At 44.8% G+C, this 72,089-nt stretch overlaps 1 protein-coding gene across 3 annotated transcripts; it reads left to right on the top strand.

Moving 5' to 3' along the window:
* Positions 1 to 35,677: 35,677 nt before the first annotated feature.
* tbx18 (T-box transcription factor 18) lies at positions 35,678 to 66,241 on the top strand. Of its 3 annotated transcripts, none has more exons than XM_072499830.1 (10): positions 35,678 to 35,709; positions 37,811 to 37,949; positions 42,638 to 42,859; positions 43,267 to 43,441; positions 44,062 to 44,163; positions 45,164 to 45,335; positions 47,740 to 47,907; positions 48,330 to 48,394; positions 59,940 to 60,034; positions 62,028 to 66,241. In XM_072499830.1, exons 3-10 carry the CDS (start codon positions 42,649 to 42,651, stop codon positions 62,741 to 62,743), a joined length of 1,704 nt encoding a protein of 567 aa, XP_072355931.1. In that variant the 5' UTR covers positions 35,678 to 35,709; positions 37,811 to 37,949; positions 42,638 to 42,648; the 3' UTR covers positions 62,744 to 66,241. The 3 variants fall into 3 exon arrangements, with proteins under 3 accessions (XP_072355931.1, XP_072355930.1, XP_072355932.1); XM_072499829.1 differs by lacking the exon at positions 35,678 to 35,709 and adding an exon at positions 36,196 to 36,364; XM_072499831.1 differs by lacking the exons at positions 35,678 to 35,709; positions 37,811 to 37,949 and adding an exon at positions 42,110 to 42,298.
* Positions 66,242 to 72,089: the final 5,848 nt, after the last annotated feature.

Below are 72,089 nucleotides of genomic sequence, written 5' to 3'. Positions count from 1 at the left end.
ACGGCCTCCACCATGGCGGAGGAGGAAGAGACTCTCCCCACTGCGCATGCGCGGGAAACTGTCTGCGGCCGCTGACGCTCCCGCGCATGTGCCGCATTTCCGAGCCAGCTGGCGGGGCAACAAACGCCATTTCCGCCAGCTGGCGGGGAAACAAACGCCATTTCCGCCAGCTGGCGGGGCGGAAATCCCTCCGGCGCCGGCCTTGCCCCTCAATGTTGGGGCTCGACCCCCAAAGATGCGGAGCATTCCGCACCTTTGGGCCGGCGCGATGCCCGTCTGAATGGCGCCGTTTTTGGCGCCAGTCGGCGGACATCGCGCCGTTGGGGGAGAATTTCGCCCACTGTTCTGAAGAATTCAAGGATGAGTAAACTAAACACAGTGTTTTGAGTTAGACAGACAATTGCAGTAAAGTGGGGCAACAGCCTTCAAAGATAAATGGGTTAGTGTGAAATTCCGGACTGTTTTCACTGTTAAAAGTGGAGTGAAAGCTTTGTTTAAAAGTGTCATTTGGGGGGCAGCATGGTGGCGCAGTGGTTAGCGCTGCTGCCTGATGACGCCAAGGTCCCAGGTTCGATCCCGGCCCTGGGCCACTGTCCATATGGAGTTTACACATTCTCCCCGTGTTTGTGCAGGATAGGTGGATTGGCCACGCTAAATTTCCCCTTAATTGGAAAAAATGAATTGGGTACTCTAAATTTATTTTTTAAAAGTGTCATTTGGAAAACCTGGTCTGGTTTTCAGACTGCAGACCATTAAGGGAAAGCATATTGAATTTAAAAGTGTGTTCTTGGGAGTGGAGCTTGGAAACTCTCATGGGGATTCTGAGCAAAATCCACAGACACCAACTTGGGTTAAGAGCGGAGCACTTGTATTTGACTACAGTCATCTTGTGTGCTTGAAAGGAACTTTTTGTGACAATGAAAATATTGTAGTTTCAGGTGTACTTTGTAATCCATGTTAATGTTTACATCTGTGTGTATTTGTTTCGCTCATGGGGGAGTAAAGGAGTATTGTACAAAAATCCAACTTTTCATGTTTAATAAATGTTTTTTTTTCTTGTTGTGAAAACAAATTGTTGGTCCTGTGAAGCTGTTCCTCCATGTTTTATTAAAGAAAAGTTTGATCTTTTGAGCCAGGGTTCCATTCTGTGGTCGCCCCGTCCAGCTAGAATATCAACTGGGATTGTAGCAATGACTGCAACGTACCATCTATACTCACAGACAAGCTAAAGACTGATTCATTTTTTAAAAAGTTTTAGTGGACTTTTAACTTCTCATCTGATCAGTATATGATTATTTGTGTCGCACTCTTAGTTATTTTCTGTTTTTAGTAGCTAATAAAATGATTCTTTCTTTGACTCAAGAGAGTCATGTTAAAATGTGTTCCTTTTAAAGAGTAAATACATGTGGACTGGAAAAAGGCATCCACAGGGGAAGGAATTCTTTTTAAATTAACCCTGTTGCATCCAACTAATGGGAGAGGGGTTGAATAAAGGGAGACAGCTAATTCCTCCTCACCTGGGACTATAACAAAATTGTGGTCTCATTTATGTAACAAATTAGGCAAGCTCACCCGGAGACCAGTTGTAACACCACCTCGAAAGGCAAAGGTAGCAGACACATGGGAAAACCATCACCTGGAAGTTCCCATCCAAGCCACTCACCATCCTGATTTGAAAATATATTGCCGTTCCTTCACTGTCGCTGAGTCAAAGTCCTGGAACCTAACAGCACTTTGGGTGTACCTACACCAAATGGACTGTAGCAGTTCAAGAAGGCAGCTCACCACCATTTTCTCAAGGGTAATTAAGGATGGGCTGGCCTAGCCAATGACGCCCATGATCAAATGTTTAAAAATATTTCCTTCCTTATAGGACATCAGTGACAGCAAAATGGGTTATTCAGACACCCCTTGGTCACCAAAATGGAACGATCTTTTTACCCCAGATTTAATTATTCAATCACGATTCCCAAGCTATTACGATAGGATTCAAACTCACCTCCTCAGACCATTTCAATTGGATTACTCGTCCAGTAATGTAATCACTATGCTATCATATCCCCTCTAGAGTACCTTTGTGTTTTAATCACTCCCCACCCTGACTGGAACAAAAACAGAAAATACTAGACAATCCCAGCAGACCTGACAGCATCTGTTGAGAGTGAAGGGAGCTAACGTTTCGAGTCTGGGTGATTCTTTGCCAAAGCTGACTGGAATGTGCATTTCACTTTCTCTGAAAACTTACTAATGATATATGGCCATTTTAATGAAATACTGAAGGTCGCCACTGTCCATGGCAAACCCTTACATTAGTCAATGTCGAGAAGGAGAGAAGAAAGTACAGAAATTAGTTAAAAAGCCAATCTTGTGGAAACAACATGTAAAAGCTATCCCTTAAGTAGGCTTCTTTGTGCAGTTTTGAATTGCAGTTTAGTCAGACATTGTGAAATGAATAAGCAAAAACTGAACTGGAAAAGGGAATATTTCCAAACAATGTGTTTTCAATCTATGCATTTATATGTGTATATTTATATATGTGCATCACAATGAAAGTCAACCACAAACAAGAATAATAAGGTGGATCCTTTGTTTAAGGCTACGTTGACCTTTTGGACTTATACCAATTCCAACGTTTTACTGGCTTTCTGTAAAGACAGAATTCAAGATGCTTGCTGGAGCTGTACTCTTAATCAGCTTTTGTGTTAAGAAAACAATAAAGCCCAACAGAAAATTTTACTGGATAACTGTGATTTTGTGTAAAGTATAACCAAATGGTCTAATTGTATTTTATGAGCTGTTTTGTTTCTTTATTTCCTTGGTTTGGTGTTCAGCTCAAGAAGGGTGTTAAACTGGAATGCTGGAGCTGGGAATTATACTGAGTAACAAAAATTCAGGGATAAATAATTGACATGGTATTCCCAACCACTTCAACTTTATTTTGGAACAGAATTTTCCATTAAACACGGGGATATTGACTTAACTTTTTCTATTTGTACAACACTGAAAATCTTACCCAATTGTCTAAAAGAAAATGACTTGTATATATTTTTAATTTACTATAAACAGCAATTACTTGCAAAAGGAACCCGTAACGAGATCCTTTTAAATGCCCTGTAAACTGAAAACTGGCGCAAATAGTTAAATAGGTCAAAGTGTTCTGGTTCGAGCCACTACATAGCTCAATGTTATTTGTGAAAAAAGAGTAAATGCTGAAATTCACACCATCTGAAAGAGGAAGGTAGGTTAGCGTTTGGTGAATGCCCTTTCATTGGAACTGGCGTGGCCAAGATGCCCTCCTTTAGAGGACTGATCAAAGCATAGAAGAGTGAAGCGAGCAATTACATTTGTGTTCTGCAGTGTATGTTGAAGTGTCTTTTCCCTGGATTGTTTTATGTGTCTTTTGTTTTAGTTAATTAAAATGGATGAGACTGTTGTCAATTGTCAGAGCAATTTTATTATCTTAAATGGAATTTAGATAGTTGCTTGAAGAAGAGCATTATTAAAGGGTCTGGGGAGTGAGTTGAATGAAGAGACTTAATGGATCATACTGAGAAAAATCATCCATGCCGACCTGGTAAGCCAAATACACTGTAGTGTTTTATGAATCTTTCAAGGAGCCAGCACGGGGACAGTGGTGAAATTGTGTCCAATGCTGCACAGAGATCAGAGTGAGGGATAATGCACCATGGTCACAATCACAGAGAATTTATTGGTGACTTTGGTTAGGGTCATTTCAATGCGAACATAAAAGGGACAAAAAGGGACTTGCAGCAAAGATGGCCGTATGTTTGGGAAGTGACTCCGCGATCATGCCGTTTGGAGAACAAAGGTAGTTTGCAGTGTTATTATGCAACTGCCTGCCCACAATTCTTATGAAATCAGTTCCTGCTGAGAGAGTAGTCATGGAAATGTCCCATCGGATTTAGGTATCCTCAGTAACTTCCAAGAAGACTTCACTAAGTCAAAGTAACCTGAACCGGGTTCAACGCTTTTGGCTGAATTGGAATATGAAACTGGCATTCTCACATCACCTTAAGATGGTGTTAATCACTATGAAATACTGTACTGTACTCCTGTGCTCCAGCAATTACTTGGCTGAAATTAACTATCAAATGCTTTTATGACATTCACTCTTTAAATTAGGGCTGCCAAACCTTCAAGATCGTTTTGGATCTCTAGCGTTTAAAGATTAATTGTCTGGATATTGCTGCGAGCAACCCGAGGGGACAACTTGGGCATTTTTTTAAAAATTGCATTTTCTTTTTCATTTTCTTTCAAATTATTATGGGGAACTGATAGGATGGATAGAGAGAAACTATTGCCACTGGTTGCATTGGGAGTCTAAGACTGGCGGAAATGGCCATAAAATTAGAGTCAGGACTTTATGGAATGAGGTTAGAGTGTTCGAAATTTGGAACTCTCTTCCACAAACAGCAATTGACTCTGGACCAATTGTTAATTTTAAATCTGAGATTGTTAGATTTTTGTTAACCAAAGGTAAGGGCGGTGGGGAGGCGGTACATGGAGTTAAATTACAGATCAACCGTGATCTTCGTGATTGGCAGAATGGACTCAAGGGTAAATAGTCTAGTCCTGTTCCAATGTTCCTACTTTTGATTGTTATCTTTGGAAATTATGGAAGTAGTTGAAGAAGAGGAGCAAGGTTGCTTGGTCAGGCAAGGTGGCGCCAAGGGGGTGAATTCTCTGCCGCCCCAGCCGCATGTTTCTTGGTGGCATGCCGTCATTGTCATGGGAGTCTCCGTTCCCACTGCAGCCAATAGGATTTCCCATTGTAACCACTCCATGCCGCCGGGAAATCTGTGGCCAGCAGTACGCTGTTAGTGGAACAGAAAATCCCACCTGCAAGAGTTGGCAAACATTATTATCCATTAAAATTAAATGGGTTAACATCTGTATGAAAGAAATAAATAGAGGAACATCATGCAAAACTTGTTAAACATGCATTTGCTATTATCACCAACACTTATAGATACTGTGTGATAGAGGGAAGTGCAATACTGTAGAGAATCTCTGTTGCCCTAGGGTGATATTCAAGAGCTGATAAAAATTCCCTCTTCCCCATAACTCTTCCAAATTGAATAAGCATTCTAGAAATGTTTCCCCCTCCCTGACAGTTCAAATTAATAACATGAAGCTAATATGTCTGCTTTCTATGGTCATTGCTTTATATTACATCACAATGCAATCTTAGTGATATTATTTCACCTCAATTCTAACTCGAATATATACTATATTATTCAGTTCTGTTTTTGTGAGTCAGAAGGTCATTTGTTTCCTCGGATGTATTACAGTATCATGTAGTTATACATTTGAATCAGTAACTTTCTATCAGTTCTTGCATTCCTCTGCCTTTGTCACAGTTAAACTATTTAAAAAGCTGCACAAGTTCAAAGAATAAGGTTGTAACAATCCACATTGAGGAGCTGAAATCATTTACTCCCAGTCTACACCTTCAGGTTTCTCCTTCAGGTGCAAAACATTGGATTAAAATGCATTTTCTACCATTTAGATTTTTAAAAAAAGATACATTGCCTGTGTGTCTGAAAATCTAGTAACAACTTGAGGGCAGTCGCTGGAGAAGTGAAAATGCAAAACACACAGATCTAGATTGCGAGGAAGGGGATCAACATTAAGGCCCTGATTGTGTTTGGATTGGATTGATAGACACTCGTAAAAACATTGAGGAAATTTAGGCATGTTGCACTTGTGTATGTAAATCACTTGCATCCAAAATGTTGCAATCTTTTGGGCTGCATGCATGCTTTGCGCCCGTCTTATATGCATTTCTGAGAACAATTGCATAGGAAATCCCAGATCTCTTCTTTTTTCAAAGTGTGTAGGTTTTCAGATAATAGAAACAATACAAGCTGCATGATATGATATACTACAGATGACAGGGTTACATTTGCGCTGTAAACAAATAAACAAACTGGTCTCGCTGTAAGAATAATGCATCCAGAAAAATTTAATTAACCGGAAAGGACACAGACAGTCTATGTTTTTGCATTTTTAATTTCGATTGACTTAACAGAAATATTTACAGTGTTCATTTTAGTTGAATTCGATGTACAAACAAACTCTCTGCAACAAGCTAAATTATCCAATATGAAACTGGGCAGGAACAGCTGCCCCCAAGTTTCGTATTTTTCTCTCCGTACGCACACTTTATCATTCTGTCAGTCTCTCGGTGAGCAATTTTGAAACCTAATTTGCAGCATGAGAAAGCCATTAGATTGCTGATTTTACACCAACGCCAATGTTGTACATTGGTGTCAATGGAGAGTAAAATTAGACTGGGTTTAAGGCCAACGTTGCCCCAATCCTGTCAACAATCCCATCCCAACAGGTGGGGTGGGTTAAAATTGCCACCACTGTGCGTGCTGTGAAATTAGCATTCCACCTAATCCAGTGGGTTTCCCGTCTGGCAGGTTGGATTAAAGTTATCTCTGTCTTGTAAGCATTTTGAAAATCAAAGAATGGGCAAAGGTAATTTGGCTTTTTAAGCCGATCTTTGTCCCAGGACATGTACCACCTGTTCCGTCATAGATTCTATGCAATTAGTTTCCCCGTTCCTGTTGCAAAGATAAATTTTTCAGAACATATGCGTTGTGCAACATAAATACATCCTGTGTAAATTGCAATTGCAGCCCAGTGATCCATTAAATGTGGTATTGTTCAATTATTTAGGGATACATTTAAACATATTTTTCACTCCTGGCATGTGCAAAAATCAAGACTGAAACATTTGCACATCTTCAGCCAGATGTCTGAGTGGATGATCCACTGTGGCCTCTTCCTGAGGTCCCAAGCATTACCGTTGCCAATCTTCAGCCATATCAATTCACTCCAGTGGTATCAAGACTGAAGCCACTGGATACTGCAAAGTCTATGGGCCCTGGCAACATTCCAGCATAAGTACTGAGGACTTGTGCTCCAGAACGTGATATTATTCCTTCTACTCCTTTCATGCAGTGCAGATAACAGGCTGGCATCTACCTAGTAATGTGGAAAATTGCCCAGGTATGTCCTGTCCACAAAAAGCAGGACAGAACCAGTGTATTAGTGCCGCCAATCTACTCTCAATCATCAGCATAGCGATGGAAGGTATGCACAGTGCTTTCAAGCACAATGTGCTCAGCAATAACCTGCTCACTCAGGAGGGTCACTCAGCTCCTGACCTCATTACAGCCTTGGCCCAAACATGAACGTAAGAGCTGAACTCAAGAGGTGAGATGAGAGTGACTGTGACATCAAGGCAGTATTTCACCGAGTGTGGCATCAAGGAGCCCTAGCAAAACTGAAGTCAATGTGAATCAGGCAGAAAACTCTCCCCATATCTGGCACAAAGGAAGATGATTGTTGGAGATCAATCATCTCAGTCGCAGAACATCGCTCCAGGAGTCCCTCAGGGTAGCATCAAGTACCAACCACCTTCAACTGTTTCATTACTAATAAGGTGAGAAATGGGAATATTTATGGATGATTGCACAATGTTCAGCACTATTCATGATCCTCAGATACTGAACCAGTCCATATCCATACGCAGTAAGACATGAACAATATTCAGGCTTGGATTGATAAGTGGCAAGTAACGTTCATGCCACACAACGGAAAGGGAATGATCATCTCTGACAAGAGATCATTCAACCATCTCTCCTCAACATTCAATGGCATAATGGCAGCACGGTGGCGCCATGGGGTAGCCCGGCTGCCTCGCGGTGCCGAGGTCCCAGGTTCGATCCCGGCTCTGGGTCACTGTTCGTGTGGAGTTTGCACATTCTCTCCATGACTGCGTGGATTGCGCCCCCACAACCCAAAAATGTGCAGGCTAGGTGGATTGGCCATGCTAAATTGCCCCTTAATTGGAAAAAATGAATTGGGTACGACAAATTTTAAAAATAAATAGTCAATGGCATTATTATCACTGAATCCCCTTAGGGCAGCATGGTAGAATAGTGGTTAGCACAGTTGCTCCAGGGTGCCAGGTTCTATTCCAGATTGGGTCACTGTTTGTGCGGCGTCTGCACGTTCTCCCCGTGTGTGCGTGGGTTTCCTCTGGGTGCTCCAGTTTCCACAGTCCAAAGATGTGCGGTGGATTGACCATGATAAATTGCCCTGAATGTCCAAAAAGGTTAGGTGGGGTTATTGGGTTACGGGGATGTGGATGCGTGGGCTTAAGTGGGTGGTCTTTCCAAGGGCTTGTGCAGGCTCGATAGGCCAGGTGGCCTCCTTTTGCACTGTAAATTATATGATATATGATACTACCAACAGACAGGGAGGAGGACTTGTGGCACAATGGTAATGTCCCCACGACTTGACCAGAAGCTATGGTTTCAAGTCCAATGCCAGTACTTGTTGGCGATGGAAGGAGTCTTCATACCGCTGTTCAATAGGCTGATAATCAGCTAGGGAATCCTTCCACCATTTCCCCCACTAATCTCCAAAGGAAAAAAAGTGCACGTGTGTGAAAATGAGCTTTAAAAACATCTTAGGATGTTACAATTGACTAGAAACTGAACTGGACAAGCCATACAGAGGCTACAAGACCAGGTAAGAGGATGGGAGTTCCGTGCAAAGTAACTCACCCCCTGACTCCCCAAAGCCTGTCCACCAGCTAAAAGGCACAAGTCAGGGGTGTGAAGGAAAACTCTTCACTTGCCTGGATGAGTTCAGCTCCAACAACACTCAAGATGTTCGCTATCAATCCAAGGAAAAGCAGCCCACTTGATTTGTGCCCCATCCGCCACCTGAAACATTCACTACCTCCACCATCGATGCACAGTAGCAGCCGTGTGTACCATCTACTAGATGTACTGCAGCAGCTCAGCAAGGCTCCTTCGATAGCACCTTCCATGCCTACAACTTCTACCACCTGAAGGACAAGGGCAGCAGATACATGGGGACACCAGCACCTGCAACTTCCCCTCCAAGCCATGCACCATCCTGACTTGGAAATATATCACCATTCTTTCACTGTTGCTGGGTCAAAATCCTGGATCTCCTTTCCTAACAGCACCATGCACGTTCTGACAAAACATGGATTCGGATGTTATGGTGTTTTTCCTGCCAGGAGATGTGGTCGACCATTTAATTTCCAGTTTACTTCAATGGGATTGCAATATCCCGCCAGGCAGAGGGGACCGTAAATTCCTGGCCATGGACTACAGCGGTTTAGGAAGGCAGCACAACCACCTTCTCAAGGGCAATTATGGATCGGGAAAAAGTGCTGGTTCACCTCATAAGTAAAATGAGGCATTGTCAACAACACTCATCATTCATTCAAAGAGAATCATGATCTAGCATCCAAGTGGGAATTAAAGGTGACTCCCCATTTCAAGATTAGTGCGAATATACGAACATATAAATAGGAGCAGAAGTAGGCCATTTGGCCCCTCGAGCCTGCTCCACCATTCAATACGATCATCGCTGATCTGCTTGTGTTCCGAATTCCACATTCCAATCTGCCCCCCAAAAACCTTTGATTTCCTCACCTAACAAGAATCTACCTACCCCTGTCTTAAAAAATATTTAACGACCTGGTTTCCATCACCTTCGAAGACAGAGAGCTCCAAAGTCGCAGAACCGCCGGAGAGAAAAAAATTCTCCTCATCTCTGCCCTAAAAGAATGACTCCTAATTTTAAAACAATGCCCCCTAGTTCTAGATTCACCCACAAGAGGAAACATCCTTTCCATATTCACCTTGGCAATACCATTCAGGATCATATATACTTCAATCAAGTCAGACCTCATTCTCCTAAACTCCAGTGGAAACAAGTCCCATCTGTCCAAGCTTTCCTCTCAAGACAACTTTCTCATTCCAGGTCTAGTAAATCTCTGAACCATCACCTCCGACACATTTATATTCTTTCTTGAGTAAGGAAGTCAACATTGCACAGAGTATTCAAGATATGGGGCGAAATTCTCCTACCCGCCCCGCCACATTTCTGCGCCGACCGGCCGGCGGGAGTCTCCGTAACACCGGCCGGTCAATGGGGTTTCCCATTGTGGGGCACCCCCACTCAGTCGGGAAACCCCCGGGCGCCGGCAGAATGGAGACTCCCGCCGGCGGAGAATGACGCCCATGGTCTCACTAATGTCCTGTATAACTGAAGCATGACTTCCTTACTTTTATGTAAGAGCAGCATGGTAGGATAGTAGTTAGCACAGTTGTTTCACAGCTCCAGGGACCCAGGTTCGATTCCCGGCTTGGGTCATTGTCTGTGCGGAGTCTGCACGTTCTCCCCGTGTGTGTGTGGGTTTCCTCCGGGTGCTCCGGTTTCCTCCCACAGTCCAAAGATGTGCGGGTTAGGTTGATTGGCCACGCTAAATTGCCCCTAGTGTCCAAAAAGGTTAGGTGGGGTTACTGGGTTATGGGGATAGGGTGGAGGTGTGGGCTTGGGTAGGGTGCTCTTTCCAAGGGCCGGTGCAGATTCGATGGGCCGAATTGCCTCCTTCAGCACTGTAAATTCTATGATTCTATGTTCTGCGACCAGCCTGAATGAGTTTGCCACTACAGTAACTGACTTCATTCGTAAGTGTGTACAAGACTGTGTGCCAAAGAAACAAATCCGCGTGCTCCCAATCGGAAACCCTGGATGAACAAGGATATCCACTGCTTGATGTTTAGGTCTGAGGCATTCAAGTCAGGCGACCGTGACCTATACAAGAAAGCCAGATATGATCTAAGGAGATCCAAAAGACAGTACCGGACCAAGCTCGAGTCCCAGGCTAGCCACACGGACCCCCGCCGACTATGGCAAGGTCTGCAAGACATAACGCGCTACAAGATGAAGGCATGTAAAATCACCAGCTCCAACGCAACCCTCCCTGATGAGCTCAACGCATTCTATGCACCGTGTGAACAAGAGGTCAGCGAGAGCAAGCCCTCCACCCCAGAAGCCTCGGATGAACTTGTATCTGAGATCTCCATTGCAGACGTCAGAGCAGCCTTCTCAAAGCTCAACCCTTGGAAAGCCACTGGCCCGGATGGGGTACCTGGACGGGCACTCAGGTCTTGCGCGGATCAGCTGGCGGGGGTATTTGCAGACATCTTCAACCTCTCTTCACAACAATTTGAGATCCCTATCTGCTTCAAGGAGATGGCCATCACCCCTGTACCAAAAAAAAGGCCAAGCAGTGTGCCTTAATGACTATCGTCCAGTGGCTCTGACATCCATCATCATGAAGTGCTTCGAAAGGTTAGTCATGGCCCGAATGAACTCCAGCCTCCCGGATTGCCTTGATCCACTACAGTCTGCCTACCGCTGCAACAAGTCCACAGCGGATGCCATCTCCATGGCCTTGCACTCTACCCTGGAACACCTAGATAACAAAAACACCTATATCAGACTCCTCTTTATCGACTACAGCTCAGCCTTCACACCATCTTTCCTACGAAACTCGTCTCCAAACTCCGTGGCCTTGGCCTCGGCTCCTCCCTCTGCGACTGGATCCTGAACTTTCTAACCCACAGGCCACAATCAGTAAGGATAGGCAACAACACCTCCTCCACGATCGTCCTCAACACCGGTGCCCCACAAGGCTGTGTCCTCAGCCCCCTACTCTACTCCTTGTACACCTATGACTGTGCGGCCAACGTCCCCTCCAACTCGATTTTCAAATTTTCTGGTGACGCCACAGTAGTGGGTCGGATTTCAAACAATGACGAGACAGAGTACAGGAATGATTGAAGCACAATCAATTACTCTCGAGACAAGGTGAGTCATAACTAATCGGCTTTAATCAGCTAGAACTGTACCCAGCAGCTTCGATACAGAAAGTGAAGGCTGCTGGGATGGCATTGGTTCTTATACCCCGCCTCTCAGGGCGGAGCTATGTATGTTAGCCAATGGTCGACTCCTAGGTCTAGCCAATGCGCATCCACCTCTTAGGTGCTGCAATACCTGATATTACCACATTCACCGCATGTTAAAAAAGATCCCAGCGGGGTGATACTGTCGCCTTTTGCATGGTAGGACCAGGTATTGCAGGTACCGTGATGTTGAGGGTAACAGACAAAGTTTTTATTGTTTTATGGTGCAGCAATCAGACGATCGGGTGGCCTGGTCACCCTCTGGAGAGTCTGGGCTTCGGCGATGATCCAGGTGGAGGCCCCGGCGGTTGTGGCTCCGGGAACGTGGTGTCTTCCTCCCTGGCAGCTTCGTCAGCCCTAGGCGGCACTGTTGGACCGAAAGGTGGGCAGAGAGAGGGGCGCCTATAGGGGGCGTCGGTGGCTGTTCAGCGCTGCGTAGGGGCGGCGGCAGTACTGACCCTCCGGTCAGGTGCTGCGGGGAGGGTGGGGGCAATGGTACGGGTGCGCGTGGGGCTCCGGCGGGCGCCAGGTCCCGAAGGGAGACCGTGTCTTGGCGGCCGTCGGGGAACGCTACGTAGGCATACTGGGGGTTGGCATGCAGCAGGTGGGCCTTCTCGACCAAAGGGTCCAACTTGTGCGCCCTCACATGTTTCCGCATCAGGACGGGTCCGGGTGTCGCTAGCCAGGTTGGGAGCGAGGTCCCGGAGGAGGACTTCCTGGGGAAAACAAGGAGACGTTCGTGAGGTGTCTGGTTTGTGGTAGTACAGAGCAGCGACCGAATGGAGTGAAGGGCCACTGGGAGGACTTCTTGCCAGCGGGAGACTGGGAGATTCCTGGACCGAAGGGCCAGCAGGACGGTCTTCCAGACCGTTCCGTTCTCCCTCTCTACCTGCCCGTTTCCCCGGGGGTTGTAACTGGTCGTCCTGCTGGAGGCGATGCCTTTGCTGAGCAGGAATTGTCGCAGTTCGTCGCTCATAAAGGAGGACCCCCTATCACTATGTATGTAGGCGGGGAAACCGAACTGTGTAAAAATACCCTGGAGGGCCTTGATGACGCTGGCCGTGGTCCGGGCAGGGGATGGCGAATGGGAAACGGGAGTATTCGTCAATCACGTTCAGGATATACGTGTTGCGGTCGGTGGAGGGGAGGGGGCCCTTGAAATCCATGCTGAGGCGTTCAAAGGGACGGGGAGCCTTTATCAGATGCGCTCTCTCTGGTCGGTAGAAGTGCGGTTTGCACTCCGCGCAGATTCAGCAGTCCCTAGTGACTGTCCTGACCTCCTCGATGGAGTAGGGCAGGTTGCGGGTCTTAACTAAATGAAAGAAACGAGTGGCCCCCGGGTGGCAGAGGTCCTCGTGCAGGGCTCGGAGGCGGTCCACTTGCGCGGTAGCGCAAGTGCCGTGGGACAGGGCAGCAGGAGGCTCATTCAGCTTCCCGGGACGGTACAAGATCTCGTAATTCTAGGTGGAGAGTTCTATCCACCGCAAGATCTTGTCGTTCTTAATCTTGTCCCGCTGTGCATTATCGAACATGAAGGCCACCGACCATTGGTCCGTGAGGAGAGTGAATCTCCTGCCGGCCAGGTAATGCCTCCAGTGTCGCATAGCTTCTACTATGGCCTGGGCCTCCTTTTCGACCGAGGAGTGGCGAATTTCGGAGGCATGGAGAATGCGAGAGAAGAAAGCCACGGGCCTGCCCGCTTGGTTGAGGGTGGCCACCAGAGCTACGTCGGACGCATCGCTCTCGACCTGGGAGGGGAGGGACTCGTCGATGGCGCGCATCGTGGCTTTTGCGATGTCCGCTTTGATGCGGCAGAAGGCCTGGCGGGCCTCCGTCGACAGGGGGAAGGTGGTGGACTGGATCAGGGGTCGAGCCTTGCCTGCGTAATTAGGGACCCATTGTGCATAATAGCTAAAGAAGCTGAGGCAGCGCTTTAGGGCCTTGGGGCAGTGAGGGAGGGGGAACTCCATGAGGGGGCGCATGCGTTCAGGGTCGGGGCCTATGACGCCATTTCGCACTACGTAGCCTAGGATGGCTAGACGGTTTGTGCTAAACACGAATTTATCCTTATTGTAGGTCAGATTAAGGATATTCGCGGTCTGGAGAAATTTTCGGAGGTTGGAGGTCCTGCTGGTCATGGCCGCAGATGGTGACGTTATCAAGATACGGGAACGTTGCACGTAAGCCGTACCGGCCAACCATTCGGTCCATCTCACGCTGGAAGACCGAGACCCCGTTCATGACACCGAAGGGAACCCTTAAAAAATGATAGAGCCGCCCATCTGCTTCAAAGGCAGTGTACTGGCAGTCACCATGACGGAGGGGCAGCTGGTGGTAGGCAGACTTGAGATCCACCGTGGAGAAGACCTTGTATTGCGCAATCCTGTTTACCAGGTCAGCTATACGGGGGAGAGGGTACGCGTCCAGCTGCGTAAATCGGTTGATGGTCTGGCTATAGTCGATGACCATCCTATGTTTCTCCCTGTTCTTTACCACCACTACTTGAGCCCTCCAGGGGCTGTTGCTTGCTTCGATGACCCCTTCCTTCAGCAGCTGTTGGAAATCGGATCTGATGAAGGTCCTGTCCTGGGCACTGTACCGTCTGCTCCTGATGGCGACGGGTTTGCAATCCGGGGTGAGGTTCGCAAACAGGGAAGGCGGGTCGACCTTAAGGGTCGCGAGGCCACAGACAGTAAGGGGAGGTATAGGGCCGCCAAATTTAAAGGTCAGGCTTTGTAGGTGCACTGGAAATCCAGCCCAAGAAGGATGGCTGCGCAGAGGTGCGGCAGAACGTACAGGCGGAAATTGCGGAATTCCCTGCCTTGGACAGTGAGGTTCGCTGGGCAGAACCCCTTTATCTCCACTGTGTGTGACCCGGAGGCCAGGGAGATCCGTTGGTTTACGGGATGGGTGACAAGGGAACAGCACCTTACCGTGTCGGGGTGAACAAAACTTTCTGTCCTCCCGGAGTCGATCAGGCACAATGTCACGTGGCCGTTGGTGGCAATCGTTGTGGTGGCTTTCGCTAGCGTCCAGGGCCGACTCTGGTCCAGGGTAACGGAGGCCAGCTGCAGCAAGGGGGAGTTCTGGTCAGGCAGCGTGGAGTCGGCAGTGCTGGGGGCTTGAGGCCCCATCCAAGATGGCGTCAGCCGCAGGTCGCACATGGAGACCGGGGATGCAGAAGATGGCGTCGGCAAGGGACAAAATAGCAGCGCCCACCCATCCAGCGTGGTGGACGAGGGGCAAATTGGCCACGCCCGTGGGTCGCACGTTGCCTGGGGATAGAAGGGCGGCGGTGAGCCTTGGACGGCCGGGACCTGGAACAAGGGCTGCTGATAGTCGCTGGCGACCGCTGCCACGGCACGGCCCTGGCAGACCGCGACATAGTGGCCTTTCTTGCCGCACCCTTTGCAGGTGGCGGTGCGGACCGGGCAGCGGGATGATTCGCTTGGCCGCAGAAGAAGCAGCGTTGGCCGGCGGTGAAAACGGGCCGTCTAGCGGCGCAGGCCTGCGGGGTTAGCGGGAAAGTCTGGGGGGCCGTCGCGACGGGGTGCCACACAGCCCAGGGGGGCGCCGTGCGTCCGGGAGCAAAAGCCAGTGCGTTTTTGTACGCAACGTCCATGGACCCTGCCAGGGCCTGTGCCTCAGTGAGGCCCAATGTATCCATTTCAAGGAGCCTTCTGCGGATGTCGGGGGAATTCATACCTGCCACAAAAGCGTCCTGAATTAAACGTTCCGTGTGCTCGTTCTCCGTGGCTGGTGGGCAGCCGCAGTTCCGGCCCAGCACTAGTAGAGCCTGATAGAAGTCTTCCAGTGTTTCTTCAGGGCTCTGCCTTCTGGTTGCCAGCAGGTGACGGGCGTAGACCTGGTTCAGGGGACGGATGTAATGTCCTTCTAGCAGCTCGATAGCTGCTGCATAATTCTCTGCCTCCTCGATCAGAGGGTAGATTGCAGGGCTGACACGGGAGCGTAGAAGGTGCATTTTCTGCCTCTCCGTGGGGATGTCGGCGGCCGTGTCGACGAAGCTCTTAAAACGTGCCAGCCAGTGCTTGAAGATAGCAGCGGAGTTGTCTGCATGGGGACTGAGCTGAAGGCACTCCGGCTTGATGCGGAGGTCCTTCTTTTCAGAAGTAATAGCTGATTAAATTGATGCACAATCAATTACTCTTGAGACAAGGTGAGTCATAACTAATCGGCTTTAATCAGCTAGAACTGTACCCAGCAGCTTTGATACAGAAGGTGAAGGCTGCTGGGACGGCATTGGTTCTTATACCCCGCCTCTCAAGGCGGAGCTATGTATGTTAGCCAATGGTCGACTCCTAGGTCTAGCCAATGCGCATCCACCTCTCAGGTACTGCAATACCTGGTATTACCACAATGAGATAGAGAATGTGGTGAACTGGTGCGATGACAATAATCTCTCCCTCAATGTGAACAAAACGAAGGAGATTGTCTTCGACTTCCGGAAGCATAGTGGAGAACATGCCGCTGTCTACATAATGGAAACGAAGTAGAAATGGTCGAGAGCTTCAGGTTTTTAGATGTCCAGATCACCAACACCTGTCCTGGTCCCCCCATGCCGACACTATAGTTAAGAAAGCCCACCAACGACTCTACTTTCTCAGAAGACTAAGGAAATTTGGCATGTCACCTACGACTCTTACCAACTTCTCCAGATACAGCACGGAAAGCATTCTTTCTGGTTGTAACGCAGCTTGGTATGGATCCTGCTCTGCCCAAGACCGCAGGAAATTACAAAAGGTTGTGAATGTGCCCAGTCCATCATGTAAACCAGCCTCCCATCCATCGACTCTGTCTACAATTCCCGCTGCCTCGGAAAGGCAGCCAGCATAATTAAGGACCCCACGCACCCCGGACATACTCTCTTCCACCTTCTTCCGTCAGGGAAAAGGTACCAAAGTTTGAGGTCACGTACGAGCCAACTCAAGAACAGCTCCTTCCCTACTGCCATCAGACTTTTGAATGGACCTACCTCGTATTCAGTTGGTCTTTTCTCTACACCTTGCTATAACTGTAACATTATATTCTACAGTCTCTCCTTTCCCTATGTACGGTATGCATTGTTTGTACAACATGCAAAAAACAATACTTTTCACTGTATACTAATTCATGTGACAATAATAAATCAAATCAAATCAATTACTGTGGTGCTCAAGGATAGCATTCCATCAGCCTTCTTACTTACTGGCTGTACCTGCAAACTAACTTTTTGTGCCTCATGCAGTAGAAATCTAGATCCCTCTGTCGCTCAGAATTCTGAAAATGAAATGAAATGAAAATCGCTTATTGTCACAAGTAGGCTTCAAATGAAGTTACTGTGAAAAGCCCCAAGTCGCCCCATTCCGGCGCATATTCGGGGAGCCTGGTACGGGAATTCTGTTTATGTAATACTTTGCTTTTTTATTCTTCCTGCCAAAGTGAACAACTTCATTTTCCCACAGTATACTCCCTTTGCTAGATTTTTACTCGCTCACTCAACCTCTATCTGTAATCTCCGTATGGCCTCTTCACAACATATTTTTCTACTTATCATGGATGTGGCACTTCGTCAAATCCCTTCTGAAGATCCAAGTACATATACAGGCTCCCCTTTATCCACTGGGCATGTTACTCCTTCTCAGAACTCCAATAAATTGGTGAAACAGGGAATGGGATTCTCCGGTATCTGACGACGAAATTGCATTCGCCGATCGGCCAGAGAATCCACGTTGGTGCCGAAATCGGGGCGATGCCGCTTTTGCGATGCTCCGCCCTCTCCAAAACAGCGTACTCTAGGAGTACGCTTCACGCCGTATGGATGGCCTCAGGACGTGACCTGAGGCCCTCCCCCCAATGCTCCGCCCCCGACCGGCCGAATTCCCGACGGCGTATGTCTCTCATGCTATTTATTTCAGGAACTCGGCGTAGCGGCTGCGGACTGAGTCCAGCACCGCCACAGTTGGGGAGAGCCGATCCACGGGCAGGGGTGCTTTGGCAGGGGCTTGGGGCACTTGGCGGGTGGCCCGGGGTTGGCGAGCCTGGCCAAAGGGGGGGTACTATTTGGCAGCTTGGGTCACACAAGGCCGGCGCCATGTTGCACAGCTTGGCCGCTGCAGGCCGCTACCGTGCGCATGCACAACCATGGACCCGGCAGTTCTCCGGCTGTATCAGCCGATAGTGTCGGGGGGTCTACGCTGTGTGTCTGCTAGCTCCCCCACCAGACGGAGGATCGGTGGCCATTCTGCGCTGATTTTTCGGTCGTAAAACGCCAGCATTCCCACACTGGCATCAGGACATAGTCTCCAAATCGGAGAATCCAGCCCATGATTTCCCTTTTACAAAACCATGCTGACTTTTCCCAATAACATTGCGTTTCTCAGCTTTAACCTCCTTAATGGTTGATTCTAACACCTTCTCAATGACGTTGACTGGCCCACAGTTTCCTGTTTTCTTCCTCTATCCCTTCTTGAATAGAGGAGTTATATTTGCTACTTTCCAGCTTGATGGAACCTTTCAAGAATCTAGTGAATTTTGGAAAATTAACTTCAACGCATCTACTACCTCATTGGCCACCACTTTTTAGACCCGAGGATGAAGTCCATCAGGACCCAGAGATTTGTCAGCCTGTAGCTCCATCAGTTTGCTCAGTACCACTTCCTTAGTGAGTGTTATTTCATCAAGTTCCTCTCTTCCCTCCACCTCCTGATTTACGAATATTAGTGGAATGTTTTTCTATCTTCTATAGCAAAAGCAAAATCTTTGTTCAGTTCATCTGCCATTTTGTTATTATCTACTATTAATTTCCCATTGTCTCTCTCTGGAGGACCAACACTCATTTTACTTCAATAGAAGAAATATACTGTGGATGCTGGAAATCTGAAATAAAAACAGAAAATGCTGGATAAACTCAGCAGGTCTGGCAGCATCTGTGGAGAGATAAACACAGTTAATGTTTCAAGTCCATATAACCCTTCTACAGAACTGAAAAGGGATAGAAATGTGGTGAATTATGTACTTGGAGAGGGGCTGGGGCAGAATGGAAAGTCACTGATAGGCCAATGTTAAGGAGAGATTGACAAATACGTCTTTGACATGTGACAAAGGAGCTGTTAATGGTGCCATTAGGGACTGAAGAGTGTCAATAGTGGCAAAGGTAGGATAGAAGAATGTGTTAATTGTAGAGCAGAGGTCAGTGCTCAGTGGGAGCAAAACTGAACAAAAAGGGATGGTGGCCATGTGAGGGAGGAAGGGTTGTGTTGGGACAAGCCAGTGGAACCAAACAACAGATAACAAAAGGGGAGAGTCAAGATGGAGGGGAAAGTTCAGTCTGAAGTTGCAGAACTTAATGTTGAGTCCTGAGGGCAGTAACATGCCGAATCGGAAGATTCTTCCAGTTTACGCTTGGCTTCCCTGGGGCATTGCATTGCAGCAGGCTGAGGACAAACATATGGGCATGACAGCATATCGCTGTTTTGAAATGCCAAGCAGCCAGACGGTCAGGATCATGTTTGCAGATGGAAGGAAGGTTTCCGCAAAGTGGTGACCCAGTATGCCTTTAGTCTCCCCAATGTAGAGTAGATGGCATTGGGAACAGCGAATATAGCATACCAAATTGAAGGAGTTGCAAGTATCACCTGAAAGAAGTGTTTGGGGCCACAGACAGTCAGGAGGGAGGAGGTAAAGGAGCATGTGTTGCACCTTCAGTAATTGTATTGAAAGGTGCTGTGGGAAGTGGTTGAAGGGTTGGGGAGATGGAGAAGTGCACCATGGTATCACGGAGAGAATTGTGGTCCTTGCGGAATGCTGATGGGGGGGAGGGGGGGGAGATAAGGGGAAGATGTTTTTAGTGTTTCCTTACTCTTTTACTTTTTAAATACCTGTAGAAACACTTGATTTCTGTTTTTACATATCCAGCTAGCTTCCTCTCATACTCTAATTTCTTTCTCCTGATTAATCTTTTAGTTATTTTCTGCCATTCATTATATTCTGACCAATCATCTGACCTGCCACTCATCTTTGTGCAATTATGTTTTTTCCTTAAGTTTGATGCATTCCTTAACTCCTTTAGGAAATTCATAGATGGTGAGTCCTCTTCCCAGACTTTCTCTTTATAGTAGGAATATACTTATTTGAGTATTCTGAAATATCCCCTTAGAAATCTGCCACTTCTTCTCTATTGATCTATCCTCTAGCCTTATACCCAGATCACCTCAGATAGCTCAACTTTCATGCCCACATTGTTATTTAAGTTTAAAATACAAATCTTCGATCCACTCTTCTTCCTTTCAAACTGGATGCAAAATTCAATTATATTTTGGGTGCTGCTACCTATGGGTGCTTTTGCTCTAAGGTCATTAATTAATCCTGTCACATAACACAATACCAAGTCTAATATAACCTGCTCGCTGATTGATTCTAGAATGTGCTGCTCTAACAAACTATCTCGAATGCTATGATATACTCATCCAGGATGCTACAACCAATCTGATTTTTCCAATTCATATGTAGATTAAAATCAGCCACGATTATTGCTGTCCTTTTATTACAAGTACCCTATATTTTTTCTTGTACACTTTGTCTTACAATGTGGTTACAGTTAGGGGGCCTGCTGACCACTCCCACTCATGACTTTTTCCCCTATTATTCCTCATCTCCACCAAAACTGATTCCACATTCTGATTTCCTGAAAGAAGGTAATCTCTAACTATTGTACCAAAGCCATCCTTGATTAACCACGTTACCGCTCAACCTTCTCGCTTCCTATTCTTCTTCAATGTCATACACCTCTCAATATTCAGAACCCAATCCTTGTCATCCTGCAGTCACATCTCCATAATGAGTCTCTGGCCAGTTTAGCTCAGTTGGCTGGATAGCTGGTTTGTGATGCAGAGTGAGGTCAACAGCGTGGGTTCAAGCCCTAAACCAGCTGAGGTTGTTTATGAAGGCTCTGCCTTTTCAACTTTGCCTGAGGTCTGATGATCCTCAGGTTAAATCACCACTAGTCAGCTCTTCCCCTCAAAGGAGAAAGCAGCTGATGGTCATCGGCGACTACGGTGACTTTGCTTTTACTATTTACCTCAATGTGTGCTATCCTGAATAAATTGTCAGGATTTTCTCAAAATAAATTCCAGTTTTTATCAGACCTTGCCCCTATTATAAGATCCCCACCCCATCTGGCAACTGGACTCTCCATACAGTTCAGCCTTCAGCTTGTTCCCACCTTTTTTTCATATTCTGGGTGAATTTTTCTAAGTTGCCACCCTTACATTTACACCCTTACCCCCTTGAATTTCTAAGACGCAGCAGAATAAAGCATTCGAAAGAAGGTTAAACATATTGGTGCAAGAACATGAAATCGTAAAACACATGAGAAGAGAAAATTGTCAAAACAATTTAATGTGTGACACATTTAATCATATTTCACACCAGTGAAGTTTCACAAAGTTAATATGAACTATTAAAAGCAGCATTTATAGTTGGTTTATGAAAACACCAGATACCAAAGTATAAAATGAATTTCCAACTGTATTTTTCTAAACTCTGACTTTGAAAGTTAGGAATATTATAAATATTATTAATAAATAATGTTTGCTTCCTAAAATATAAAATAGTTGTTGTTTGTTCAATCCATTAAGATGGTATTTTATTATAGTGAGTTCTATTGCAAAGAGATTAATATTATCTTTTGCCGTGAAAGACAAGGAGACCTTCTTTTGCACCCTAAGGATATCATTAAGATGCTTTGCAGTCACTGTTGTTATTTCTGTAGAATTTTTGAAATGCTGGCAAAAACAGTAATCTTGGCTGTTACTCTCACCCTCTATGATAAATAATAAAATGTTTGGATAAAAATCATGTGCTAACTGCTCAGTCACTTTTGAGTCAATCATCTCCAAGGCATCTTGCTGCAATTGGCCAGCCACTTGCAATTAAAAACAGAATTTGTAACAGGTCAGTCATGTACCAGCAGAGGGAGTCTAGAAGGAGAATAAATGAATCCATGCTTTAACAGTATGTGCAGTTGTGATTCTGAATGCTTCTTACTGAATCTTATTGTTTCTTCGCAACTTTCTGCAGACAGCATTTTAAGTTGGAGATTGAGGGAACACACTGAGGTTGTAGCCTGTTGTTAGACACACACGAGGCACTCCAGTTCTGGATTAGCAAGAGGAAGGCCTGCACGATGTCTATACACACACTAACCTCAAAAATACCATCCAATCAAAAGAGAAGATCATTACGGGAAGCTTATTTTTGAAAGGAACAAGATCCTGGATCGTTGACCACACACGATCACTACATTGCTGATCAAGATGGCATTGCCTATTCACAATCTATCTTGTTTTGATGTGTATTCGGGACCATCATCTGTATTCCCTCGTTTGCAGAATTGGCTGTGATAGTTTGAAGGTGCGATGCCAGGTTTCACAATCACAGAAGACAAAAGGAAAATGGCTGTTCTTCTGTTTTCTCGATCATGGAGGTGAAGAATTGGAAGATATTTTCAAGATACTTATGCCTGAGCAAAGTGACTATGACTCAGCAACAAATGCACTAACAACCTACAACACCCCCAAGAAAATGAAATGAAATTAAGTAAAATCGCTTATTGTCACAAATAGACTTCAAATTCCGGTGCCTGTCCGGGGAGGCTGGTACGGGAATTGAACGTTGTGGCCTGCCATGGTCTGCTTTCAAAGCCAGCGATTTAGCCCTGTGCTAAACCAGCCCCTTAATATATAAAAATATAATATATGAAACAACTGTCTTTTCACATACTAAGTAATAACCAAACAAGATAAATACCATAGAATTCCTACAGTGCAGAAGGAAGCCATTCATCACATCTAGTCTGCACTGACCCTCTGAAAGACCACCCCACCTAGGCCAACTCCCCCACCTCATCCCAATAACCCCAACTAACCTGCACAGCTTTTGACACAAAGGGTCAATTTTATCATGGCTAATCCACCTAACTGTACACTTTTGGACTGTGGGAGGAAACCGGAGCACCCAGAGGAAACCCATGCAGATATGGTGAGAAAATCCACACAGTAGGTCACCCAAGGCTGGAACCGAACCAGGACGCTGTGAGGTAGCAGTGCTAACCACTCTGCCACTGTGCCAATATGGCTAGTATTACATGAAATTGGGGCAACTAACAACTAAATGTGTTTTTAGTAGGAACAGGGTGGGTAAAAAGGGAGGGAGAGTAGCAGTCTTGGTCAAAGATAGTATCATAGCTCTTGAATGAGATGCAGTTCCTGAATTAGAATCTATATGGTTGGAGTTGAGAAACAGGAAGGGAGCGGTGGCCTGTACTGTAGATCTCCAAATAGTGGGGTGGAAGTGGAAGAGAGCATCAGATTAAGGAAACTTGCAGGGCAAGTAGGGTTGTGATAGATGGAGATTTCAATTACCCTAAGGTAGACTCGGAAATGAGTAGAGTGTGGGGCACAGAAGGGGCAAAAGTCCTGCAGTGTGCGCAGGAAACCTTTCTGGAACAGTACATTTCCATTCCTACCAGGGAGCAGGCTGTGCTGGATCTGGTCCTAGGAAATGAGGCAGAGCAAGTGGAGAATGTCAGAGTGGGGGAGCCGTTAGGAAGTAGCGATCATAATATAATATGATTCAACATTAAGTTGGGAAAAAATAAAAATCAGTCATGGATTATGTCCCAGTCCCAGACTCAAAAAGGGCAAGTTTTAGGGGACTAAAAGTAGAACTGGAGCAGATTGATTGGAAACGCATTTTGGTGGATTAAACAGTGGATGAAAAATGGGAGACTTTCAAAGGAGAGATGAATAGGTGCAAGCTAGGTATGTACCCATGAGAAATAATACGTGATATCCAAAGCTAGAATATCCTGGATGACTAAGGATATTGGTAATAAAATACGGAAGAAAAAGAGGCATATGATGTATGCCGGAATAATAATAACAATAGAAATCAGGAAGAGTATCTCAAATGCAGGAGAGAGACTAAGGCTGTAATAAAGAAGGCTAAGAGGAGACATGAGGAAAGGATTGAAGGCTGTGCTAAAACAAATAGCAAAATGTTCTTCAAGCACATTAATGTTAAAAGATTAGTGAAGGATAGAGTGGGGCCCATAAGGGACAAGCAGGGTAAACTGCTCACTGAAATGGAGTACTAAATGAGTACTTTGCTTTGGTCTTTACCAAATTGGAAGATGGTGACAATGGCCCAGTTGAAAGTGTGGGTGATGAGCAACTGAGCAGTATAGTGATAGATAAAGAAAAGGTGCTCAAAAAGCTGGCAGCACTCCAGGTAGAGAGGTTGCCAGGCCCAGATGAGATGCATCCTATATTGCGGAGAGAGGTACAGGAGCACATTACGGAGCCGTAACAGAAAATTTCCAGGCCTTTCTGAACACAGGACTACTCCCGGGGGACAGGAGGATTGTATATATGACACCGTTGTTTAAGAAAGGGGAAAGGATAACCCAGGAAACTACAGACTCAGCTTTTTTTCAAATAATCTTTATTAGCGTCACAAGTAGGCTTACATTAACACTCCATTGAAGTTACTGTGAAAATCCCCTAGTCGCCACACTCCAGTGCCTGTTCGGGTACACTGAGGGAGAATTCAAAATGTCCAATTCACCTAACAGCACATCTTTGGACTGTGGAAGGAAACTGGAGCACCCGGAGGAAACCCACGCAAACATGGGGAGAACGCGCAGACTCTGCACAGACAGTGACCCAAGCCAGGAATTGAACCTGGGACCCTGTGAAGCAACAGTGCTAACCACTGTGCTGCCATGCCATCAAGCTTGACATCAGTAGTGGGAAAAGTGATCGACGCCATGAGTTGCTTGAGCACACAATTTGATCTTAATTCTCAACGGAAGTGCATCTCAGTTCCAGGAATTATATTAAACAGCAATGTTACAAAAGACAAGGAGGGTTTCAGTGTACGTAATTTCTTTTGCCCCGCTTCAGATTTCATACTGCAAAATGGGAGGTTTTTAAATACTTTAAAATACTTTTTAGAAACTCTTTCAATAAATATTTTGGCACGCACCATCTTCCTCACATTGCTTAATTTACTCATATCCACTGGATTCCCAAAGGAACCTTGATCCAACTGCAAGTCAGGTGAACAAGGTGTCAGATAAAAGTTCAAGGTTAATCATTAGCATTAACTCCAAAGTAAATTTGAACTATAAGATAATAAAAAGGTGGAATGGTAAATCTCTTTCTAATAGGAAGCCGAATGATCCAGAACTAACGTCACACATGAGTGATAGCCTTTCTCTGGTAGGGACGTCCAATCAAACAGCATGCCATGTACCCAATGAAAGTTTTCGCTAGCTCTTAAAGATATGATCGTACAAGACACAAGAATGCACTGTACCTTGTCTCTGGTCACAAGAGGTGGCTGAAGAGGGACATAAACTTCATTTTACTTATCATTGTGTACAATGTGTTTTGCGAGTTGTCAACTGAGCCATTGCAAAGGACACCTACCTGAATATAATCAGCACTCATCTAAGCTCATTGGAAGGCATGCTGCTATCCCTTTTTTTGCTTTGACAGCTCACATTCAGCTTAGGTCTATGGAATTTGAACTATTTTGTTTTTGCTAAACCCTGTTGCTCTATTACCTAATCCATAAACTGGGACAAACTCAGACTGTATTAAATTACTACCCACGTGTTCCGTGCTGTAAAAGGGGAGAGAAATCCAGCAAGGAAGTTGAATCATGCTGAGCATTCTGTGCCTTGCAGCTGCTTTCAAGCTGACAATGTGAAGTGTGTGTTTTTGCTCATGATTAAAGTAGTGCAGAAAATAAATATGTGTTTCCATGGTGCATTTTAATGGGGAACAGCTGCAAATTCAACACAACACTGAATTAGTAACTGCCATGCGGACAGGCCCCGACTTAAATCGGCATCATCTTCTGAGGCAAGAAAGTTATCCTGGGCCTTTAATGCGCACCTTCGGACATAAAGTCATTCTCCCACTTGTGACTGAGGATGCTTTAGCATGAAAATGCTTATGAGGTTGTATAAATCTTTGGCCCGGCTTGCCTGGGTTGCAACAATTGACAAGAAGAGGAAAGGTGATTTTCTTTTTAAAACCCCAGTTAAAAGTAAGTAACAAGTGCTAATTCTATTTATCAGATTTACAGTGGTTATTCCTGATAATTACAGAAAGCGAGCTGTGATTTATTCTGGTGTTTGAAGCAAAATACCAATATCCTTTTGCAAGCTTAGATGTTCCAATCCATTTTAGTACACATGGGGTCTTTAACACATGGCAGTATTCTTGTCTAAATCAGTAAACTCCATTAGTCAAATTAAAATGGTCATAAATTGTAAATCAGCTGCATCAGTTAGATTAAAAGAAGCGTTTTATTAGACTGTTTCCTCAGCAGTGGGTGTGAATAAGGCTTAAAACAGGCCTGTTTCACCCCAGATCACATCCTGCTGTAGCTTTTTTTTCTGATACTGATTACTTCTTCCGTATAAGTGCCTTCAAGGCTTAGAGGAGGTAATGGATTTCCTCCATAGCACCTTTCAGGGATACACTCAAGGCTGTCTACCACCTAGCTTTTGTGCATTCAAACATGACTTGGTGACTTCATAATACGCACAAGAATTAATTGGCAAGAAACATGTAAATCAGCACTGTATGCATTGGGGAGTATTCATCAATGCCTTTTGTTCTTTTTCTCCCAAATTTCTCATCTCCTCTTCCAAAGTCACTTTTTTCATGCTAGGATATGCCAACAGTCTTCCAGCACGGCGGCGCAGTGCCCATTCGTCATGTCTGAGTTTAGACTGTGAGCTTGGCTCAGTTGTCAGCATGTGTGCCTCTGAGTTGAAAAATTGTGGGTTCAAACCCCACTTCAAAAAAGTGAGGGCCTAATCTAGGCAGACACGCCAGTATAGTATTGAGGGAGTGCTGCACTCTACTGAAGGTGCTGTCTTTTGGCGAGATGTTAAGCTAAGGTCCTGCCTTAGGTATTAGATGGAGGTAAATGATCCTCTGACACTATTCAGAATAGGACAGGAAATTCATCTTGCTGTTTGATGACAATGCTTCAAACAACATTCATTTAAAAACAGATCATCCAGCAATGCTACTGCTTGTGGGAACTTACTGTGTGCAAATTAGTTGCTGTTTGTGACTACACTTCAAAAATACTTTCGCAAAGCTTTGACAAAGAGTTATCTAGTCTCGAAATGTTAGCTTCCTTTTCTCTCCACAGATACTGTCAGGCCTGCTGAAATTGTCCAATATTTTCTGTTTTTGCTTCAGATTCCAGCATCTGCAGTAATTTGCTTTTATCAAAAGTATTTAATTTGCTGTAAATCAGCTTTATTCATCATGAAAAGTGAAGTGGGAAATGGTTCAAAAGGGCACTTGGCACAGAAGATGGCTGCCTGACACACAAGATGGAGACACAGAGAATAAAGCTGACTTCAGCCAAGGTGTACACAATGATATGCTAATACGAATGTCTTGGGCCATTTCCTAAAACAAAGGGACAATCGATACTACTTTCCTGCTGCTGCCTGTAACCTGTAAAACCTCTTTGACTGTGGCCATGTGTAAATGGCAAAACACTTACGAATAGCGATGTACAATCTATAAAATGTTTAAAGATAACAAGGTGATAATTGTTTTGTATCTGGGCTCATTGTGAACCTGAAGTGGCTGTTTAAAGATAACAAGGTGATAATTGTTTTGTATCTGGACTCATTGTGAACCCAAAGTATAAAATGAATGACTGCCATTCAAACCGGGAGAAAGGCTGGCTACTGTACCGTGGGGTACGTACGCTTTCTCCCGAAGCTTTGTGAAACAATAAAACTGCATTTATTTGAACACAGCAAGTCTGACTCTTGAAGTGGTTGATTTTTCCCACAACAAAAAGTGCAAATTTTATTTTCAGCAGACTGTTTGATCAAGAAAGGAAGATTTGGATTTTGTCAAAATTATCCACTGAATTTTGTAAAATTAGCTACTTTTCAAGTATAAGAAAAGTCTTCACTCTGCGCAAATAACTTGCTATGAATAACAATAAGATGAATGGCCCTTAACCTGCATTTCTTTTGTAGTATTCGTTGAGGACGAAGTGTTGCTTAGCGACTGGTGGATCTACTCATTCTTTTTCAATAGTCCCACAAGATCTTTTATATCCATTTAAAAGAATAGGACCTTGCTTTAGGACATATCCAAATAAGGTAAGAACCTTTGACTTTGGTTTTGTACAGTTTAAATAGCTGGGTATAAAATAGAAGCCAGGAGAACAGTCAGGCTATGACAAACAGTATTTTTTTCGGATCAGTTAAGATAATAATCTTTATTAGTGTCACAAGTAGGCTTACATTAACACTGCAATGAAGTTACTGTGAAAAGCCTCTAGTCGCCACACTCCGGTGCCTGTTCGGGTCTACGGAGGGAGAATTCAGAATGTTCAATTCACCTAACAAGCATATCTTTCAGGATTTGAAGCACAAAAGGTGCTTTGATCCATATTATATTGAATTATATAGCTGAGGTTTATTTTGTCCGAAACCATTGATGTGTGCTTGGGTTACAGACAATTTGCATTTACTTTATGGTTAGCATTACTTAGTTGGCTATAAAGGGCTTTGGGATGTCTTGAGTTGTGAAAGGTGTTACATAAATGTATGTTACATCTCCATTTCTTTCATGCAATCATTTTATTTGCATTGACTAGTTGATCACCATTGGTGGACAGTATCGAAGATAGGTGTAGGCCATGGAAAGTTTCAGTGTAGCAGCAGGCACAATGAGCATTTGAGGTCTATACATCGTAAAATATAAAACACATTATACATTGCATCTGTAAAAGGCACTTCTCTGAAAAATGTATATTATGTCCTTGTGATCAGATTCCAGCTCCCTCATGCAAGCATTGTGCCATTCATTCTTTTTCTTATGGTCTTTATGTTTCATAAAGCAACTTTTTCAATTGTAAATTGATTTGGTCAGTAACATGGCATGCATTAAATTGGTCGCATTTCATGCCTTTATCAAATTGACAGGAGCTGGACTGAACATCTTGCGTGTTTTCCATTTAAAACATTTGGGTTCATTGTCATAGCAAAGGCATGTCAACTTGGTGCAAGAGAGAACAAAATGAATGATTTGATTCATGAGACTTGCTATACTTAGGGAAACTGTCATCAGGCACACAAAAAATAAAGGATGTTGGAGAACGTCCAATATGTAACAGACACATCCAATAATATACCACATCCTCAGTACTGCAATGGAGTGACAGTTTAAGTCCTGCATGCTCAAGTGGAAAACATCACTGCCAAGCTCAATCTTCTCAACGTACACATGCTTTCCAGCAGCAATCAGTGTGTGGCAAAAGGGTGGGAGAACATTGTCAGGTATTTCTGCACCCTAGCTGAGGGGTGCTGAGGCTAGGTGTGACACCACTGCGACCAGGTAATTCAGCACTGTTCACACATTGAACATGAAACCTTTCTTGGGCTGTACAGCTTTCAACCATAGAGAATTTGTCTTTAATCATTCAAAATGATTTTCAGTAGTGTTTGGCTGGATTACTGGTATTCCAGAGCATGGAAATCTCATGGTCTTTGAAAAATAGTGTAACCTCATTGTGCCTGCTATTTAGATAGTGCAATATAATCCAAGCAGGAAGCTGTTTTTACAATCACTTCCTGTGGTAGCCAGATTGCTGTAGTTATTTCTCCATTGTCAGCATTAATGCATTTGATTAATGAAATAATATGTAGCTGAATGGACAGAGGTTCCAAAAAGTCAATCAAGTATTTCCTGTTACTTCAAAAATTTGTCATTGCACTTACTGATATGACCTGATGTTAATAAGAATATAAATGTGAGCAAAAGCAAAACATACCTTTAACAATCATTCCCTTGTTTAATCATTTCAGCTCTTGGAAAAATATTACTCTACATTTTACCTGTTTATGTTGTCATGAAAAATGTGTTTCTGTTGTTGCAACTTCACAAGGAATATGCTTGTGGTTAAGAGATTATATGACATCAAGTACTGGAGGGTGTAATTATTTCTGTATCAGAGGAAGGCAATTTATTTCACATTGTACCTCTAGAGTTAGAGATAAATCTATCTCCAGACAACGTCTTTAAGACCCTTGGAAGTGGTGCTGGGGTGATGGTGAGTGGGGCAAATTAAAGGAGGTGAGATAGTTTCATACCATTTTAGCTTAACACCACATGCAATGTAGTTCTCAGGCACCCAAGCTTTCTCTTCTTACCTGTGCTTAATTTAAATGTTCAGACGGTCTTGGGGGTCCCTGTCTGCATGTGTTAAGCATTTTCACCAAAGGGAGAGAAGCTGTATGTGTGTGCTGAATTATCTTACGGAATTCTCTTTTGGACAAAAGAATTGGAGTTTCAGCCAGGTCATGTAAAGGGGCACGGCACACTGGAGCCAACCCTTCAGTTTCTGAGCAAAAAGGTATTTCATCTCATATCGCAGGAGTTAAGATTTCTGACATCACTACACACAATGAACTGTAGCACCATACTTAATCTCTCTTAAGATAGCATGAGACTAGTTCAAATTCCAACTCCATTACCGTTCAGATAACAAATTGACAATAGATAACAGCTTCTTGTTTTGTGTCAGTGTTCCACTTCAATCCAATCTGTAGAACTCAAGTGCTTACAAAAACTGTGTAAAATTATGACTTTGAGTTTCAATAAAATACAAAACAGGCACTTTACTGAATGTACCCAATACTGGAGAATTTGCCATGTTTGTCATCTCTTGGTTCAGTCTTGTGAAATTTATAATATATCTACGTCACCACAGAGACTAACTACCAATTCCTGCACATAGTTCCATAATATCAAACCTTCTTTTTTCGTTGAACATCACATTCAGAAATGTACGGTTTCCACTAGTCTTTAACAATTTGACTAGAAATGTATATTTTAACGTGCGTGATAAAAAGCATATATTTGAAAAGTGTATTCAAAATAGTGAAATAACACTTGCCAATGATAGGCACAGAGCTTGCAGTTTAGCATTAAGTTACAGCACTAAGTTTCGTTTTACTGCCAAATCTTTACGAGCAGCGATTGCATAGTAGCTTCACGTTTGTGGGTCAATCAATAAATACATCGATATCTTTTTTTTAACACAGCAATACCAAATACTAGCACCAGTTTCCAGTGTGAAACTACAACTGTGGAAATTACACTATTTAATTCGTTTGCTTTCGAATCATTGCGAGTAACGAGTTTTTTTGTTATTTTAATTGCAAATAAATTATTTGAAGCTTATTTCAACATAAAAATAACTAGCACCGTAAAATATGTTTCCCGGTCATATCGTTTGTATTAGCCGTTTTAATGTGTTTATTTTAGTGATAATCAAAAAGATTCACTATTGTGCATAAAGACAGCCTTGCTATCAATGATACGGATTATCACAAAGGATGAATTTGAATAATGATAATAGTTAATTATAAATATGTGATTAAATACCCAGTAGCCGGGAAAGGGAAGGGAAATGTCTGTAAACCGTGATGCTTGTTTGGAGAGCTGGTGCAGACAAGATGGGCCAGATGTGCTGTAACAATCTGTGATTTATTCGGGGATAGCTATTTCCAGAGCGAATGACCTGACCAGACCGGCTCTCCGTTTCTTACTACTATGCACCTCACAACTCCAGAATCTTCCACAACTCCATTCATGTTTAGGTCCGGATTCTCGCCCTTTTGCAAAGTCTAGTCACCTTTTCCAGTGTGGGAACGTCCGTTTTTGAATTCTGTTTTGTCTCGAAGTTTTTGTTTTATAAATTGCACTACCACTGGTGGGCGGCGAGTTTATTGCTCAGCGCTGTCCATTTCTTCAGTGTTATTTAGGTGTAGCTCACCATTGGAGCAAATCAGTAACCCCTCATATCATATCACTGAAAAAAACAAAGGGTAACCAAAATATTTCACCGCCGCTAGATTTGGGGACTGAGGGGGGAATGTGTTAAGTAGGATTTTTATGTTGATGCAGCAGGAGTTCCGAAAGCGGTTTAAAATATAGAAAGCGTTAACTTCCACCAACAAACCAACATTATTATAACCATTTCTAATGAAGACAATCCCCGAGATAACAGCTTGTGTTATTCATGCAATCTAGAAAATATAAAAATAATTGAAATGAGTGAGCCAGAATATTATAGCCCAAAATGATATCATTCGGTAGACTGATCTCAAAGGATATTCTCCAATTGTTCTCGGGCATTTCTGTACCAGGAATCGCAGGAGCAATGATGATTATGTGTTGTTAATTTAAAACAATAACACTGTTTCAAGGCTAAAACAAAACCAAAGCACTGAGGATGTTGGAAATTTGAAATTATAAATGAAGATGCAGGTCTGGTTATGAGAGTGTGATAACAATTTGGACTCATTGGCGATCAGCCATTACCGTTGAGTCATCAGTGGTTTTAGATGGCTGTTTGAAAAATAATAATTGGGTATTAAAGACAGAACACTAAATAAGACTTTGATCTGAGCTCCATGTTGTTTACGAATCCGGTGCGCATCCGATTAACTAGCTGACAAGGGATGCAGACATTACAAATACAGTAGTGATAATATACAGTCAATTGTTATCGTTCATGGCGACTTTGTTAGAGATTAAAATATGGCTGATTTATCGGGGAATAAGCAAGTCGCGGGTCCCCACATTTAGTTGGCGTTATTTTTTCCCTAGCTTGTTTGACACTGATTTAAAATAATTATCCACCCCCAACTCCCTCCCCCGTGGTGATTGGTAAATACCAGTAAAGGTAAATACATAACTGGGGAGGAATAAGAGCGGGGAGATTGGGAGCTCTCCTTCATAACAATTCGTTAAATGACATTTAATGTTTCAAGTCGATGATTGAACTTCCCACGTTGTCCATCATTCAATAATCCAATTGTTATCACTATTATCCTGAGAATAGGGTGTTTTTCTTGCAACCTTTCTTGGCCGATGTGTGTTCGGCAGGAGTAGCTGGGGGATTTCTATGAGGAGAACTCAATTGCCATTAAATGAAAATGTCAAAATACATTGTCCAATGGAAGAAACCAATTGAAATGAAAGAAAAAATGAAATGAAAATCACTTATTGTCACAAGTAGGCTTCAAATGTAGTTACTGTGAAAAGCCCCTAGTCGCCACATTCCGGCGCCTGTTCGGGGAGGCTAGTACGGGAATTGAACCGTGCTGCTGGCCTGCCTTGGTCTGCTTTAAAAGCCAGCTCTTTAGTCCTGTGCTAAACCAGCCCCTTTCTGGTGTGCTTGAAAGCTAGTTGGTGTGAAAGCTTTAAAGAGCAGGTACATTTTTCAAAAAGCATGGAATCGTTTGTCCAAATTTCGCATAAAAGTCTCGCATTATTTGTTTAAAATGTCCTTACAGGTGACTGCAGATATATAGTATATAATATATGTGGGCACACACAATCCGGAAATCACCACTGGTCAGTTTCAGCTGAACTAGGAACTGATATGTGTGTGTTAAACATAATATTGTTAAACTGGCTGTAGTAACACGCAGGAATTCTGCATCTTAAGACTGCAACGTGTCTGCCACTCTAAGCGGGAATGTGTGGATGAGAACGTGCCGCGCCTCAGTGGGTGAGCTCGGTGAAGATGGTATAACCACTGGCGCCGATGAAACAATATATTCACCCCAACATCTTTCGAATATTTTGTTACACGGCCTTCAACCGACACGGTGCAAGAAAAGTTCAGAAAAAAAAATACACCACCATCTGGGGACCGCATCCGACTGGAATTATTCGTTGAGAATTGTGAGCCGCAACAAATACTGAACAAATATTTCGTTCCAGCAACTTCTCCGACTGGGGGTCAGAACTGGTCGCAGGCTGTGCGCTGCTGTCAGAGCTTAAGACAAAATAAATGTTCAAGTGCAGGTAACGCACACCCAATTGCTAAGTACAACGAGCACCCAGTTAAAAAATGTATCTTTTCATTTTCATTTTTTATTGATAAAACAGTGGCAAAAAAAAGGTTAAGAAGTCAGTGATCAGAGTATCGCATTGGTCGAAAAATGTAAGACGGTGTGGCAAAATAACAAAGATACCACTTGTGTAATGCAAACTCGACTAGCGGTATTTTGTCTGTTCCAGTCACAATGCATAGAATCAATTGTCCTTTCCTCACTGATGGGCAGATGTTAAACTGCCCCCCCCTCTCCCCCCCCCCCGTCAAAACCAATGTTACCACGCATTTCTGATGTAACGGTCTCTAAATATTAATGATAATATCGAAATTAGTCTTTCTTTTTAATATCAGCGATGCGTCAGCCAGAAACGTAAAGGAAATCTTCCGTTTCCTGCCCTTGCAGAGTGTTGAGCAAAGAGGATGGATGAGGTACCTGGATGCTAACAGTAGGTGGCACAATATACATGAACCCCCAGCTTCAATGCGGCCTGGGCGGGGGGAGGGGGAGAGAACTGCGATCAACTGGAGCAGAGTTTGCTACTTTTATGGGATTTATTATCAAAGTTGTATCGGAATGTTTTTGAATTGTTTCTTTTCAATGATGGGAAATTGTTACAATTGTTACACTGTAGAGATAAGTGCAACACGATGGAAATAACACGGAGGAATACTATTGCAGCGTTTACTGGGTGCTTGTCATTAGCGTTCACCCAGTGTTTAATGGGTGCTTGTCATTAGCGTTCACAATTCTATTAATCTAATATTGCAAATGTGATCCCTTAATGGGATACATATTTTTGTAAGTTCTAATACAGAAAACAGGCCATGAGAACTGTACAAAGTTCAATTTGTGGTTGGAAAGGGTGTTTGGACCATTGGGACACAGTTAATGACGCCGGCAGGGGATCCGGCAGACTGGAGTGATCCTTATTACTGGAAAAGGAATTGATGGAACACTGAAGGGTCGCATTTTCACAGGGCATCTTAAAGCACAGGAGGCTTTGGCCGTGTAAAACGTGCTGGGGACTTAACTGCGGTTGAAGCTGAAGAAATAAAACTGCGGCTTTCGTGATGTTTTGCTTCACGTTTCTATGTGGTGGTTTTGACGTTTCAGACAGTGGGGATAAAAGCGCAGAGATGCAACAGGACGATTCACTAACAGTGAGGCTACACGCGGAAACCCCCAACTGTCACGTCTAAATGATCCCGCTCTCCTTCTCAACGCTACTTTATCGGGAATAACTCATATTAACACGGGGCTGGAATATAGACAAATATGAGGTTGGAGAGCATCTATTAATTAGCGAAGCGTCTACCAATTTCTAAAAACGGTTCAGAATAAACAGCCACAGTTACAGAGTGGCCGTTCCTAAATCAGTGCCTTGTCGTTTCTGAAGCATTTCTCCTTTTTAAAAAACTGCCTTTTCTCACTTCAAACAAGATGGGCCGAATCAAAATTTCTTCCCTAATGACTTGACGGCCAGGTATGTTTATTTTGTCCAATGTCCCCGCAACAAAAGAGCCAACAAGAACTTTTTAAAAAAACTGAAGCTACCCGTGTGAGCTGGTTGAAAACTTCTGGAGTCGATTGTGTAAGTTTTTCTCCATTGAGCCTGGTGCAATAGATTCCCCTTTGAACACATTAGGAATATCTGTGCATTTGGGGGACAATTTTACATGAAGGATAAATGTTCCCATAAACAAATATCTCAGGCTGTCAGCCTGACGTTCAGGTCATACACAGCCCCTCACGAAATCCCACTGCTAACGGTTCGGAATTTATTGAGACTGGTACCTACCGCCACCAACGGGAGTTTGATCAGGGTCCGAATGGTCACTGAGCTGGACATACGACGGTGGACAGGGGTCCAAATACAATCCTTCTGATCGCATGATTCAATCGGTAAATGAATTTAAAAGTTTTGAGATTGCAAGGACTGTACTGCACGGGCAGCACACGGGATTAACTCACAGTAATTTAGAGCAGAGAATATCGTGGAATGTGTGTGTGTCTCACTCTGCATCTTCCAGAGTGGGGCAGGGAAGGTAAACTGCAAGTCAGATAATTCTTATAGATCTATCGGGCCGAGATGATATTTCCATTTACAGATTTTGCCCCAACTGAAACATTTAACACGAATGTTAACTTTCACACCCTCGTCATAATGAGCTGCATATTTCTCCAGATCGGTGTCCAACGTGAGAATCTTGTAAGGTATACAAGGAGAGTGGAGATGTTATGCTGACGGTGTAGACTGCTGTGGGTACATGAGTAGCTGATAAACTGCACATGACCTGGTATATGAGAGATGGGGGGGGGGGGGGGGGGCGTTTTTTGAGAATGATTTGGATTTTATACAGCTGCGTTCCAAGTTGTTCGGCAGAAAGGAAAACACATCTGTTAGCGTTCGTCCATTGGTTTGATGCTGCAAAATTACTCCAGCTCCAGATCTCTGCATAGTCTGGGTTGTGTTGCTGGTGGTTTGTTTTCGTCAGGTGCCGCAATCCGGGGCCTGCCCGCAACCAGGGTGTTAACCTCGCCACAAGGCCTGGGGAAGGTGAGTTGATCGCGGTCAAACTGTGAAGGAGTTTGCAACTCGCGGGCACTGGCGGATAACAGGAGCCCAGAGGTGCTGAGGGAACGAAAGAAGGAACATGATGGGCGGGGGGGGGGGGGGGGGGGCGTCGTAGCCGGAGAGAGAGGAGAAAAGTCCTGACAACTTGACTTCTTAAATTTTTGGTATTTCATTATTATCGATCATTTTGATCCATGTGATTTAATTCTACCCAGCGAATTCAGATTTATCGAATGCTTCAATTATATCACAGACCGCATGTCGTCTGGGAGCGGTGGGCGGGGCCCAAGAAATTAAACATGTTGGTTAAAAATGTTGGTTAAAAAATAATGAGGGTGCAAGAGTCAAAGGCAGAAAATACATTCCTCAAAGCATTAAACACAGCAAAACAAAAGCTAGCCTGGTCAATAGTACTTTTTATTTGACTCAATTGTGTCATTTTTCTTGAGCTTTATTCTAACTTAAAAAGGCACCAGGGTAAGCTGTCCCTTTTGACAAGCATTGAAAAGCGAGGAACGTTTCAGTGAGGAGGGGAGGGGAGATTGGTGAAGAGGGGGTCAGAGAGGAGGCGGTTAGTGAGGAGGGGGGTCAGTGAGGAGGGACTCAGTGAGGAAGAGGTTAGTGAAGAGGGGGGTCAGTGAAGAATTGGCAGTAAAGGGGGACTCGGTGAAGAGGGGGATTAGTGAAGAGGGAATCAGTGAAGAGGGGGTTTAGAGAAGAGGGAATCATTGAAGAGGGGGTTAAGTGAAGAGGGACTCAGTAAAGAGGGGGGTTAGTGAAGAGGGGGGTTAGTGAAGGGGGAATCAGTGAAGATGGGGGTTAGTGAAGAGGGAATCAGTGAGGACGGGGGTTAGTGAAGAGTCAGTAAAGTGTCAGTAAAGAGGGGGGTTAGTGAAGAGAGGGGTCAGTGAAGAGGGGGGTTGGTTAAGAGGGAATCAGTGAAGAGGAGGGTTAGTGAAGAGGGTCTCAATGAGGGGGGGGGGGTAGTGAAGAGGGGGGGTTAGTGAAGAGGGGGATTAGTGAAGAGCGGAGTCAGTGAAGAGAGACTCACTGAGGAGGGGGCCATCGGCTTAGCCGGATCAGCATCAGAGTGAATAGACGGGTTAGGATAGATTTCCTTCAACGGAAAGTTGGTGGAGCAGGCGACGCTTTGTCAGATTTGGAAATGATTGGCAACGAAATTGTGTTATTTATTTGAGAATATACAATACATACTTATAACAGATAAATCTGCGGGGTTGTTGGAGGAGAGCTGGGCAGTGAGACTTATTTGGAAATACTTTAGCAAAGAGTCAGCAATCACCACAGTCGTATCGCCTTTTATGTGCCTAGGTGTAAGGCAACTGGAGATGTATTGCGAAAACAGGAAAATGTTTCTACCCTGATCACATGTTCGGATACTAACTGACATGCTGAATTAAATTCTAGTATACCTGTTTTGTGCAACAAGGACATTACTTGGGATTCTACAACAGCGTTTCAAAGTTAACTTCTGGGAATGTCTTTATTGACATTGATCCTACGAGTTGCAGCACTTCAGGCTGAGTCGCCAATTGGATACAGTGAGGTTTGTAAATTTCTGAGTGTCAACACTGTTTTCTTCTGTTTTTATCTGGATGGAGTGTTTTGTTAGTATTTGGTTTAAACAACTCGACATTCAGCGCTTTAAAAATCCTCGGCAAACGCGTTGTTTACTGGTTTTAATTTAAACCATTTCGCATTTATATTATATGTAAAGCTCGTTTCCCATCGTAATGAACACTCGAAAGCCTGTTGGGTGTGTGTGTGTGTTTTTTTCCAAGAACTGTGACTGGCTTCGATTTATAATTTACCAAAAGATTTTTGTGTTAATCACTTCGACGCATTTCCCTGCTGGCCGTCTAACCACTGGTATTTATTGCTTCTCATACTAGAACTTGTTGACATATTTGGAAACATTATGTTATTCTATCAAGATGTCTTGCCATGCATCTGTCTATGATTTAACTGCTATCTGCAATATATTTGCTCCTCACCCCATTTACGTCTACAATTACAAATCGGCCTACTGACTGGCACCAATACCGATCGGACATGTGATTTCCTGGTGGGTGAAATCCTTTGTCACACTTTACCTGTGTGTTAGTTTACCGCAATGCCGGTCATTTGACAACACCTAAAAGCCATCTCTCCCGTGGATGTAGATCAGGAATGATTCGCCTACAGCCCTTAACTGTTAACCACTGAATGGCTAATAAACATTCCCCGCTTTCTCTGTGCCTGGTCAGAAGCCTGCTCCTGACATTGGGCGTGCTTGAAAAATTCCCTACGATGTGATATTATTTTTTGTTGACCTGCTTGTCCAGGAGTTGATGAACAGGATCAGCTTCTGTCGGTGAAACAGACTGAAAGGGGATGGGATGGGTTGATGGGCGGGGGGGGGAGTTAGTGGAGAGAATACAGCTCCCCAACATTGTTAAAACTGGGATGGCACACTCCAAGAAGGGCCAGTGTTCCAGCAGCATCCTGGCACGTCCCATATTGCAGCAGAAACCTGGCCAATCCCACATTGCAGCAGAAACCTGGCCAGTCGCATATTGCAGCAGAAACCTGGCCAATCCCACATTGCAGCAGAAACCTGGCCAGTCCCATATTGCAGCAGAAACCTGCCCAGTCCCATATTGCAGCAGAAACCTGGCCAATCCCACATTGCAGCAGAAACCTGGCCAGTCCCATATTGCAGCAGAAACCTGGCCAGTCCCACATTGCAGCAGAAACCTGGCTAATCCCACATTGCAGCAGAAACCTGGCCAGTCCCATATTGCAGCAGAAACCTGGCCAATCCCACATTGCAGCAGAAACCTGGCCAGTCCCACATAGCAGCAGAAACCTGGCCAGTCCCATATTGCAGCAGAAACCTGGCCAGTCCCATATTGCAGCAGAAACCTGGCCAGTCCCATATTGCAGCAGAAACCTGGCCAGTCCCATATTGCAGCAGAAACCTGGCCAGTCCCATATTGCAGCAGAGACCTGGCCAGTCCCATATTGCAGCAGAGACCTGGCCAGTCCCATATTGCAGCAGAAACCTGGCCAGTTCCATATTGCCGCAGAAACCTGGCCAGTCCCATATTGCAGCAGAAACCTGCCCAGTCCCAAATTGTAGCAGAAACCTAGCCAGTCCCATATTGCAGCAGAAACCTGGCCAGTCCCACATTGCAGCAGAAACCTGCCCAGTCCCATATTGTAGCAGAAACCTAGCCAGTCCCATATTGCAGCAGAAACCTGGCCAGTCCCACATTGCAGCAGAAACCTGCCCAGTCCCATGTTGCAGCAGAAACCTGGCCAGTCCCATATTGCAGCAGAAACCTGGCCAGTCCCATATTGCAGCAGAAACCTGGCCAGACCCACATTGCAGCAGAAACCTGGCCAGTCCCATATTGCAGCAGAAACCTGGCCAGTCCCATATTGCAGCAGAAACCTGGCCAGTCGCATATTGCAGCAGAAACCTGGCCAGTCCCATATTGCAGCAGAAACCTGCCCAGTCCCATGTTGCAGCAGAAACCTGGCCAGTCCCACATTGCAGCAGAAACCTGGCCAGTCCCACATTGCAGCAGAAACCTGGCCAGTCCCATATTGCAGCAGAAACCTGGCCAGTCCCATATTGCAGCAGAAACCTGCCCAGTCTCATGTTGCAGCAGAAACCTGGCCAGTCCCACATTGCAGCAGAAACCTGGCCAGTCCCATGTTGCAGCAGAAACCTGGCCAGTCCCATATTGCAGCAGGAACCTGGCCAGTCCCATATTGCAGCAGAAACCTGGCCAGTCCCACATTGCAGCAGAAACCTGGCCAGTCCCATATTGCAGCAGAAACCTGGCCAGTCCCATGTTGCAGAAGAAACCTGGCCAGTCCCACATTGCAGCAGAAACCTGGCCAGTCCCATATTGCAGCAGAAACCTGCCCAGTCCCATATTGCAGCAGAAACCTGCCCAGTCCCATATTGCAGCAGAAACCTGGCCAGTCCCACATTGCAGCAGAAACCTGGCCAGTCCCATATTGCAGCAGAAACCTGGCCAGTCCCATATTGCAGCAGGAACCTGGCCAGTCCCATGTTGCAGAAGAAACCTGCCCAGTCCCATATTGCAGCAGAAACCTGGCCAGTCCCATATTGCAGCAGGAACCTGGCCAGTCCCATATTGCAGCAGAAACCTGGCCAGTCCCATATTGCAGCAGAAACCTGCCCAGTCCCATATTGCAGCAGGAACCTGGCCAGTCCCATATTGCAGCAGAAACCTGGCCAGTCCCATATTGCAACAGGAACCTGGCCAGTCCCATATTGCAGCAGAAACCTGGCCAGTCCCATATTGCAGCAGAAACCTGGCCAGTCCCATATTGCAGCAGAAACCTGCCCAGTCCCATATTGTAGCAGAAACCTGCCCAGTCCCATATTGCAGCAGAAACCTGGCCAGTCCCACATTGCAACAGAAACCTGGCCAGTCCCATATTGCAGCAGAAATCTGCCCAGTCCCATATTGCAGCAGAAACCTAGCCAGTCCCATATTGCAGCAGAAACCTGGCCAGTCCCATATTGCAGCAGAAACCTGGCCAGTCCCATATTGCAGCAGAAACCTGGCCATCCCATATTGCAGCAGAAACCTGGCCAGTCCCATATTGCAGCAGAAACCTGGCCAGTCCCATATTGCAGCAGAAACCTGGCCAGTCCCATATTGCAGCAGGAACCTGGCCAGTCCCATGTTGCAGAAGAAACCTGCCCAGTCCCATATTGCAGCAGAAACCTGGCCAGTCCCATATTGCAGCAGGAACCTGGCCAGTCCCATATTGCAGCAGAAACCTGGCCAGTCCCACATTGCAGCAGAAACCTGGCCAGTCCCATATTGCAGCAGAAACCTGCCCAGTCCCATATTGCAGCAGGAACCTGGCCAGTCCCATATTGCAGCAGAAACCTGGCCAGTCCCATATTGCAACAGGAACCTGGCCAGTCCCATATTGCAGCAGAAACCTGCCCAGTCCCATATTGCAACAGGAACCTGGCCAGTCCCATATTGCAGCAGAAACCTGGCCAGTCCCATATTGCAGCAGAAACCTGGCCAGTCCCATATTGCAGCAGAAACCTGCCCAGTCCCATATTGCAGCAGAAACCTGCCCAGTCCCATATTGCAGCAGAAACCTGGCCAGTCCCACATTGCAACAGAAACCTGGCCAGTCGCATATTGCAGCAGAAACCTGCCCAGTCCCATATTGCAGCAGAAACCTGGCCATCCCATATTGCAGCAGAAACCTGGCCAGTCCCATATTGCAGCAGAAACCTGGCCAGTCCCATATTGCAGCAGAAACCTGGCCAGTCCCATATTGCAGCAGGAACCTGGCCAGTCCCATGTTGCAGAAGAAACCTGCCCAGTCCCATATTGCAGCAGAAACCTGGCCAGTCCCATATTGCAGCAGGAACCTGGCCAGTCCCATATTGCAGCAGAAACCTGGCCAGTCTCATATTGCAGCAGAAACCTGGCCAGTCCCATATTGCAGCAGGAACCTGGCCAGTCCCATATTGCAGCAGAAACCTGGCCAGTCTCATATTGCAGCAGAAACCTGGCCAGTCCCATATTGCAGCAGGAACCTGGCCAGTCCCATATTGCAGCAGAAACCTGGCCAGTCCCATATTGCAACAGGAACCTGGCCAGTCCCATATTGCAGCAGAAACCTGGCCAGTCCCAAAGGCTCCGTCCCATAATCGGCCAAGAGAGACATGTTAATGAGGGAGATCTGTTGCTCACATTGGTCTATTAGGACAATCGCCGGCCGCTGATAGGGCGCAATGGGTGTGATTGACAGCTCCCCCTGCCCACACGCCCCGCCCCCTGCCGCCTGGAACTGACACGCGTGGAGCTGGCCGGCTGAAGTATGTCCAGCGCTCTCCTGCTTGTAAGTGCTGACAGATCAAGGCAACAAAATTCAATTACCAGCCCTAATTGCGCTCAGAGAGTCCACCCGCGGCGTCTCCACTCCAAGTCAGTCCAACTGGCCCATTGGACGAGACGGAGCCCCCTTTTTCCTCCCTCTCCTTCGCTCTCTCTCTCTTTCCCCCCCTTGCCACTCTCTAAAACTTTTTCCTCTTCTCCAGGAATATCCTGCGCACTGGATTCCATCTGGACGTTTGGGAAGGTGGAAAGGGTGGCGGGGGGGGGGGGGGGGGGGCGGGGGCGGATAGGGGGAGGAAGAAAAACTTGTCTTTCTCAGAAACTTAACTTGTAACACACACAGCCCAGCGTGGAATGGCCGAGAAAAGGAGGTCGCCGTCCACGATGAGTTTGAAAGCTCACGCCTTTTCTGTGGAAGCGCTAATCGGGGCGGAGAAGAAAAGGAGACTGGGCGACAATGGTGCCGAGGTGAAGGATCTGAGGACAAGCCAGACCGTGAACGTGCCGAGCACCGAGTGCAACCCGGAGGGCGACAGAGGCGGCGGCGCTTACAGCGAGAGGCCGGGTGAGTGAGTGTGCCAAGCAGGACCCTGAACTCTCCTGTCCCAACTGATCCTCTGGGGGGGGGGGGGGGGGGGGGGATATCCGGGGGGGGGGATATCCCGGGGCGTCGCCTGGGCACACTCTACAGGTTCAATTTTAATCGATCAAAAACTCCTCTCCTTTTCCAACCATAGGTTTCAAATTATAACATTTGTGACGTTAGCTGGCATATAAATAAAAGATATTTTGCATTTCACGCCTCTGTGAAGACAGTAGAAATGACATATCTACATTTAAAGTAGCCTTGAGTCTGTGTTTGTGTGCGTGAATGTATCTAATTAAAGTTTCGCAGTATGGTCTTTATTGGGGAACTGCAGCCTGCAATCGGGACGCTTTCAAATGTTTCGTTTTGTTCCTCGAATGCTCCAGTCCTGAACGGGGACGATGCCCTGGAGAACCCGACCCCTGCAGTAGTCAGTAAGGCCTACGTCGCGCCCAAGGGTGGCACCTCTCGGGAGGACATTCAAGTCGAGCTTCAAGGCGCTGACCTGTGGAAGAGGTTCCACGATATCGGCACCGAGATGATCATAACGAAAGCAGGCAGGTCAGTCTGACTGTGTGTGTGTGTGTGCGTCCCGCAACACCAGCCGCTCAAGGTACTCTTTGCCTTTCTCTGCAGTTGGCTACAACTTATATGTGAAATGCCCTTCAGTCGGTGTGTCTGGTCACCGCTTGCCCATCATGCCATTGCGCCCACGGTGGCTCTGCAGCTTTGCCATGTAGTGAGGAACCTTCTCACACTCGCCTGCTTTTAAACTAACGCCCACCCGTTTGCAAATGCTCGAAAATAACTTCGCTGTGGACTGACATGGACAAACCTCATCCCAGTTACAGAAATTTACAGATTTTAGACGCTTTTCTGTGATTAAATCCAAAGACTTCACGATTTAATTACTGTCCAGCACAATGACTTACCCGGGTATTTTTAAAGGGCACATTTACCGTATTTTGCGGCTGCTGGCTCTTTCTCCTAACTCTTTCTTATAGTTTGGTTGGAAAGTAGTTGGTCCTCAGTATTTCTTCTACTACATATCGGGGCGAGATGGAGCGGGGTCTGGCTGCCTTACCGGTTGCCAGGTGCAATACTTCAGATTTTACTCTCTGTTCTCGAAGCTGCTTTCTTCATTTTCATGTGTTTGTTCTGATTTGTGTTTCTATGTAAAGGAGGATGTTTCCGGCGATGCGGGTGAAGATCAGTGGCCTGGATCCTCACCAGCAGTACTACATCGCCATGGACATTATACCAGTGGACAACAAACGTTATAGGTATAAAGTCGGAGCACACAGAGGAACACAAACGGATATAACTAGAACAGGAGAGTTGGGGCTTCGCCAGGGAGGGTTAGAACGGGCCGAATGGTATTTTGTCGCTATTTTCCTGTGTATTCATCAGAACAATTAAATTGTGGGAAAGTAGGCATCTCTCGGATTTCCAAATTTGCTAAGTAGGTCACCCCCCCCCCCCCCCCCACACACACACACTCCTTGGTTCTGGCCACCGTGTAACGCCCACCATCTCCACATGTACCGGCTTCAATCGTGTGTAACTAGCGACAGTCCAGAACTACGCGGTGATATCTCTCCCCGCCAACAATTCCTATCTCCCGCCATCAGGATGTACCCCCCCCCCCCCCGCCCCCAAGGAACGGTCTCAATAGGAATGGCACGAGACGTGGGCTTCCCACCGCGTCGTATCTCGCATAGTCCCAGTCTGCTCATTATCACCGCAACCGGGTAATGCAGTCGGAATCCAATGTTTAGTATGCGAATCTCGGTTCCTGGTACATATATATATGGTATACATGTACAGCTCCCTTCCAGAGCTCCCCGCAGAGCCGCACACCTTTGCAACCGTTCATCTGTCCCAGCTATTAAAGTCCAATCTCTCTTATCGTTTGCACCTCCCGGCTGCAATGCCTGCCCGCTTTACAATCATCCCGTATCTCTTTAAAATGAGGCGATGAAAACTGATTCGCAAAATCCGATTCACCGCAAAATTACGGAAGCAGCCTTTGCAGTTTTGAAAGCTTTGGGAGAAATACATTTTCCAGTAATCTGGAAGAATTTATATTCCCCCCAATGCTTATTCCTGGATTTGTTGAATTTCCAAAACGACTTAATGTGGGTTACAAACAGAAAAGCGAGTATTGTGATTATGTTTCAACGGGGGAAGGTGTTTGGTGGTCACATGGTTTATTTTTTTTAATGAAGTGTTGCCGTTTCTGGAGGTGCTCAGCTGGTTAGTGCTTGTCTCCTCTTGCCGCAGGTATGTGTACCACAGCTCCAAATGGATGGTGGCAGGGAATGCGGATTCGCCAGTTCCTCCCCGGGTTTACATCCACCCGGACTCTCCAGCCTCCGGAGATACCTGGATGCGACAGGTCATCAGCTTCGACAAGCTCAAACTCACCAACAACGAGCTGGACGACCAGGGACATGTGAGTGTCCAGCGCCCATTTTATTCATTCATTCATTCATTCCCCTTTTTGTCGTTTCACTCAATCACCTCTTCCAACCGTGTAACCACAGCCAAGAGGCCTGGCTACTTTCCATCGTGTAGGTCACTCCAAAACCATCAGGATTCACTTGTACGACTATTCTTTCAGAACTGATGCCCTCATTCCCAGTCCAGTTAGTGCAAATATCTCTTTGCAATATTCTTTTTAAAAAAATCTCCGGTAAAGGAGTCTGACACACGCTATGTGCTGTGTCCCTGACGCCTCTCCTCGGCGGAATGTTGTTTAAAAATACTCCAAACTTTATGAGACGGCCCAAGATTAGTTAACATGTTTATTTAAACAAGGCAAGGGTCATTAAATGGACAACGGGACTTTTTTTTAAAAAGATAGATGATTATTTGGGAGCATCATTGGTAGTTTTCAAGAATGTTTCCCATGCGGGAGATCAAGCCGAAATAAACGCCAAGGACAACTTAATCTGACGCAAAGAGAATCAATAAGTAAATATTTAAGGCGCATTCCACATAAAGCGGTTGTGTGAATTATATCATTGACGTTGAGTTGATGCTGTCTTTATAAAGAAGCAATGCATTATTGTGGAAATGTGCGATTGGGTTTAAAATTTCCCAAGTTTTTATATTTTATCCCAACATTTTGTAAAAAGGTTACTACGGTCCAAAGAGGTTGCAACAATTGCTGTGTTTTGCCGGTCAGTTCCGTATGGATGTGCAGACGTGACGAGTCACATTGTGTCCTAAATCGATGAGGCTAGTTGTCCGGCCACGGTTAGGAGCGGGGGTGGGATAGAGGGGATAGCTGGGAAGGGAAAAGGGAGGGAGGGGGTGATTGTATACATACCTAAATACCAAGTAATTGTACTGTTGAATGCCGGTTAACGGGCTTCTGGTTTTAATTCAGAATGAAAGTTGTTCAAATGAAATAGAAAGTTTGATTATTCTGCCATTGTGCAAATTTATAGCGAATGTGCTTTCCTTGAACCGCTGCTGTCCTGTATATAATGTTTGATACAACGGAGTGGCTTATTCGCCTACTTCAGGGAGTGGTTAAGAATCAACCCCATGAAGGCCACACTGGGTGAGGGCGGCAGTTCCTCGCCCCCTCCTCACTCCCCCTCCCCCCCCCATTCTAAAGTACAAGCCCAGTGTTTACAACAATTGATAAACAGCCTCTTAATTTCTAGATTTAAAAAAAATATGTATCCAGATTTTCAACGCGCCAAGGTGTTCTATGGGCAAGTCCTGCTGGCCTCAGGATCACTGCTTTGCATCAATGGGGATTTTTCGAAAGGAGGAGGGTTACATTTAAATGTTACAGTTCTATCTCTGGGCTCCTTTCAGCGCTGGTAGAGTTTGCAATTCCCCACGCCAAGCAGAACCCCCCCCCCCCCCCCCCCCCGCCCCGTCCAGGTTCATCGTTCAAATCGCCCGTTCACCCCCTTATTGCTCTAATTGGAGCAGGAACTATTTCCTGAGATGTTAACCTTTATCGAGGATTCAACAGTATTTCTGTTCTCCGAATGTTTCTGCACAAGTGGCCTGCCATGCGGGCTCCCCACACCGCAGAGAGTTATTGTATAAATGTGATTGACAAAAGAACCCCGCGAATGAGTATCTACAACATGTAACGTTGGGCCCACTTGGACCTCTCCCTTCCCATGAAGTGTCCGGCTGCAGTGCTGTTTACGGGGTTAACTCGCCGTCCGTCGTGTGTGGCACACTGGGGCGAGTCCGTTGTTTGAAAAGTGGGCGAGTAAAGTGGCGAGATGAATTGAATCTTTCATCCTTAGGGGTGAAAGCCTGGAGAAGTTCCGCATTGGAACTGGGAGCGTAAAGGTAGCGTGGAGAAAAAAAACAATTTTACAATGATTTCAATGTGTTATCGAAAACGGTAAAGAGAACCCATTGCAATGTAGTCGAATAAAGACAGGACAGTCGTTCTTTATAGACAACACACTCACGACCCCGGGTGTGTGCTTGAACGTGTCAAACCATGGCAATTTGTAATTTGCACTGTTATCAGCCTGTATAGATTTACCGGCGCTAGGGAAGGGAAACTTATAGAATTGAACAGAGAGGCAGGGAGGAACAATTGCATCGACGTTTCCTACAAAAGGCACACTGATCTGTATATAGAAAACGAGCTGGAAGAGGTCAGCAGTGCGCGCTTATAGTTCAGGAAATGGTGCAGGCGAAAGGGGCATTGCTTCGCCCTCACATGGTGGGAGCTGCCCATTTATCAGCTCTGGCCAGCGATCCCGCAGTCTAGCACCACCCAGCCTGGTCCAGAATGAAACAGCTGGACCCTGTGAGGAGATTGTGCTCTTTAGATAACCATCTGGATTGTTTGTTTGTTGCCGGGACAGATTATACTGCACTCCATGCACAAATATCAGCCCCGGGTCCATGTCATCCGCAAAGAGTGTGGAGAGGAGCTTTCACCCATCAAAGCCATCCCGGGAGGGGACGGGGTGAAGCATTTCTCCTTCCCGGAGACCGTCTTCACAACAGTGACCGCCTACCAGAACCAGCAGGTAAGACACTGCAGCCCCTCCGCCGGGCCAGAGTAACCGCCCTCCTCACCCTGCACTTCACACACTTACACTTCAGCCAAACACAACTCTTTGTAGAGCGGAGGTTTAAATCGGATATCACACACATTTAACAAACAACATCCCGCGGATTGCTCAACGGTAATATTATTTACCCGGTCCACTGAGTTGGTGAGCTTCTAGTTAAACAACTGTTACATTTTAGAATTAATTTCTATTTTTTGTTTAAATCGAGACGTTTCTGCGATCTGGAGCGGTTTAAACTTGGCAGATCAGTCAATAGGCAAGAGGGCTGTTAGAAATTGTCTCCTTCCCCGGGATCATGCATGAATGGAACAGTTCCAGTCAGGAACCAGTTTGAAGCCAGCCGCTGTCCTCTAATGTCAATTCCGCTTCTGTCTCAGATCACCAGGTTGAAGATCGACAGAAACCCATTTGCCAAAGGGTTCCGGGATTCAGGTCGCAACAGGTAATCATTTAGTTCCCCTTTGACGGAGAACTTGCCTCATACCTCAGCGCCGACATTGTAAATCTCTCTCACACACACACACAATGATAGCCTTCTTTCTCCTCGCCCAAATACACTTCCCTCAACCTCACACCTCCCTCGCCTCACTTAACTGGAAATAATTGGTGCTTGTACCTCGCACACCCTCCGGGCGGCCAGGGACAGGGACAGATGCAGAGATTAATGGGTCTCCCCCCCCCCCCCCCCCCAGCACACCACCACCCCCGGTCGGACCCCTGCACTGCCCATAAAGTTTAAAAAGCAGAAAGGGGCAAACACTGGCCTCTTAGAAAAAACAGGAAAACACAACTCGATCTGCTAAGCAAACTCGGCCATTTGATAGCGCAAGCGCGGCAAGTGATAAAATGGGAAAAGTTCAAGGCATCTTGTGTAAATTATCGCCTTAGCAACATCTCTCCGGGAGGCAACTTTTATCTTGACTGAAACCCAAACGTTCCTATTACTGGGGAAATGAAGCCATGATTTTTGAGCCCGAGTCTAGCCAATAAATATTTTATTGTAGCTTCCTGCAAAATGCCTATGATCCCCTGTGAAGTCAGTGTGAAAGCCATTATATCTGAGCAACATGTTGGCTAGCAAACAACAAGCAGGACTTTACATTTTTCATTACCTGGTCGCCATGAATTTTCCCGACTGTGGGATATTTCTTTAATAAATGTAGGTCAATTATACTGATGTGCTTTCGCCAGATTTGGTATCTACCACCTTCCTGGCAAATCCACAAAGAGACTGATGCAGCAAGTGCAGGTTAATATGGTTAGTGCCAAAGGACTGGTAGATAGCCAATGTTATGCCAATGTTTTAGGAAGGTTGGGAGAACGCGTTCAGGGAAATAAAACAAACGATTCAGCTCAACACCAGCAAGAGGGAAAATCCCGACACAATGAGAAAACGCCTCCTGGGGACCAAATATATAATCATAGAATTTACAGTGCCCAAGGAGGGCATTCGGCCCATGGAGTATGCACCGGCCCTTGGAAAGAGCACCTTAATTAAGCCCATGCCTCCACCCTATCCCCATAATCCAGTAACCCTACCTAACCTTTTGGACACTAAAGGGCAATTTATCATGGCCAATCCACCTAGCCTGCACATCTTTGGACTGTGGGAAGAAACCGGAGCAACCGGAAGAAACCCACGCAGACACTGGGAGAAAGTGGAAACTCTACACAGACAGTCACCGGAGGCCGGAATTGAACCCAGGTCCCTGGAGCTGTGAGGCAGCAGTGCTAACGACTGTGCCACCGTGCAATGAATAGTCTACATGAATTTCAACAGGAATGTGTCACTTGGCCAGCTTATGTCCAGAGAGATAGAATTGAAAAGTAGAGACGTTATACTAAACCTGTATTGAAAGTTAGTCCACACTTGGAATGCTGTATATAATGCATGTGTAAGTGTAAGTGATGATGGCACATTGGTGATTTCACTGGACCAGCCAGTTCAAATCCCACCTCAGCAGCTGGTAGAATTTAAATCTAATTGTGAAATTTGGAATGTAGTTCTAGTCATGGTACCCGCGACAACTATCACCAATTGTTGTGACAACAACCCCCCCAAAATCTGGTTCACTATGTCCCTTGAGGAAAGGAAGTCTGCCGTCCTTATGCAACCTGGCTTACATGTGACTCCAGGCCCACAACAATGTGGGTGACTCTTAGCTGACCTCTGAAAAGACCTAGCAAGTCCTTCAGTTCGAAGGCAGTTAGGGATTGACAACAAATGCTGGCTCTGCCAGCAACCCCCATATCCCATGTAAGAATAAAAAACATTTCTGGTCACCTTACAATAAAAAATATCTCGTGGCGCTGAAGAGGGTGCAAAAAAAGATTTACAAAACTTTTACCAGAATGGCAAGGTTATAATTATCAGCAAATATATACTCTTAAAAAAACTGAAGAATCACCTAATAGAGAGAAATCATGATATCATGGACAAGAACATGACAAGAGGTTATCAATATCAGACAGTCACCAAGAAACCAAAGAGGAAATTCAGAAAAAACCTCTTTACCCCCAAATGGTGACCATGTTAAACTCACTGCGACAGGAAACATTTGAGGTGAATAGTATAAATTAAGGAGAAGCTAGATAAACACGAAAGAGAAGGAAATAGAAGGTTAGGAAGCTCTGCAGTCCTGCCACATCCAGCGGCCAATGGTAGTGGACAATTAACTCACTGGAGGAGGAGGCCCAACAAATATCCCCATCCGGAATGAAAATGAAAATCGCTTATTGTCACGAGTAGGCTTCAATGAAGTTCCTATGAAAAGCCCCTAGTCGCCACATTCCGGCGCCTGTTCGGGGAGGCTGGTACGGGAATTGAACCGTGCTGCTGGCCTGCTTGGTCTGCTTTAAAAGCCAGCGATTTAGCCCAGTGTGCTAAACCAGCCTAAACCAGAATGATGGAGGAGCCCAGCACATCAATGCAGAATATAAGGCTGAAGCATTCGCAACAATCTTCAGCTATAAATGCCAATTGGATGAGCCAATCCAGCCTCTTCCGGAGGTCCCCAGTATCACAGAAGCCAGTCTTCAGCCAATTTGACTCACTCCGCATGATATCAAGAAATGGCTGAAGGCACTGGATACTGAAAAGACCGTGGACTCTGACAATATTCCAGCAATAATACTGAAGACTTGTGCTCCAGAATTTGCTACACCCTAGCTAAACTGTTCCAACACAGCTACAACACTGGTATCTATCTCGAAATGTAGAACATTGCCCAAGTATATACACAAAGAGCAAGTCACATCAAACCTACCCAATTTTACCCAATCAGTCTATTCTCAGTCATGAGTAAAGTGATGGAAGTGGTCATTAATAGTGCTACTTAGTGGCACTTGCTTAGCAAAGACATGTTCACTCACATTCAGGTTGCGTTCTGCCAAGGTCACCCAGCTACTGACCTCATTACAGTTTTTGTTCAAACATGGGCAAAAGAGCTGAGCTCTAGAGGTGAGAGTAACTGCCCTTGACATTAAGGCAACATTTGACCAAGTATAGCGATAAGGAGCCTGAGTAAAATTGGAGTCAATAGGAATCAGGGGAAAATCCTCCGCTGCCTGGCACAAAGGAAGATGGTTGTGGTTGTTGGAGGTCAATCACCTCATTTCCAGGACGTCACTGCAAGAGTTCCTCAGGGTAGCGTCCTAGGCCCAACCACCTCCAGCTGCTTCATCATAAGGTCAGAAGTGGGGATGTTCACTGATGACTGCACAATGTTCAGCACCATTTGTGACTCTTCCGATACTGAAGCAGTCCATGCCCAAATGCAACAAGATCTGGATAATATCCAGGCTTGGATGAACAAGTAGCAAGTAACATTCGCACCAGACAAAAGTCAGGCAATGACCATTTCCAATAAAAACATCGACCCTTGACATTCAACGGCATTACCGTAGCTGAATTCCACACTACCAACATTATGGAAGTTACCATTGACCAGAAACTTACTGGACTAGCTATCTAAATCGTGTGGCAACAAGAGCAGGTCAAAGGCTCAGAATCGTGCGGCAAGTAACTCACCCCCTGACTCCCCAAAGCCTGTCCACAACCTACAAGGCACACGTCAGGAGTGTGATGCAATACTCTCCACTTGCTCCAACAACACTCAAGATGCTTGGCACCATCAAGGACAAAGCAGCCCCTCGATTGGCACCCCATCTACGCAATTCACCCCATTCATCGCCGACACACAGTAGCAGCATTATGTTACATGTATAAGATGCACTGCAGTAACTCATCAAGGCTCCTTAGACAGCATTTTCCATACCGACAGCTACCACTAACTAAAAGGACAAGGGCAGCAGACACGTGGGAACACCATCACCTGGGAGTTGCCAGGTCAAAATCTGGTACTTCATCCCTGAAGTAAATGACAAACGGGAGCCCGAAGAGTTCATAAGAAAGACGTTTGTTCAGCATAACAGCAGTATTTACACAGGACCCAGTTACACATCTCAAGGTCCTCACTCCTTCCTGTCAGCTGCTACAGAAGCTGACCTGTTATACTGGTTAACTCACAGCTCAATCAGCACTAAGGAACAATCATCCCCAGCTGGACGAGTCCCATCTAGGGTTATAACAATCCCTAACAGCACTGTGGAGTTCCTACACCATATAGACTACAGGAGTTCAAGATGGCAGCTCATCTCCAGCTTCCCCAGGGCAATTAGGAATGGGCAATAAATGTTGGCCTAATCAGCAATGCTGGCATCTCATCAATGATATGAAAATGCTGATAACGTCATAGAGATGGCACAAAAGCTTTGTTTATTCATTCAAGGATGTGGGAGTTGCCAGTAAGACTGGCATTTATTGCCCATCACTAATTGCTCTTGAAGGTATGATGAGTCAACTTCATGAATACAGCCTCTTGTTGCCAATGGTTTGCTAGTCTGTTTAAGAGGGCAGTTGAGTGTTAAGTCATCTGGTCCAGAGTCACATTTAGTAATGATGTCAAATTTCCTTTCCTCGAGGGCATTAGGGAACCAGATGGGGTTTTACAACAATATTGGAGTTTCTTACTCTCCATTACTGATACTAACTTTTATTCTAGATTTTGTTCAGTGGATTGAATCTATTTTCCACTAGCAGTTGTGGTGGGATTTGAGCTCATATTACCAGATTACTAGTCCAGTAACATAACCATCATGCTTTCATACTTCTCTGCCTTCTGAAAAAGAGTTACCCAGTTGAATCAACACTTATCACCTCTTGGTCCATTATCATGTAGGTTACAGCATTTCAAGTGCATATCCAAGTACTTACTTTATATGCAATAAGAATTTATATCTCTAATATCCTTTCAAGCAGTGAGTTCTGGACCTACATCCTTTATGTGGAAAAGTTTCTCCTCAACTGCCTCTAATCGTTCTATCAATTACTTTAAATCCAAGCCCTCTTGCTTATCAACCTCTCTGCTAAGGGGAATAGATCCTCTCTATGCACTCTTTCTAGGTCTCTCATAATTTTATAAATCATGCCTCCACCTCCTCTGTTCCAAAGAAAATGACACATTCTGTCAAATCCTTCCTCATAGTTAAAATTCGCATCGCAGCAACATCTTTGCAGATCTCCTCTGCACCCTCTCTTACACAGTGATCTAGCCTAATTAGTGTATTATACAGTTCCAGCATAACCTCCCTTATTTTATATTCCACACTTGGTTAACAAAGAAATGTATTCTGTATAGCTTCTTATCTACCTGTGGACATGTACTCCAAGTTGTTCTACACTTCTCGGCAACATAATACTTATTCTGTTTTCCCTTGCCTTGTTTGTCCTCCCCTAACACATTACCTCATACTTCTCTGGATTGAATCCTACCCACTTGACCAGACATTGATATCTTCCAATAGCTTTTTTCCTCCCTATTAACCATCAGGCTAAATGTTACATATCACGCTCCTACATTTAAGTCTACATCATTGATACATCCTCTAAAAAGAAAGGCACTCAATACCGAGCCCTGCAAAACCCCACTGGAAGCAGTCTTCGATTCACATAAATCATCCATTATCCTTTTTTTCCTGCCACAGAATCAATTTTGCACCTGATTTGTAACATTTCTTTGGATACCAGGGGCGGGATTCTCCGTCCCACCAGCTCCGTTTTCCGGCGCAAAGTGCCCTGCCGGCAGCGAGATCCTCCATTCCGGCAGCTGGCCAATGGGGTTACCCATTGTGGCCATCCCACGCTGTCGGGAAACCTGCTGGCATGGGTGTGCTGCCAGCAAAACGGAGGATCCCGCTGACGGAGAATCCCGCAGCTTGTGTTTTGACTTTTCTGATGGGCAGCGTGGTAGCATAGTGGTTAGCACAGTTGCTTCGCAGCTCCTGCGTCCCAGGTTCAATTTCTGGCTTGGGTGACTGTGTGGAGTCTGCACATTCTCCCTGTGTTTGTGTGGGTTTCCTCCGGGTGCTCCAGTTTCCTCCCACTGTCCAAAGATGTGCAGGTTAGGGGATTGGCTATGCTAAATTGCCCTTTGTGTCCAAAAAAGGTTAGGTAGGGTTACGGGGATAGGGTGGAGGTGTGGGAATAGGGTGGAGGTATGGGGTTAGATAGGGTTCTCTTTCCAAGGGCCGGTGCAGACCCATTGGGCCGAATGGCCTCCTTCTGCACTGTAAATTCTATGATTCTGCCATGTGGGACTTTGTCAAAAGCCTTGTTAAGACCATGTAGACAACATTAGTTGCACTGCACTTCCTTGATCCTTCTTGTTAACTTAAAAAATAACAAGAATGTCAGATAGTCATGACCTTCCCTTAACAAATCCATACTGACAGTCCTTAATTGATCTGTATCCTTTCTAATGGACAATCAATACTGACCATCATAGGCGGCACAGTGGCGCAGTTGTTCGCACTGCTGCCTCACGGCGCTGAGGACTTGGGTTTGAACCCAGCCCCGGGTCACTGTCCGTGTGAAGTTTGCACATTCTCCATGTGTCTGCGTGGGCCTCACCCCCACAACCCAAAAGGTGTGCAAGGTAGATGGATTGGCCATGCTAAATTGCCCCTTAATTGGAAAAAAGAATTAGGTGCTCTAAATTAAAACAATTACTGACCATCAGAATTCTCTCCAAAAATTTGCATAGCATCAAGTTTAGATTGACTTTCCTGTATTTCTTTAGCCTATTCCTTTTTACCTTTTTAAATAATGACATAATATTAGCAGTCCTTCAGTCCTTTGGCACTATCCCTGTAACCAGAATGGTCTGGAAAATTATGGTCAGATCGTTCTCAATTTCCTACCTTGTTTTTCTTATTGCCAAGGTGTAGTGATTTATCTACTCTTCAAAGTGCTAACACCATGTTTATTTCAATTAGACGAGAAGGGGTGGGAGGAGTCTCAATTGGAACAATAATGCCAGTATTGATTGATTAATATTTAATTGATATTTATTGTCCCATGTACCGAAGTACAATAAAAGTATTTTTCTGCGGCCAAGGGAACGTACACAGTACGTACATAGTAGACAAATGAATAATCGACAAAATACATTGACAATGGTACATCAAAAAATAGTGATTGGCTACAGTGTGGAACAAGGGCCAAACAAGAGCAGCATAGGACATCATGAATAGTGTTTTTACAGGGAACAAATCAGTCCAAGGGAGAATCGTTGAGGAGTCTAGCAGCTGTGGGGAAGAAGCTGTTTTTACGTCTGGATACGCGGGTCTTCAGACTTCTGCATCTTCTGCCTGATGGAAGGGTCTGGAAGAGGGCAAAACATGGGTGTGAGGGGTCTGTGACATGCTGTCTGCCTTTCTGAGGCAGTGGGAGGTATATACAGAATCAATGGGAGGATGGCAAGCTTGTGTGATGCGTTGGGCTGAGTTTACCACACTCTGCAGTTTCTTGCGATCTTGGGCCGAGCAGTTGCCATACCAAGCTGTAATGCAGCCAGATAGGATGCTCTCTAAGCCCCACCTGTAGAAGTTTGAGAGAGTCGATGCAGACATGCCGAATTTCTTTAACTTCCGTAGGAAGTAGGGACGTTGTTGGGCTTTCTTGACTGTTGCATCAATGTGAGTGGACCAGGATAGACTGTTGGTGATGGTGATCCCTAGGAACTTAAAGCTATTGACCATCTCTGCTTCGGAGCCATTGATGTAGACGGGGAGGTGTGTAGTGCTACGCTTCCTGAAGTCGATGATCAGTTCCTTGGTCTTTCCAACATTGAGAGAGAGGTTGCTCACCATGCAACCAAGTGATCTATCTCCCTCCTGTAGTCTGATTTGTCATTGGAATGTTTGGGTTGAGTGGTCTATTACTGCATTCTATATAATGCTCTGACTACAATTGGATATAATGTACATATCCATGGTGGAGCAGGACAGCCCATTATTTCGACTTGCTTGGGCATGTTCAGGTTTTATAACCTTTTGCCCACAATGTTGGTGTAAGTGCAAGCTGATAATGCTGCAGCAAAGGCAGCATGCCATCTGGGAGCAAAGGGACAAACGGTACCTTAAAGGTTAAACAATAAGAGCAAGGGATTGAGAAATCAAAAAAAGTGAAGGGCATTTAAGATGAAAAATTCAAGTGAATTCAATGCCAAATCAGCTACAGAGAGAGAAAAGGAAAGATTGGATTCAGCACGAGAGAGAGAGAGGACAAAAGGAAAAAGTAAGAAAAAAAGTCACATTATATATTTTTATAATATGAACATACAAAAATAGTAGCAGAAGCAACCCACTTGACCCTTTGAGCCTTCTCCTCCATTTAATAAGACCTTGGCTGATCTGTTAGTGTTTTGAATTCCACATTCTCATCTACCTCCGATAATCTTTGTTTCCCTTATCTAACAAGGACCCATGTACCGCCGCCTTAAAAGTATTCAATGACCCCACCCCTGCTGCCTTCTGAGGCAGTGAGTTAGTCGCACAACACTGTAAAAGATCTCTTCAAATCTCTGTCCTAAAAGGGCGAGTCATAATTTTAAAACAGTGCCCCCTGCTTTTGGACTCACCTGCAAGAGGAAACATCCTTTACACATCCACCTTGTCAAACAAATTATACATAATCATCCAAAACAATTCACAACCTGAAGGAATGACACTCCAGAATTATAACAGTTCACTTCTTTGCCAGCTAGGTTGATTGCCAGTCAATCACAAATATTACCTTTTAGAAAGTATACTTGGATTGTTAATTACTGCACTCCTGTGGTGAGGTTAATAGGCAATTAACATGGAAAAGCAGCAACTTCATGTAAATTATGGGTCATGTTCTTGAAGGTAATGGTGCAGTTGTATTTTATCCTCACCACAAGCTATATAATAATAATTGCTTATTGTCACAAGTAGGCTTCAATGAAGTTGACTGTGAAAAGCCTCTAGTCGCCACATTCCAGCGCCTGTTCGGGGAGGCTGGTACGGGAATTGAACCCGTGCTGGCCTTGTTCTGCAGTACAAGCCAGCTGTTTAGCCCACTGTGCTAAACCAGCCTCTCTGTTGGCTGATTTATGCATTAATGACAGTTCATTAAGATCTTGCTCTTTTCAGCAAAATCTTACCCAATGTTTACCTCTTTGGACCAATATTGAATGCTCAATGAGCACATATTAATTTCAATATGAATGAAATGAAATGAATAAAATGAAAAATGAAATGAAATGAAATATTAACAAAAAATAAGTTTACATTTGTTTTAACACAAGTGCAGATAAACCAATGAAATTCTCAGGAATATCTCAGGGAAAAACAAGCATCACAAAGGAAATTGGTATCCTTGGGCAACAAAAAAAAAACTATTAAACAATTGGCTTATGCTAGGGTGGCATGATGACACAGTGGTTAGCAAAGCTGCCTCACAGCGCTAGGGACCCGGGTTCAATTCCGGCCTTGGTGACTTGTGTGGAATTTGCACATTCTCCCCATTTCTGTGCGGGTTTCTGCCGGTTGTTCCGGTTTCCTCCCACAGTAAAAAGATGTGCAGGTTCGGCAGGGTTATGCGGTTAGGGCAGGGGAGTGGGCCTAGGAGAGGTGCTCTTTTGGGGGATCATGCAGACTTGATGGGATGAATGGCCTCCTTCTTCATTGTAGGGATTCTATGGGAATTTTTCCTGTTGAAAATCAGTTTCGTGATTGGTCCATCATTGTGGATATTTTTCATAGCCCCATACTGGCTCCAATATACATTTCATTCACATTATTTACTTAACGTACGTTAGCAAACCTATGATCGGTCTAGACTAATTAATATATTTTTTTTAAAATCCAGAATTTGACTTACTAGTTTCCTTGTGAAACAATACAGCAGTTATTTTTACTGTGATGTTTAAACCATTCCTTTTGTGCCCCATCAAGATGGATCTAAAATTACTGGCAAAGAATGGAAAAACTTAAAAATGATTCATACTCATTTTACATTTGAGAAAGAAAAGTCCAAGTAATTCTGTTCCATTCTATTGTTGAGATAGACAGATATGTTGTCCCAAAGGCTGGATTGCATCCAAGGAAACATGCAATTATTTAATTTAAGTGACTTAATTCCCTGGTTGGATGAAATAGTAATAATATATTCACAAATGCATGTAAATATTTGGAACATGCAAACATGGAATTAAGTTACATTTCTACTTTAATGATTATTCCAGTCGTAGACCGAGTGCCAAACAAAAGCTTTCAAGAATGCAAGATGCTCTTTAAAAAAGGCAACGCATCGGGAAGTAATGAAAATGAATGAAATTCACCTGAAAATTGCTTGGTTCTGAGCACACATTTGTTCCCATGAAAAAAAACAAAATACTGTGGATACTAGAAACTTGAAATAAAACATCAAAATACTGGCAACCTCTGTGCCTCCTCTTCAGGCCTGAGGGGAAGTAGATGGATCAGTTTCTTACAACATTACCCCTCCCTTTGCCTTTTGTTCCATCATGTTTTTGTTATGTAATCTCTCCCTTTACCTTTATTTCCACCTTCTCCCCTGGCCTTTCAATGGCATCAAACCCATCACATAGGGGAGGCGGTGGCATTCTGGTGTTGTCACCGGACTAGGCATGCAGAGACCCACGCAATGTTCTATGGCAGATGGTGACATTGGAATTAAATAAAAATCTGGAATTACAAGTCCAGCAATGACCATGAAACCAAAAGCCCATGTGGTTCAAATTCACTGATGCCCCTTTAGGGAAGGAAATCTGCTGTCCTTACCTGGTCTGGCCTCAGTATAACTCCAGAACCGCAGCAATGGCTTTAAATGGCATTGCAAGCCACTCAGTTCAAGGTCTGAGGCAATTAAGGATGGGTAATGAATGCTGGCCCAGCCAGCAATGCCGCATCCCATGGAAGAATTTTAAAAAGTCAGTTCCAAAGAAGACTTGAAACTGTTTCTCTCTCCAGTGGAACTGTCAGACCCACTTTAGTTTTTCCAGCACTTTTTATTTTCATTTTTGTTAATTCTCTCAGTTGTGAATGGCCACAGACACTGGGAATGAAAATCTCCTTGATTGGAACAATCAGCCATTTGAGGAGCCATTTGACTGAAAACAGAAAATAAAGCAAAACTTCACTGATTAATTATAGGACTGTCCCTTTGTCTTTCCATACAGTGCTACAGTCATTATTAGAAATTTACAAACATTATTTATTTTCTCATATAACCTATGCAGATTTGGAAAAGTCAAAAGCAATTTGGCATACAGAGAGTTAATGAATAATCGTTATCTTCACTCTAGAATTTCACCCCACTGAATAAACAGGAATTCTATTTTGTTTGCATAACAAATGATGGGCTTTGCACTAAATACGTACAACTTCACTCTATAGAACTGTCACTGTAATCAGATACTCCATTATTGAATTCATCATTATAACATTACAGACATTCACCATTACTGTGACATTTCAAATATTTGAGAAATAACATTTTCCAAATTTGTGTAATGAAATATTTATCAACATGCAATTTCATTTACATAGATAGTAAATGGAGAGCAAGTGATTTATGAAGTGCAATTTTCTTGATTTAGAATGGGTTTAGAGGCTATTGTGGAATCCTATGCATTCTGGCGGCCGTCTTTGCGGACACTCAGCTTTGAAGATATACCTGGGATTCATAAACAAGGTATTGCCCCTGTTTGTTGTTGAACCATTATTTTTGTCAGAGCAAGGTGCAAAGTGACCAGCAATAAAAAATGTGAAACAACATGACCTTCAATATATAACGATGGGGTTCATACTACACTAATATCATAAAATGAAGAACAAAAATGTTCTGTTTGTTTTCAGACTAATACTTTAATACAGTGAAACCGTTTTATAGTGAAAGATTATTATCCACAAATGCCATTTTAACTGTGTAAGACTGCTTATTTCATGTCCACCAGTGTGCATGTAAGCTTATTATGTATAATCATCCTTTTAGAATTAATATTCTTGTTGACCGCGATTTTCTGGGCCTATTCACCGTGGGCACAAATCCCGCTATGGCTGCTGACTCTTGTGAGAGGGTCGTAACGGGACTTGCGCCGGCGAGATCTCATTTTGAGATCTTCCCCACCCCCACTGGCAACATAATCAGGTTCACTCTCGTTTTAATATTCAAAACTGCTCAACGCCGTTGCTTCTGGTGTCATCAGATGTGCCCCCCCACTGGCCTGATGTAACATCGCCGTGAATCACTACTGGTTTCCAAAAACAGAAACCAGCCATGTTGGCCATGCCAGGAATTGGAGGTAAATATAGCCCCAGGGTAGTGAGGGGCATGGCAAGGAAGTGCCCTGATACAAGGGTAGTTCTGGGGTGAGGCATCCATTATGTGCGGTGGTACGGCAATGATGGGAGAGATGCAGGCCAGACACTGATCCCGATGATGAGGGAGGGGTCAGGTCATCCCTCTGTGGTGTGGGGGGGGGGGGGTTTATCTGACTGTTGAGTCAGATAAACAGGGGGGCACGGTTGGCCATCTGTGTTGGAGGGTCAGGGGTGTTCCACTTGTCTGCTGAGTGTCCTGATGCCTGGGGTAGGTTGGGACCTTCAATTTCACTTTGAGATCAGGAAACCCTTTAAAAAGAGGCCCCGATCTCTGACTCCCAGCTTTGCTGGCGAGTTTAGGCCCTGCCCCCGAGCTGGCCAAGACTTTAACATTGCAGAGTGCTGTTTCCATCAAGTTTCCAGCACTCTGCACAATGTTGCCTGTTGAGTTTCCTGCTGTACCATCAAAAGCAAGGATCTGACTGTAAAACCAGATCATACAAAGTTGGTGCAGCATGAGGTAACTCCAGTACACCTAGTTCTTGGTGCACGTCCAATACGAGACTGTGCAAGCATTTAAACTGAATGTGTCTGTGGCTGGGGGACATAAACCGCATATACCCATTCTGCTTTCGAAAGAAACCAAAGTACAAGGTACGTTTGACATGAGAAGCAACAAATTGTTCTTTGCTGCTTTAATACTCTGTACTGAAACATAGCAGTGTTTTGTGTGTGAATATATATCTTTAGGTAGTTTTCCTTGTTTCCTGAAACCCTCTGGTTTTTGCTGAGCTAATATTCCATAGTCTCTTAAATAGTAATTTTCACGCATGAGGCAGAACAGCGAGAGTCAGTGTATAATTTGTCCAAGTTGGGTTTGGTACTGTCCTCACTTCACATCCGCATAACTGTATTTGCAGCAAGGCTGTTGGGTGGCAGTCACTGGAAAGAGTCCTCACTGATTCTCCACTTGCATAGGGGGAACTCCCTCAATAGGGGGAACATGGTAGCTACAGATGAGGGATCCAACAGGAGACCTTCCTGGCTTGTTTGACTTATTTGACTAAATTCATTGGCCGATTAAGGGTACAACTGTGCCTCTTTTCAATGCTGATTGGCATTGTGGATTGGCACATGATTTTGCCACACCAGTCTTAAAATTTAAAGGGCCTGAGGAGAACATGGAATCATTAGATATGGAAGCCAACCATCCACTGGAAATAGTTTAACATGAAAACATGTAACTTTCATTTGATGGTTGCAGAGGCAGCCAATGTTGTAATATTCAATGAGAGATATAGTAAAGTGAAAAACAGCCATTTGCTACAACAAACTTTGCCAAGAGACTGTGTTTTTCTCAATAGGTGGTACAATGTCCTCATCTGCCCATCAGAATCCAGGAAATGGTGTCCCAACACATCTTCTACCCGGCTCTTCCTGCTCCTCTCCAGCTTTCCACCTGGCACCAAATAGTGGGCAGCTCTGCAACTTGAGCCCAGCAGACTTCACCACCTGCAACCGCCCGGGCTTGACCTTTAACAGATACAGCAGCAGTCTTGCTGAAACCTACAATCGTCTGACCAGCCCTGGCAGTGAGCCTTTTGCATCCCAGAGGACCCCCTCCTACATTGGAGTTGCTAACACAGCAAGTGTGAACATGTCAATATCCAGCAGTGAAGGAGAGGCATTCAACTGCCATCAGGCCGGGTTGTCTGTGCCGATCTCTGGGATATCATCTCCTCAGCTCCAGTACATCATGCCTTCACCATCAAATAATGCCTTTGCTGCCAATCAGACCCACCAGGGCGCCTACAGTACTTTCAGATTGCACAGCCCGTATGGTTTATATGGATATAATTTCTCCACTTCCCCCAGACTGGCAGCCAGCCCTGAGAAAATCATTTCTTCCCAAGGAGGTTTCCTGGGTTCATCTCCCAGTGGTACTATGACGGATCGACAGATCCTGCCCACCATGGAGGGGGTGCCTTTGCTCAATAGCAGCCAACAAAGCTTGTTCGACTCAAGGCAGTTAGGGTGTTTAACAGCTTCACCGTCCCAGATTCCAGCGCATTTGGTTTGACAAAATAGCTGAACTTGAGTGAAAATCTGTGCTGTTGCATTATGACATATTGGTGGAGTTTTTCTATTTATCAACCTGTTCACCGCTATCAAATATGCTATTCAGTTGTGGCACTGGTAGGGTGTGGACTGAACGTGCAGGAGGTTGGGACATAGCTGGACATTCCATCTGGTTGCTGTGTAAGAAGGTTCCTCGGGATGCAGTATTTGTTCCGACAGCAGGTATGGTATGTCAGGTGATATGAGGCTCTAGTTGTGATCCCAAATGGAGCTTCAAAAGACCCTGTAATTCAGGCAAGAAATGGAGAAGAAGGTCAACTGTTTCAAAAATCGTTATCATTGACTATGTATCTTTTATAATGATGTTATCTTCTGGATTGACTAACTGTAGCAGATAGTGAATGGACTTGATTACAATGTGAAGTCAAGACATTTGGATACAAATGCCTGCCTTGCAATAATGACTCTGTTTCAACAATTAACCTCACATAAAACCCGAAACACAATCCTTTGGTCCATCCGGTGACTTATCCTTTCCTGCCTCTAGCTTTCTCTTTTACTTTCCTAAGATTGCGGACACACAGCAGCATATTGATCTATAAACCTTGGCAGCCTTTCAATCCTTGGTCAAACAGTCTTATTTCATGTGAGAGTCTAAACGCTGGGTGTCGATTGATTGCCAATGATGTGGGTGCCATCAAAGGCTGATCCTGTCTGCACCTAATGGTCTTGCAAGAGCACTTTCCACAGCAAAGTATTAGATTAAGAGAGATCGAGTGTACAAACGTACAAGCAATATTATCTGGATGATTTCCACTCTTCCTAAACTGGAGTTAAATGATAGCAGCCACACTACTACCCAATTCAGAGTCTCAAACTCATCAAAGACTGGAGAATGCATGTGGTTCTTAGTCTAACGCTTATATTTGCACCCACTCAAGCCAGCCAACTTAAAGATTTGTCTCCCTTCCCTTCATGATTTTAACGGTAACATTTTGTTTCAGAAAAGTGTAAGGCTCCAGCACCATATTCTAAAGTAACATAATAGATGCTAGCAGCCATGACTAATTATAATTTCAAAACTGAAGCACACTGTTCTAGAGCCCTGCTTTGTTTAATATTCTAAAATAAATTTTTGAACTAGCCGTCAAAATTTACAAAGCAAATGAAAAATGGGGGAATGTGGTAAACATGCTTCCACTGTAATTGGCAGTTAAACATCAAATCATTTATTTAATTCTATTCATGATTAATTAGCTATTGAGTCATGGCAAAATTGTATAAAATAAAAACTCTTTGATAACATGTTGCGATGCTTTCATTCATTGCCTGTAGGGTAATCACAGAGCCAAACCATGATTCAAAAGTTAATGGGCGCGATTTAACTAAATGGGAACAAAGTTCCACAGCGAGCGCATTTAGCTGCGTGTCTCGTGGAGCTTACAGTGCTGAGAAACCAAGGCTGTAAAACGCAACTCGCATTTGATAAAGGGCCTCAACAGCGACCAGGCGGAACAGCACTCATGGGGGTTCTCCGAGGGGATTGGAGGCCCCCAGGTGCATGCCATGTGGACAGGGTGGCACCATGGCACTGCCAGCTGCTCATCCTGGCAGTGACACCTGGGCCACACATAGTTTTGTGCACTGAGGAGTTCCAGTGAACCTTTTTTAAATGGCGTCCCAATCTCCGAGGCCCTGAAATGACCCCCAACAGCCATGCAGGGCACCCCCAGCCTAATTGTACCCATGCACAAAACACCACCTTGGCAGTGCCAACCTGGCACCACCTCTACCATCTGGTAGTGCTGCCTTGACAGTGACAGGCTGGTACCAAGGAGACACTGCCATGGTGACAAGCTGGCAGTGCCATGGTGCCATCCTGCCCAAATGGCATCCTCCTGGGGGCCTCCGACCCCCTCAGAGACCCCCATGAGTGCCATTCTGCCTGGTCCCCATTTGTGGAGACCAGTACTGAACGGTGCTTTCTGAGGTCTCCAAGGCAAGGGAGATAGATCCCACACCTCGGGTAACTCAGGAATCTGCACATTAAATTGAGACGAGCTCTCTCGCTTTAATATGCAGATTTGTTAAAAAGTGATCCCACCCATTGATCACATTACAATGTCTCCGGGGTCTCCGGAATATTATCGGCCACACTGCGCCGCAGCTTGCTGCTTTTTGGGCACAGCATGGCCATTAAATTGGGCTCAATAGTTCCCATGGTTTCTATAGTGAAAAGGTAACACAAATTAAGAATCGGAAGTACACTTGCGCAGTCGTACAAAGAGATTTCATTTATCTGCAGTATCTCGGAGTTTAATTCTCAAATTATTGCTTTTGGAAATGCAAAACACTAATGTATAATTCCAAAAAAAAGTAATTAAATACAGATGTTTGGGATTCATCAGTTAAAACATATTCAGCAATATTCCCTCAGAATTTACATTTAATGCTCTCCTTTAGTTTTAATTTTGTTTCCCCCAATTATGGGGCAATTTAGTGTGGCCTATCCACCTATCCTGCACATCTTTGGGTTGTGGGGGTGAGACCCATGCAGACACAGGGAGAATGTGCAAACTCTACACAGACAGTGACCCGGGGCTGGGATTGAACCCGGGTCCTCAGTGCTGTGAGGCAGCAGTGCTAACCACTGCACCACTGTGCTGCCCCTAATGCTCTTCCCTGCAGAATGGGGTCACATAAGCCACAAAACAGACTACTGTGGATAAATTCAAAGACAAGTAGTGTCATTTGGAAAAATACACTCTTCAAAATATATTCACCGGTAAAAAATGTTATCTATAACTGAACATTGATATATTTTGTTGAAATTATTCCAGGCCAAGAGACTGATTGTTGCTCATAGACCGATCATGCTTCTGTGAGGACGTTACCAAAATAAAAATAGATCTGAACCAAACTCCAATGTTCTAGTAAATGATGCCTAAGTGCCTGGAAATACAATGCCTCTCAGAAATAGAAGCACTTGAAATCACTATAATAAATGATAATTCACAAAGTGTATGCCTGAAAACTTTTGTCCGACTGGGAAGATGTGTCCCAAGTATCTTGGGATTATATAAGCAATACAAGTGAGATATCTTCCAAGCTGGTATTACCATGCGATGTTTGCTTTGGGGAAATATAGACATTCTGAAGCAACTTTGCCAGTTGAAATGTTGCATGATAAGGCGTAGTATCAATTCGTAACTTGGGTAAGATTGTGTTCTTATCCATAGGGAACATTACCAGCCTCAAACCACAAGGACTACAGTCTTTTCACTCCCTCTTTGAACTGCACCATACCGTAAGTGCCAAACATTCTTGTCGCATTTTGTTACTTAATAGTGAGGAACTATGTCTAAATTATTAAGCCTCATGTACATGAATAGCCCTGTCAAAATATTGTGTAAACTGTACTTTCAAATTGTTTAAATGTGTAAATATGTAACTGTTAACACAAAATTTTACTGGCAATAAAGAGGTAGACTTTATATAAGTACATGCCTGAAGAGCCTTTATTATAGTGTAAGCTAATAGGGCAAGGGAAATTCTAGTCCCTCTTGGCTGGGTGTTTATTCTTAGCTCATTCACCATGGAAACAAAAACGATAGAGAATGTACTGTGGACGTATTGAAAATATCATGCAACTACACACTTTATTGTGCATGCATACAGTAAAGTAATACAGCTACTAATAGCTCATATGATACGATTATAGTTCATCTTTCTGGATGGTCACTCCAGATTAACGTCGCTGCCCTCACTGAGACCCACCTTCCTGGAGGGGCAGCTGAAGAACAAACAGGCGAATACACCTACTACTGAAAAGGAGAGGCTGACAGACACCTTCTTGTCCATGGAGTTGGTTTTGCTGTCCAAAATCGGATCTTGGATGCACTGCCAGAACTCCCCAGTTGTACAAATGAAAGACCCATGCACTTGACCTACAATCAGCCATAACCAATACTTTTAGGGCAGCACGGTAGCACAAGTGGATAGCACTGTGGCTTCAGAATGCCAGGGTCCCAGGTTCGATTCCCGGCTGGTCACTGTCTGTGCGGAGTCTTCATGTTCTCCCCGTGTCTGCGTGGGTTTCCTCTGGGTGCTCCGGTTTCCTCCCACAGTCCAAAGACGTGCAGGTTAGGTGGATTGGCCATGATAAATTACCCTTAGTGTCAAAAATGGTTAGGAGGGGTTAGTGGGTTATGGGGATAGGGTGGAAATGAAGGGCTTAAGTGTGTCGGTGCAGACTCGGTGAGTCGAATGGCCTCCTTCTGCACTGTATGTTCTATGTTCTATGTCATCAATGATTATGTCCTGACCGTTGACTCTGATCTAAGATGTTGAGGAAAAGTTCTATTCGGATCTTGCTGAAGTCTTCATTGCCGTTGCAAAAAAAGTAACGATTATTCTTCTCGGGACCTTAACGTTAGTATTGGCCATGACTTTGATGTCTGGAGCAAAGAAACTGGGAAAATCAGGATGGGAAAACTCAATGCAAACAGCATCCTCCTGCTGGAAAAATGTATTCAGCATGGCCTCATTATGATAAACACCCTCTTCCACCAGAAGGACAAATTAAAAAACCACAAAGAGGCAACATGGATCAAAATATTGGCACCATCTAAATTATGTCATTGTTCAGGTTAAGGATCTAAGCGATGTCTGTATCACTTGATCCAAGCATGGAACAGATCATTTACTTTTTTGATTGGTGATGAGCATCTGCTTTGTACCAAGAAATTGCATTACCCAAACGTCTAAGAAAAGAAGATCAGTGTCTCAGCCCTAAAGCAGCCCAACCGAGGAGAGAAATTCTAAGTGCAGCTCATGACCAATTTGGAAAACCTTCACAGATCCAACTCAATTTCACAACAGTGGGATCAAATAAGGTCAGCTGTAGTAGACTCATGTGTCCAGACCATTGGGTTTGAGCATTGTCAACACCAGGTGTGGTTCAATGAAAATGATACAGCAATATGTGACCTCCACGAACAAAAACAAGCAGCCTTTATTCCCTGGCAGAACAATGCATGGTCACAAGTCAAGAAGCCAGCATTCCAACAGCTCAAGGGTGTTACACAAAGCCAATTCTTGAAGATAATGAACATGTGGTGGGAAGAGAGTCTGAGGTATCTAACCACATGCTGACCATCAGGACATGTGATATTTGTTTGAAGCCTCCACGGCAATCTATAGACCAAGGCCAAATGGACAAAATCTCATTTACTCATAGGATAGCGTTCCTCTTATTAAGGATGGCAATGGCATCCGTCAATGATGGAAAGAATATTTTGAACAATTCCTCATGCAAGAGTCCATAGTGGTAGCTGGTGCTCTCCAGGCTATCCCCAGTACCCGGTGGTAGACTCCATGGATGGACCATCATCGTTTGGAGAGCTGCAATAGGCAAGCAAATGGATGAAATACAACATTTGTATCTGTGATTGTATACCAACTGAGATCTTCAAAGCTGGTGGAGCTTTGCTGATATCAAGACTCCATGCGCACAACCTATGGTTTTGGGAGGAAAACAATCTTGCCCTGTCCCAACGTCAGGAATGGGACAATTGTAACTAACTTCAAGAAGGGAGATAAATAATAATGTGGAACCTATCATGTATTTCCCACTTTTCCATAGCAGGAAAAATCCCAACCTGCATTCTCGTGCACCACTTACTGTGGCTGAGGAAATTCTCCCAGTGACACAAAGGTACCTCTGACATAAACTTAGTTGCCAGACAAAATCTAAAAAAGATATTGAAAACAACAGCAGCAGGAACTCTTAATTGCACACATCAAATTTACCAAAGCATTTGACTCAGAAAGTTGTGAGATTCTGTGGCTCCTAAGATTTGGGTGTCCAAGTAACTTCATTACAATCCTACAATTGCTTTTTGATGATATACATTCAACTGTCTTGAATGGGAGATCTGAAACAGATGCCTTCAAAATTCGCATTGGGGTCAAGCAAGGCTGACACAATCCACGGATTGACTGCAGTGTAATTTCCCACTCTGCTGCAGATTTGAAAGCCACTCTTGATCTCTCTAATGCTACATACAAAAACTCGGCCTGTCCTTGAATGTTGCCAAAACAAGACTCATGTCATCTGGCCAGCCAAATGTTCCACCTCCAATATATATCGAGGGAGAGACTTCCATGCCTTGGCAGCCACCTCTCTCAAAATGCCACCATGGACAAAGAGCTCCAACACTGGATCAGCTGTGTCAGCTCAGCCTTTTACAAACTACAGCAGTGAGGGTTCGACAACATAGACCTCTGCAAGTCAAAAAATGTCTGAAAAGCAGTTGCCTTCATCACACTCTTGCACTGTAGAGAGACTTGGAATGTGCCTCCGCCGCACCTAAGAGCTCTAGAGAATTCCATCAGCAATGCACCCACCACATCCTCTGGATTCAACAGGAGGACCATTGAACAAATGCTAATGTCCTTCTTGAAGCCAGCTCCACAAGCTCCAACTCCCACCACCCTCTGGGAAACAAAGGTTTTCCTCACATCCCCACAAAACCTCCTGCTCCTCACCTTAAATCTATGTCCCCTGGTCATTGATCCCTCCACCAAGGGGAAAGGTTTCTTCCTGTCTACTCTATCTATGCCCTTCATGATTTTACACATAAGAACTAGGAGCAGGAGTAGGCCATCTGGCCCCTCGAGCCTGCTCCACCATTCAATGAGATTATGGCTGATCTTTTGTGGACTCAGCTCCACTTTCCAGCCCGAACACCATAACCCTTAGTCCCTTTATTCTTCAAAAAACTATCTATCTTTATCTTAAAAACATTTAATGAAGGAGCCTCTACTGCTTCACTGGGCAAGGAATTCCATAGATTCACAACCCTTTGGGTGAAGAAGTTCCTCCTAAACTCAGTCCTAAATCTACTTCCCCTTATTTTGAGGCTATGCCCCCTAGTTCTGCTTTCACCCGCCAGTGGAAACAACCTGCCCGCATCTATCCTATCTATTCCCTTCATAATTTTATATGTTTCACTAAGATCCCCCCTCATCCTTCTAAATTCCAATGAGTACAGTCGCAGTCTACTCAACCTCTCCTCGTAATCCAATCCCTTCAGCTCAGGGATTAATCTAGTGATCTCCTCTGCACACTCTCCAGTGCCAGTACATCTTTTCTCAAGTAAGGAGACCAAAACTGAACACAATACTCCAGGTGTGGCCTCGCTAACACCTTATACAATTGCAGCATAACCTCCCTAGTCTTAAACTCCATCCCTCTAGCAATGAAGGACAACATTCAATTCGCCTTCTTAATCACCTGTTGAACCTGTAAACCAACTTTTTGCAACTCATGCACTAGCACGCCCAGGTCTCTCTGCACAGCAGCATGTTTTAATATGTTATCATTTAAATAATAATCCCTTTTGCTGTTATTACTACCAAAATGGATAACCTCACATTTGTCAACATTGTATTCCATCTGCCAGACTAGCCCATTCACTTAGCCTATCCAAATCCCTTTGCAGACTTCCAGTATCCTCTGCACTTTTGCTTTACCACTCATCTTAGTGTCATTTGGAAACTTGGACACATTGCCCTGGTCCCCAACTCCAAATAATCTATGTAAATTGTGAACAATTGTGGTCCCAACACTGATCCCTGAGGAACACCACTAGCTACTGATTGCCAACCAGAGAAACACCCATTCATCCCCACTCTTTGCTTTCTATTAATTAACCAATCCTCTATCCACTTTACCCTTAAAGCCATGCATCTTTGTCAAACATGTCCCCCTTCGTGTCCTCTGCTCCAAGGAACACAATCCAAGTCTATCCAATCTCTCTTCAGTACTAACATTCTCCAGCCCAAGCAACATCCTGGTAAATTTCCTTTGCACCCTTTCCAATGCTATCACATCCCTCCTGTAATGTGGATTCCAGAACTGCGCACAATACTCTAGCTGTGGCCTAACCAATGCTCTATGCTTCGGCATATAAAGGCAAGTATATCATATGCCATCTTAATTACTGTATCCAGCTGCTCTGCTACCTCAAGGAACCAGTGTACAGGCACACCAAGATCCATCTGACCTTTGGTGCTTCCCAAGATCCTGCCTTAATCATGTCTTCCCTTTCCTTGTTTGTCCTGCCCAAGTGCATCGCCTCACACTTATCCGGATTGAATTCCATTTGCCATTGATCAGCCCATCTGACCAGCCTGTCTACATCCTCCTGTAACCTAAGGCTATCCTCCTCACTATTTACCACCCCATCAATTTCCGTATCATCTGCAAACTTACTGATCACCCCTCCTACATTCATATCTAAAACATTTATATAAACCACAAACAGCAAGGGCCCCAACACTGCTCCCTGTGGGACACCATGGGACACAGGCTTCCAGTCAGAAAAGCACCCCTCGACTATCACCCTCTGCTTCCTGCCACTCATCAAATTTTGGAAGCAATTTGCCAAATTTCCATGGATCCCATGGGCTCTTAACTTCACTATCAGTCTCCCATGTGGGACCCTATCAAAAGCCTTGCTGAAGTCCAAATAGACTACGTCAAATGCATTGCCCTCATCTACACACCTGGTCACCTCTTCAAAAAATTTAATCATGTTGGTCAGACGTGACCTCCTTAACAAAACCATGCTGACTGTTCTTAATTAATCCCTGCCTCTCCAAATGCAGATTAATTCTGACTCTCAGAATTGCTTCCAATAGTTCCCCCACCACTGAGGTTAGATTGACTGGCCTGTGGTTTCCTGCTTTGTCCCTCCCTCTCTTCTTGAACAATGGTACTACTTTGGCTCTCCTCCAGTCCTCCGGCAGCTCTCCTGTGTCCAGACAGCAATTGAAAATTATTGCTAGTACCTTTGCTATTTCCTCCCTTGTCACTCTGAAGCTCTCCTTGAAGCATGGAAACATCAACATAAATGACAGGGAGAAGCTTGCTCCTAATTGTTCAGAATAGTGACAACTTGCCCATCAAGCATCCGATGGTAGAGAAGGAAAGAAAAGGATGGTAACCCTGAATTCTGAATCCATTACCTCACGAGATATCCTACCCCATGCTGCCAAAGATCAGTGGGTTGAGAATCGTCCTGATCAGTCATATGAAGACTCATGGCAGAAACTCATGACTCTGATCAGATATCATCCTCAAATCAAAGAACAAAGAACAATACAGCACAGGAACAGGCCCTTCGGCCCTCCAAGCCTGTGCTTGTCATGATACCAACCTTTGCCAAAACCCTCAGCACTTCCTTGTGCCGTATCCCTCTATACCTATCCTATCCATGTATTTGTCAAGATGCCTTTTGAATGCGGTTAATGTATCTGCTCCCACAACCTCCCCTGGCAAC

Source organism: Scyliorhinus torazame, chromosome 4, assembly GCF_047496885.1.
Source record: "Scyliorhinus torazame isolate Kashiwa2021f chromosome 4, sScyTor2.1, whole genome shotgun sequence".
Classification (NCBI taxonomy): Eukaryota; Metazoa; Chordata; class Chondrichthyes; order Carcharhiniformes; family Scyliorhinidae; genus Scyliorhinus; species Scyliorhinus torazame.
The sequence above is the reverse complement of the archived record's forward strand: the minus strand, read 5'-3'. Positions and strand labels throughout refer to the sequence as shown.

Bases quoted from the DNA above. Each gene is read 5' to 3' on its own strand.
- tbx18 (XM_072499830.1), top strand. From the start codon at position 42,649: ATGGCCGAGAAAAGGAGGTCGCCGTCCACGATGAGTTTGAAAGCTCAC. The intron at 44,164-45,163 runs GTATAAAGTCGG...CTCTTGCCGCAG, and splicing joins GTGGACAACAAACGTTATAG to GTATGTGTACCACAGCTCCA. The intron at 48,395-59,939 runs GTAATCATTTAG...TTCTTGATTTAG, and splicing joins CGGGATTCAGGTCGCAACAG to AATGGGTTTAGAGGCTATTG.